Genomic DNA, 72,089 nt, shown 5'->3' on the forward strand with positions numbered 1-72,089 from the left:
GTTAAATGGAAAATCCAATTAATGCAAGACCAAGGGTTAGGTTCTTAACTCAACAAGTTAACTTCCAGAAGTGGAACCAACCCATTTGGTCTTGTAGTTCATGAGATATAATATTTACAAAACAACCTAACAGCAGGTCTCACAATTCAGATTTGCACAACGTTTTTGTAAAATCATAAAAGTTAACTTTTACACGTCCAAAAATTGCAAATTTATATTCCTTAAAAACTAGACTCAACATAGCACCTTGTAGTGTTAATAACCTCGACCAATTTCCACATTAACATTTAGTTACAGTCAATTGAATATCAACAACACAATCTGTCAAGAAACAGTTTGCATCCCAACTCAACATATTAACCATCTATAGACCACAATCCGTTCATTTGACATTCTAGACACCATAATCACTATCCATGCACATCAATTACACACCACATACATGATTAGGGTTTTACTTGAACTCAAAATCAAAGAAACAAGCGATTAACATGCAATAACATCGATTCTAGTTATCAAATCAACAATCAATACATAATTAAACATCATCTAATCAAAACAAAGCATATGTGCACTATATATATAATTTTCAAAATCTAGGGTTTTAGATTAACCCATTCAAAATCAAAATTAAGCATAAAGGATGCATAGAATAGTTGTTTATACCTTCCTAGCACATTAATCTTCAACAAAAAGCTTGAAATTGATTGTATGTATGTGTGTGTATGTCGACGGCTGCCAAGGGAGCCAGGGGGGGGGGGGGGGCTGATCGGGTTTGTGAGGGAGAGAGGGAGATTAGGGTTTTAATATTATTAATAATAAGATGTTACACTTTAGTCCCTCAATTTCTAGTTTGTACTTTTCTAGCTTATTTTAACTAGTTCTTGTTTCTTGTCTAGCATCACACATAATATAATCAAGTATCACATATGTCTAACACATAATTATCACATAATTATTGTTTTGACGTTTTTCGTTTATTCACCAGTGGTTTGCGTCAACTCGTTTGCGTTTCGGTGAAATTCCCGGAAGACTACGCATGTAGTAATTGTCAAGCGTCATTTAAACCCTGAGTTTAAATGTAATGAGATGTGCGTTATAGTTTTAGTGATCTTATGTTTGAATTGACGAAGTTTGAGTTAACGGGGTTAACCTGAAATTGACGAGTGTCACATCATTCCCATGTTAAAGAATTTTCGTCCCGAAAGTTTGAGTCAAGTCGTGATGAGTGTCTGAAAAAGTAAGAAAAATTTCAGTTTGTCATATCATCCGCTAGTAGAATGAAATTTCGTCCTGAAATTTAATTCATACCTCCGGTGATTTCTGACGGTTTGTCGGGTTTCGCGGTTTTCTGTGTTTGGTCAGCCCTTCAAAAAGGTGAGGATACTTTTTCATCATTTGGTCCTCGCGTTCCCACGTGAACTCCGGTCCACGTCTCGAGTTCCAACGAACCTTAACAATTGGAATTTTGTTGTGCTTGAGTGTTTTGGTTTCCCAATCCAAAACTTCGACTGGTTCTTCAATGAAGCGTAACTGTTCATCAACTTGCAATTCGTCCAAAGGAACTGCTTGGGTTTCATCGGAAAGGCATTTCTTCAAATTGGATACGTGGAATACATTGTGTACGCCACTGAGTTCTGTTGGTAAGTCCAGTCGGTACGCCACCGGACCAATGCGCTTAGTTATCCGGTAAGGACCAACGTATCGTGGATTGAGTTTGTTTCGCTTTCCAAAGCGAACCACACCTTTCCAAGGTGAGACTTTGAGTAATACTTGGTTGTTCACTTGAAATTCGAGAGGCTTTCGGCGCTTGTCGGCGTAACTCTTTTGGCGATCTCGTGCTGCTGCCATGCGGTTTCGGATTTGAACAATCTTTTCAGAGGTTTCGAGTACCAATTCTGGACCAGTGATTTGGCTGTCACCCACCTCTGCCCAGCAGAGAGGTGATCGACACTTCCGTCCGTACAGCGCTTCAAACGGCGCTGCTTTAATACTTGCGTGGTCGCTGTTATTATACGAAAATTCTACCAAAGGTAAGTGGGGTTCCCAACTTTTTCCGAAATCCAACACGAATGCACGCAACATGTCCTCCAAGGTCTGAATGGTTCACTCACTTTGCCCATCCGTCTGAGGATGGTATGCTGTACTCATATCAAGGCGGGTACCTAGTGCGCTTTGTAGTGACTTCCAAAAGTGCGAAGTGAAACGAGAATCTCGATCAGAAATGATTGAGACAGGCACTCCGTGTCTAGACACTACTTCCTTCATGCAGACGCGAGTCAATCTTTCCATTTTGTCCGATTCCTTAATCGCTAAGAAGTGTGCAGACTTAGTCAATCGGTCAACGATCACCCAGATGGTATCGCATCCCGTCGGTGTTTTAGGTAGTCCCGTGATAAAATCCATTGAAATGTGTTCCCATTTCCACATTGGAAGTTCTGGTTGCTGTAGCAGGCCAGATGGTTTCTGATATTCTATTTTGACTCTTGCACAAGTCAAGCATTTGCTCACGTAGGTGGCAATGTCGGCTTTCATGTTTGGCCACCAGTAAAGTACCTTTAAGTCATGATACATTTTATCCGAGCCGGGGTGGATAGAATACCGGGACTTGTGAGCTTCGTCCATCACTAGAGTTCTCAATTCTCCGTATCGTGGAATCCAAATCCGGTTCTCAAAATATCGGACCCCGTCCGATTTGGTTTCGAGTTACTTGTTCATGCCTCGCATGAGTTCTGATGGAAGATTATCATCTTTCAAAGCTTCAAGTTGCGCATCGCGTATCTGATCGGGTAAGTTGGCATGAATCGTAAGTTGCAGTGCTCGCACTCGCCTGGGTTTATCGTTTTCTTTTCTGCTGAGAGCGTCGACCACTACATTGGCCTTTCCAGGGTGGTACTTGATGGCACAATCATAATCCTTAAGCAGCTCGACCCAACGACGCTGTCGCGTGTTCAGCTTCTTCTGATCGTAGATATGTTGGAGACTCTTGTGGTCGGTGTAAATGGTAAACTTGGTACCGTACAAGTAATGCCTCCATATCTTAAGAGCAAACACCACAGCTCCAAGTTCCAAGTCATGGGTCGTGTAGTTCTTCTCGTGAATCCATAGTTGTCGAGAGGCATAGGCTATAACCTTCTCGAGTTGCATCAACACGCAACCGAGACCTTGTATCGATGCGTCACAATGTACCTCAAAATTCTCTGTTCCCTCGGGAAGGGCTAGAATAGGGGCGCTACAGAGTTTGATTTTCAACAGTTGGAAGGCGGATTCTTGCGCGTCACCCCAATTGTACTTAGTACCCTTGTGAGTCAAAGCGGTGAGGGGTTGAGCAATCTTTGAAAATCCCTCGATAAAACGCCGGTAGTAGCCAGCCAGTCCTAGGAATTGCCGCACCTCAGTCGGAGTCTTAGGTGCTTCCCAGTTTTTGATAGCCTCTACCTTACCGGGATCGACATGGATACCATTCTCGTTGATCACATGTCCTAAAAAGTGAACCTCGCGAAGCCAAAATTCGCATTTCGAGAGTTTAGCGTACAGTTGTTCCTTCTTCAACAATTCCAGAATTAACCTCAAGTGTTCTTCGTGGTCAGCCTCGTCCTTGGAGTAGATGAGAATATCATCAATGAAAACAATCACAAACTTGTCGAGGTACGCCTTGCATACTCGATTCATGAGATCCATAAATACGGCTGGTGCGTTGGTTAAGCCAAAAGGCATAACTGAAAACTCATAGTGTCCGTACCGAGTTCTGAAAGCCGTCTTTGAAATATCTTCTTCACGCATTCTTAGTTGATGGTAACCAGACCGCAGATCGATCTTCGAGTAGTAACTCGATCCTTGGAGTTGGTCAAACAGATCGTCAATTCGGGGTAAGGTATAACGATTCTTAATCGTCACTTTGTTCAACTCCCGGTGGTCGATACACATTCGAAAAGTCCCGTCCTTCTTTCGGACAAATAAGACAGGGGCTCCCCATGGCGATGAGCTAGGTCGGATACAACCTTTATCCAACAAATCTTGCAACTGAGTGGACAACTCCTGAAGCTCCGCCGGTGCGAGCCGATACGGGGCTCGTGCTATGGGCGCTGCACCGGGGGTCAATTCGATTTTGAATTCGACTTGTCGAATAGGAGGGAGTCCAGGCAAATCCTCCGGGAAAACTTCCAGAAAATCTCGCACAATCGGTATATCTTCGATTCTCTTCTCCTCTGCGGGTTTCTCGACAATATGCGCTAAAATTGTCGGATGACCCTTTCGTAGATACTTCTGCGCCTTCATGAGGGTGATGACGCTGGTGGTCATGCCGCTTTTCTCGCCTTGAATCGAAATAATATCGCCGGAATGGGTAGTGATGTGGACTATCTTGTCGTGACATATAATCTCCGCTCGGTTCTCCGATAACCAGTCCATGCCGACAACGACATCGAAACTACCAAGCGTAAAAGGTATAAGGTCGATATCAAAAATATGACCTGACAGTTTCAACTTACATCCCGCAAGTACATGAGTCGTTTCTATAGACTTACCGTCAACTAATTCAACAGGAAACTTAGCATCTAACGGAGTTGGAGTTAAGTTTAAGAGTTTACTACAGGCTTTCGACACAAAACTCCTATCAGCTCCGGTGTCAAACAATACAGAAGCAAAACAGTCGTTCACAGGAAACTTACCAGTCACCACATACGGATCGTTGCGGGCTTGACCCGACCCAATGACGAAATCTCTTCCTTTACCATTGCTTCCGCCACCGCTGCTGCCTCCATTGTTCTCGTTCTGTTTTAGTTTGGGACAATCCTTCCTGAAATGACCCTCTTGACCGCACTTGAAACACCCTTTAGTCGTCATAGGGGGTTTAGGAGCACCCTTTGCCGCTAGGTCTCCCCTACATTCCTTGGCCTGATGACCCATTTTTCAGCATCTCAGACACTTGACACGGTCACACGGGCCAGCATGATGATAGTTGCACCGGTTACATTTCGGGTGTTTCCCAGCATAGCCGCTCGAACCCTGCCCGCTACCGTTTTTATTGTTGTGACCCTGATTATTGAAGCTCCGAGTGAGTTCGGGCTTACGGTAGTGTTGTTGCTGTGGGGGGTTCGAGGATAAGGACCTGACGTTGTCGAACTTTCTCTTTCCGTTACTCGGGTTGTTGTTGCTGTTGTTGTCAGTGCTCAGGTTGTCACGGGCTTTAGTAGTTGAACCCCTAGGTGGTAACGCACCTTGGGTCACTGCATGATCCGTCAGTTTGTGAGCTAATCGGATCGCTTGTTGAATCATGGCTGGTCTGGAAGACGTCACCATGCCCTGAATTTGCGATGCTAACCCATCAATATACATCTCAATCCTCTTACTCGGCTGGTCTACCATTCGTGGACACATCACAGCTAACTCGTGAGAACGGGTGGTGTAGGCTTCAATTTCAGAACCCACCATCTTCAATGACCAAAACTCGGATTCCAACTTTGCAATCTCCTCTCGAGGACAATACTCTTCACGCATCATATTTTTGAACTCTTCCCAGTTCATAGCGTTAGCCAGTTCCAATCCAAAAATCTGCACATTCGAATTCCACCAAGTGAGAGCAGAATCTTCAAGTGTCCTAGTAGCAAATTTGACCATACTGGCAGGTGGACAATTACACATCTCAAAAGCTGATTCGGCCTTCTCAGCCCAACGCAGGAAGCCTATAGCTCCCTCAGTGCCCTTAAACGAACTGGGCTTGCAATCCAGGTAGTTCTTGAAAGTACACGTTCCAGTTGGACCTCCAGCTTGATTCTGGACATGTGCGGCTAGAGCGGCCGCCGCGTGGTCGTTCAGCAGAGTTTGGAGTTCTGCAGCAGTCAAGTTGATATTACCGCGACCGTGTCCAGCGTTTCTTCCTGCCATTTCTTAGAATCACAGCATAAGATGTCAGACATGAATTCTCGGTTTCATATGCAACACACCATACATGTAATAAAAAGATAGGTAAGAAAGAAATAAAAGGAACAAACATCACATCACAACCATATATTAATCCAAATAATTATTCATGATTAAAACCATTGTATTCGCTACAAAGTATTTAAAACCAATCCTTAAAATCATAGAAAATAATAGTTTGGATGGAGACAACCCCTCCATCTAGGTGTTATCATCCTTAGATGTCATCGTCTGAGGACACCTCCGAGTGTTCCTCTGGCTCAGCCGGTTCTTCCTCCGGTTCCTCTTCGGGTTCCTCCTCGGGATCTTCCTCGGGATCCTCCTCAGGCTCCTCTTCGGGATCTTCTTCGGGTTCCTCTTCAGGCTCTGCCTCAGGTTCGGCTGCGTTCTGAGCAATTTGCATTTGTAAGACATCGCAACGCTCTAAAGCTATCTCGGTTCGGGTCCTTGCCACTTGGAGTTGCTCTTGCAAGTCTATCATCTCGGCTTGCATTTTTCTCATAATCTTCATCTGTTGATCATTAGCCTCTTGCATTTCCTTCATCGCCGCTGTCAGGCGGGAAATTTCCTCTTAGTTTCGGTTCCATCCTTTAACAGTCCTGAAACGTTCGCTCTCGTATAGCGCATATAACCAACGTCACGCTCCAAACAAGAAAAAACAGCTGCGAGAACACGCTCTACAGGTTCGGTTATAGGTGGTAGGGTGTTGGGGTAAGCAGGACGACTCGGGTGAGGTAGTGGGGGAACTTGTTCGCGATAGACCATACGCCTAATCATATTCAGGTACCAATCCCAGCTAACTTCGTCTTCGTACATGCCTCCGGATAAACGATACCTCTTCGGTGCAGGGGCTTCTAGTTCCGGGACTACTCGGGGTGGCGATGAGGTAGGTAACTGCGGTTCCTTCCCATGCGCATGAGTCATCTGATCGGATGATGATGCTGGCGTCGACATCCCTACAGGTAAGCCGTGTATGCGCGCGTATGAGTGAATGAGGTGAAGAAATAAGATAACAAAAACTACACAAAACATATGCAGTGCGTATCATTATAACTAATGGGTCGTTGCGGTTATAGTCTAGTATGCATGCAATTTCTAGTTCGCTACAACCAATGGCTTTGATACCAATCTGTCACACCCTCAAAATCCACTAACGGAGTTTTACCGTCAGAGGGTGTGAATTAACAGGATCGGAATCATTAGTCATAATCAAACCATAAAAACATTAAGTGGAAATAAGTGCGGAAGCGTAAAAACATAGACCAAGTGTTGCGCCACGCAGGACGACTTAAAAACCCACATAGTAACAGTTTAAAAACAAGTTTGCATAATCAATAGTGTTCAAAACAATGCATGATCCTATACCGCGCGCCCGCCTCGGCTACCTGAGAATAACATACTAAAAGTGTCAACACGAGGTTGGTGAGTTCACAAGTTTATATAAAATAAAGCGTTTAGCGTTTTGCGTTTTGCGTTTAGCGTTTTGCGTTTAGCGTTTTGCGTTTAGCGTTACCAGATAGTGTTAAATCAATTATATAGCGATAGGTAGCTAGCCTATACAACAAGTATTACTAAGTGTTCGACACCGAAGCTGACTGTTTATCATGTGCCTTGCCACCAGGTCTATCCCGACCATGGTAATGTGTTAGCCAAAATTACACCCACTCGACCTCCAGTCGAGCTTAGCGTTGGGTGGGGTTTGTCAAACCCAGTAGTACTACTCAACAGTGACTAGCTATTTTCCAATACTAAACGGTTCGATGTGTAGGACTTCAATTGTTTCGTTTGCCACTTAGCCTTTACAAGTGATATATAATTTACTAACAAAATCTAAAAGCGTTTTCGGAGTATGTTATCTCCCCCAAGTGAAAAGCGTTTAAAGAGTTTAAAAGGGGTAAGTGAAACTCACTGTTTGCGAAGAATTCCCAAAAATAAGTCACCCAAGTGATGCGCGTCGTAGAAAACTCTCACTAGCGTTCTATAACAACAAGGAGATTTTCTAAGAGTTGGAACAATTATCGAGTCTCTAGACTCGGCACATAATACCTATGCACCAAATACGTTTCGTGTTTCGTTTGTGACTCGTGTGTGACTTAACAAGCACATTTGTGATACGTTACGTGTATGAACAACCATTTACGTGTCAAGTGTTAATGGTGTACATATTTTGCAATTATTCCCCGCAAGGGTAATTTGGTCAAAACATAACAATCATCTAGTAATTATTCCCCGCAAGGGCAATTTGATCAAAACATAACAATTATCTAGTAACAGCACGTTTCATGTATTTTCACAAAGTTCAGCAACTAGTTTCATCAATACAGAATTCTACTTGAAAGATTACTCTATTCAACAGATCATAGCATCTCAATTAATTCACCAAAAATCGTCACAAAAGCATACATGAATTAGGTTTCCAGAAAATATTTTATTATATTTTTATTCCACATAGATTTCTCACAATGATCAAAACATTACAGCAAACTCATAACAGTCAAATTTATGCGCAACAGAATGTTATTTATTATTCCCGTTAAATGGAAAATCCAATTAATGCAAAATCAATTGGGTTAGGTTCTTAACTCAACAAGTTAACTTCCAGAAGTGGAACCAACCCATTTGGTCTTGTAGTTCATGAGATATAATATTTACAAAACAACCTAACAGCAGGTATCACAATTCAGATTTGCACAACATTTTTGTAAAATCATAAAAGTTAACTTTTACACGTCCAAAAATTGCAAATTTATATTCCTTAGAAACTAGACTCAACATAGCACCTTTTAGTGTTAATAACCTCGACCAATTTCTACACTAACATTTAGTTACAGTCAATTGAACATCAACAACACAATCTGTCCAGAAACAGTTTGCATCCCCACTCAACATATTAACCATCTATAGACCACAATCCGTTCATATGACATTCTAGACACCATAATCACAATCCATGAACATCAATTACACACCACATACATGATTAGGGTTTTACTTGAACTCAAAATCAAAGAAACAAGCGATTAACATGCAATAACATCGATTCTAGTTATCAAATCAACAATCAATACATAATTAAACATCATCTAATCAAAACAAAGCATATGTACACCATATATATAATTTTCGGAATCTAGGGTTTTATATTAACCCATTCAAAATCAAAATTAAGCATAAAGGATGCATAGAATAGTTGTTTATACCTTCCTAGCACCTTAATCTTCAACAAAAAGCTTGAAATTGATTGTATGTATGTGTGTGTATGTCGACGGCTGCCAAGGGAGCCAGGGGGGGCGATCGGGTTTGTGATGGAGAGAGGGAGATTAGGGTTTTAATATTATTAATAATAAGATGTTACACTTGAGTCCCTCAATTTCTAGTTTGTACTTTTCTAGCTTATTTTAACTAGTTCTTGTTTCTTGTCTAGCATCACACATAATATAATCAAGTATCACATATGTCTAACACATAATTATCACATAATTATTGTTTTGACGTTTTTCGTTTTTTCATCAATGGTTTGCATCAACTCGTTTGCGTTTCGGTGAAATTCCCGAAAGACTACGCATGTAGTAATTGTCAAGCGTCATTTAAACCCTTAGTTTAAATGTAATGAGATGTGCGTTATAGTTTTAGTGATCTTATGTTTGAATTAACGGAGTTTGAGTTAACGGGGTTAACCTGAAATTGACGAGTGTCACAAGTTCACATTAGGATCCATGAGTACACCTTCAGGATAACAATCACCAATCCCTACTAACGACCAAATCATCAACAAGCACACTGACAATAATAATGTTAGTTCCAATCAATCTACGGTACATAGCTTATTCTTTCAAGCACACCGTGAGAACATCGTCAAGCTTGGTATTCCATGCCTGCGTTGTTTGTCTTACACCGTATAAAGCCTTGGTTAGCTTGTAGACTTTGTTTTCATCCCCTTGTTTAATGAAACCATTTGGTTGAGAAACAAAGACCTTTTCTTGTATCTCTCCATGTAAAAATGCCGATTTTACATGCAAATGAGATAATTGCCATCCCTCAGTAGCTGCAATGGAAATGAACGTACGAACGGTTTCAAGTCTTGCCACCAGAGTAAAGACCTCGTCAAAGTCGACTCCAGATTGTTGCACGTAACCCTTTGCCATGAGTCATGTTTTATATTTATTAATTGAACCATCTACATTTATTTTCACCTTGAAAAGCCACATCAATTCGATACCTTTAGCCCATCTCGGTAACTCTGTCAATTTCATGTGTCGTTTTGTTTAATGAATTTGAGTTCCATTTGCATAGCTTTTATCCACTAAGGTCTGCATTTTGCTTCACCAAAATTCATTGGTTCACCTTCTTCTAACAAAAGTAGTTCAATGGCATCCACTTCTTAACATAGGACATAATCATTGAACATAACCGATGCGATTAAAACACATGTGGATGTTCGTACTTTAATTTTTGGTTCATTAAGGGTTTGTGTCGCTAAACCACTTGTTACTGGAATTAGCGACAAAAGTATCAGAATATGTGGCTAAAGGGGCTGATGGGCTGTCTGAACTCCGAGTTTGTCAACTTTTTTTTTTGGGGGGGGGGGGGGAGGGTAAAGGGGTTGTGGCTAAAGGGGTTGTTGGGCTAGTAGAATATCGTTGTCGCTGACTCTGTTGCTAAATTTGGCGACAAAGCTGAATTTTCGTCGCTAATGATGTTGCTTCCCAAAGGCTCGCTTACAACTTGCCTAACTGTGGTCGGTACCTCGGTCAGTACGAAACCTCTTGATCTTTTTCCCAACATCACTTTCAACCACTTCCTTAAACTTCTTGAAAGCTTCAAACGTATCTCCTTAGTCTTCAACAAATACGTCCATACGAATCGTGAGTAATCACAATTAAAATGAAAACGTACCCGTTACCTGCTATTGTTGGACGGGTAATCGTTCCACACAGATCATTGTTAAAGGTTCTAGGGCTCGAGTTGTTGTGAACGCCGCCTGATTAATAAAGGATTGCCTCGTATGCTTCCCAACCAAACAATGTTCGCATAACTTGTTTTCATGGGTAGCGCGTCCCTTCAACCATCTCCCTCCTAGCCATTAGCTTTATTGACTCAAAGTTTAAGTGGTCAAGCCTAACATGCCACAAACCAACTTGTTTCTTCAATTCGGCTAAGTAAGCTAAACGGCTTACCAATATTCAAGTGTATCCGGTAGAGCCGATTAGGGGACCGATTTACATTCATCAATTACCTACCTTGTCCATCATGCATCGTCAAGTAGTCATCTTTTATATGAATATTGCACTCGTGTTCTAAGGGTTGACCGAGACTAATAATATTACTTTTATGACTCAGTATGAAATAAACATCCATATGTAAGCAATGTTCATCACTTTTAGCCTCAAATAAAATCGACCCCTTACCACTTATATTAACGGAAGAGTCATTCCCAAACTGAACATTTCTCGTGACACGGTTGTTAAGTTCAATAAAGAAAGACTTGTTACCTGTCATGTGATTACTTGCGCCGTTGTCTAATACCATTCATCACCATCTTTGAACTCGTAGTTTCCGGGTATAACCATTTATCATTGAAGAACACCGTTTCCTGAACACTCTTCATGATCATTAACAGTGCTGGATCCCTTATCTCGGATGCTTAAGCTAACTTTGCTTCGCCTTGAACATTCTGTTTTCGGTTGAGACACATAGAGACAATTGTACAAATTCATCACATCGGTAACACTTAACCTTTGAGAGGTGGCGATTTTTACCCTTTTGTTCACGGTTTTCTGGGTTCATGGCGTTTACTTGATGAGCGCGGTTTTACCTGACCCGCGACCACCTAGTCCTCGCTCGCCTCCACGTTTGCGACCTCCACAAGTGAAGTCACGATCATTGTACCGACTACTTGAGGATTCAGGCCTATGAAACTTAAGTTTACCTTAGGTTTTAGAATGCATTGCTTCTTCCCGTATCCACTCCTTGTATGCTTTTAAATGTCCCACTACGTCTTCAAAATCAACAATTTTGAGATCTAAAGTTTGTTCAAGTGAGGCAACAATTTAAATAAACTTACTTCAGGGTAGACTTTTAAGGAACGTTTTGACCATCTTAGATTCCTCAATCACCTCCCCTAAAATCTCTGCCTTTAACGCTATACCTGAGAGTTTCGACACAAATCAATGGTCTTAGTCTCTTTCATCCTTGAACCATCAAACTCGATCATGAGGGTTTGCAATCTTGCCTACTTAACCTGTTCAGCTCCCTGATTACGCATCTTAATCACGTTCCAAATCTCCTTGACCAACTCCAGATTACCCACATGCAAGATTGTCACATATGGGATAGACTAATAAATTAACGCAGTCGTGATGTTGTTTTTGTCAACGTTGGTTGTATCTGGGTTAATGGTATCCCATATTTATGCACGTTCAAGAGTACCTTCATTCGAGTAGCCCATCCCGTGTAATTAGTAGAGGTAAGCATTGGACTTTGGAACACATTACTCTTCCAGCTCCCACCGCTTGTCTTCGTTGTTTCTTTATCACCCATTGATCTTATTGATCTTCGTGAAACCCACAAAATTCAATCCGCGGAACAATAATATTATCAATTCGTCAAACCCGCAATTGAGTTCAGACCCTTCCCCGGCTAGAACAATGATTGATAAGTATGCAATCAATTAAATATTAAACCCACAATTGAGTTCAAACCCTTCCCGGCTGGCTAGAACAATGACTGATAAGTATACAATCAATTAAATATTAATACTAGTGGTGTGAATTACCAATTCACAATAAAGATGTGAATATTTCCTAGTGGTCTTTTACGGTGCTTCAGTCAAATCCAAAAAAGAAAAACCACTTTATTTGACTTATTCAAGATTTAATTGTAATGAATAATTCTATGCTCTCTATTAAATCGATGGTATCTCCTTGACAAACCCTTGGTTGTGGACGACAATATTTTGATGACAGAATTGTTGATCGACTTGCTTCTTGAACCTTGTTTTGATGCAATTCAAGAACGGATTGATAATAGAAACACAAGCAAACACACGATACATAGGATAAGCCTCTCATATTATGATAATCAAGAAACTGACTCAAATCATGAATTCAATAATCCCCTCTAAATACAGTAACCATAATCATGACTATGCATTTATAGGGTGACCCAAACTTAGGCAACAAGTAACGATCAAATATAATAAAACTCTAATTGCAACCTTATAAACCCATTACAATAATAGTGAATTTCATGGGTCCAATAAGTCTAACCCAATCACCTACACGCAATGTTGTAAAAATCTCTAGTCACTAGTCGGGCAGTAGGGTGGGGACTAGCGATTAATCGGGATTAAATGGATTGGACTTTAATGGATACTTTTTAGTTTTATACAGACACACACGAATTTTTATGTGTAATTTTTAGTTTTATACATACGCAAACACATTTTGGCTGAAAATTGGTTGGAATCTTGCTGGAAACCGCTGATTTTGCTGGAATCTCGTTAGATACCGCTAATTTTAGTCAGAATCTCGCCCGAAACCGTCAATTTTGGCCAGAAACTCGTTCGAAAAGGCCAATTATGTACGATTAATCCTGATTGTGGCTGGATTTGACCATATATTTACTGATTAATTGGCCGACTAGCCTAAAATTAATCAGTAAAGTGAGGACTAGCGATTAATCGGGGATTAGTCGACACCTAGTCGGGATTTTTGCAACACTGCCTACACGCGACATGGCTATGTTGCTAGAAATTAACAACATTTAATATGGGAAGGGACCAAAACGTATTTGGAAAAAACATGCCGGTTTCAGTAATTCTAATAGCTTCAAAAGTAAAACATGCCGGTTTCAGTAATTCTAATAGCTTCAAAAGTCTTGTAGGCTCATGTGGCATAGATCTGTCATAACTTTTGGAAAGGCTAATCCCCAATTATTCACATGTGAAAAGAGGTATTCCCTAAACAAGGAAAAGAGAGAAAGATTACTTAAGTTTATCTATGTTTATCTAGATATTAGAGGTTAGAGTTTGAATATTGGTTTGTTTAGTTAGATTATTGATGAGTTATTAACTAAAAGAAAGTTGGTATCTTGATTTAATGACAAGAGGGTGATGGTTAAAGTTGGAAATCTTGTGGTGTCACGTGTAAAAACTTAAGGGGGTCTTCCCGCGGTGGTGAGTTTGCTCTTTGATGGTGTTTTTGGGTGAGCCTAGAGCGTCAAAGCTAGTACGGGTGATTGAAATCTCGTATCATGAAAGCTCACTCGGGTATTGAGTGTTTCCAAACGCCGTTAAAAAATCGATATGTTTGGAATCAACCAATCTGTTTATGTGCTTCTCTGATCAGGACAAAATTATGTAGGTTTGAACAAAATATATATCAATAATATCAGCCAAACTTTTATGATAGTAATAGCTCATAGCATATTGTATATGTTTTTTAAATGACTCATTAATGGCCGGACAACTATAGGGACCTTTAAGTAATTTAAAAATTAACTGGGCAATTAATTGCTTGTCTATTTTTCAATGTTTAAACAGGGTACTCTTCACTGGAAGCTTACAAAAACAGTAATACATGTTTAAAACTTTGTGTTAGAGAGTTTTATACTTCTATGGGTTCCACACAAGATAACATACCACATGTGGTGTGCATACCAGCCCCAGCACAAGGTCACATTAGCCCAATGCTAAATCTTTCTAAAATCCTACACTCCAAAAGGCTACTTTATCACCTTTGTCAACACTGAGTTTAACCACCAACGTCTTCTTAGAACGCTGGGATTTGACGCCCTACACGACCGCCCTTCCTTCCACTTCGGAACCATTCCTGATGGTCTTCCACCAGCTGAAAACCCCGATGCTACCCAAGAAACCGCATCTCTACTCAAATCCGTTCATGAAAATGGTTTGGGTCCATTTAAAAATATCCTCAATAAAGTGAGTTCTTATTCTCCAGTGACTTGCGTGGTGGCCGACTACCTTATGGGTTTCACCCTCTATGCCGCCGAGGAACTAGGTGTTCCAACAATTCTCTTCCGGACTGTTGGGGCTGGTTCCCTCATATGTTACGATCAGTACCCCAATCTTATACAAAAGGGTTTAATGCCACTTAAAGGTAAAGATTTTATTAGTTTATTGTAAAAATAGTTAAGGTATTTATATTTCTCATGGAACATTAGAAAGCAAAAGTACGGTTGATAATCAATGTTGTAAAAGTAGGTCTCCAAGGCGAATACTCTTCGAGTACTTGCCACAAGGTACGGCGCCAATAAGAGTTTCTTTAACTCCACCTAGTTACTAATAATCGATCAAATGTGGTCAACAACAACCATAATCATATCTAGTCGCTCAACTTGGGCCAATTTAACTTATAAAATAAAACATAATTTATATTTCTACAATATTAAAAAGAGAATATAACTTTTTTTAGTTAACGATTAGAAAATTTTAGAATAATTTAGTATTAAAAAATGTATTTCTCTTACTTATATTGATATTCACTTATTTTGTTATAAATATTAGTATACTTACGATATTTGACATATATATAATATCAAAAAAAATAATTTTCTTTATGTTCACCATTTCCGAGTATTCTCTCAGTACTCCGAGTACACCAAACTTTCAAGTCGGCCACCTAGGGTCCTGCTAGCTACTTTTGTAACCTTGTTGATAATGATACCTATATTTAGAATAACGTATATGGAATATCTTGTTTGTTGTTTCCCCAAGAAAACGGTTTTCCTTAATGGCACTTGAACTAAGCTATATTTAGGTTCGGTTTTGAGCGTTTTGACATCTCTCCCGTTTTAGCTATCATAGGGATGTTTTTGTGCTTGGTTTTGGTGGTCGTTTTTTTTCCTCAAGAACTCCCTAAATCAAGGACAGTTAAAAATAGAAAAAAGCTAATGTTTTTGGATGCTTTTGACATATTAATGTTTTTATGATATGTGAGCTTATTAGAAATAATTTTATGATATGTGAGCTCATTACATAAATTCATGCATTTATTATGATTCACAGGGGCTTACAAATGTTGTGTGTTCATATAAATTAACATATTTGGTGCTAACTTGAGTACAATTTAATTCTTATACACAGATCCGAGTTATTTAGTAAATGGGTATTTGGACACAGTTGTAGATTTTATCCCTACTATGCCTGGTATACGTTTAAAAGATATTCCTCCATTTGTTAGAATCGTCCATCCTGGGGACGAGTTTATGGTTGGATTTTCAAAGAGGGAAATAGAGGGGGCGAAAAGAGCAGCGGCCATTATTTTTAACACTTTTGATGAGTTAGAAGGTGAAATTCTAGACACGCTCGCTTTAAAGTACCCATTGTGCTACAGTATAAGGCCTTTGCATCTGCTCCAGAACAAAATTGCTGATAAGTCTCTAGATTCCATCAAATCAAATCTCTGGTGGAAGAGCCTAAATGTTTAAAATGGTTAGATGACAAAGAGTCGTAAATAGATTTTTTTAAGCGACACACTTCCTTTGCTTTGAAACTTTCTGAGAACCCTAGTGGAGCTTCCATGTAGACTTCTTCTTTTAATTCCCCATGAAGGAAGGCGTTCTTAACATCAAATTGATGAAAAGGCCATCCTTCATTGGCAGCGATCGAAAAAAAGAACCCTGATTGTGTTAATCTTGGCTACGGGAGAGAATGTATCTTGGTAGTCAATACCATATGTTTGGGTATAGCCTTTGGCGACCAATCGTGCTTTGTATCTTTCAATGGTTCCGTCTGGTTTGTGTTTGATCGTGAAGACCCATCGACACCCTACTGGTTTCTTTCCTAATGGACGGTCACATTTTTCCCAAGTATCATTTTTTATTAATGCCTTCATTTCTGTTTCCATAGCATCCTTCCAGTTCTTGGATTTTAAGGCTTGTTCTATAGAGTTTGGAATTTGATCGGTGTATAAGGAAGCGTTAAATGCTTTTGCTTCTTTGGACAGGTTTGCTTCGGCTATGTTTGTAATAGGGTATCTGGAGGATTTGGATTGTTTCTCTGGGGAGTATCTTTTTTCATAGATCTGTCATAACTTTTGGAAAGGCTAATCCCCAATTATTCACATGTTAAAAGAGGTATTCCCTAAACAAGGAAAAGAGAGAAAGATTACTTAAGTTTATCTATGTTTATCTAGATATTAGAGGTTAGAGTTTGAATCTTTGTTTGTTTAGTTAGATTATTGATGAGTTATTAACTAAAAGAAAGTTGGTATCCTGATTTAATGACAAGGGGGTGATGGTTAAAGTTGGAAATCTTGTGGTGTCACGTGTGAAAACCTAAGGGGGTCTTCCCGCGGTGGTGAGTTTGCCCTTTGATGGTGTTTTTGGGTGAGCCTAGAGCGTCAAAGCCAGTATGGGTCGATAAGTATGTGATTATCGTGATCTCCGGCAAAAAAAACCCTCGGACGGTGAAAACTATCACCGTCGATTATATTGATAATAAAAGGTGGTTACAAGTGTTTGGAGATTGTGATCGATATTACAACGAAATGTTAGTGTGTAGAGAGAATTATAAGTTCTGCTCTAGTGTGTGTCTACAATGTGCTCTCTAACTGATCATAACCTCCCTTATAAATAAAAGATAATAACTCAATGGAGTTATTATTAATAAATACCATTAACTATTTTTCCTAAAAATCCGTCTTTATCTTGAATATACTTGTAACATCCACTTTGACCATGTGCTCCATCATTCAGGCTGCGAAATAGGTGGTAGACCAGGTCTTCTAGCTGTTACACTTATTAAATATCAGCCTTCATATAGGATACAACCGTTAATAGCAGCAAATACCGAGGATCCATGATCCTGACATAGCTCTGGAACTCTTCAGAAGGATAAATAATCCAGACACGTCAATATCTTCTTGACTGCAATTTAGTGGATAGACTGAGTCTTCTAACCGTTATACCTGCTAAATATAAGACCACACATGAGAACAACCGTTAGTAAATAATAAGTATTGTGGATCCTTGATCCTGACGGGATCTAGAACACACGCTAAGGATAACTGATCCAAAACATATGCCAGGATAACATATCCACAGTGTCAAATTTCTATGCACTAACAATTGCCCCCAAAATGGCGGTTGTGATAAGATTACAGCTGTCATTTTGCCTTTGAATTCAAACTTCCTGCAAAAACATATGAGATTTGACAAGCTGGATATAATTGTCACGTATCAATGGAGTTTCCTTGGGAACTTCCCTTCTGGTTGTATACCCTTTTTCCTGCAAATCCTGAACAACTAGTAACACCTGTGTAACCCGGGTGGATGGTCCATTTTTTGAATGGTGAAATCCGGGTTAAATATTTTTGGTAATTGCAAGTAAGTTTAATAAATAGTATCTTTTAACTATATGATGATTGCCTGTTATTTAGAAAGTTTGTTTGATATAGCTTTTGTCTTGTTGAAAGTTTTGAGAAATATTCTTAGTAAAAAGTTTTTAGGATAGAATATCCTTGCAAAAATAAACCAGGATCTTAAATCCTTATAAAATAGATTGAGAATAATGAATCCTTATATATATGAAGATATAAACTGAAATCAAATAAGTGTAAATCGATAAACAGAAATCATACCGTAAGGTCTGGTTAGACCTAAGTTACCATAAGTATTGATCATTTTGCAATCCTTATAAAACTGAATTTAAGGATTTTGAATCCATAAGTATTGATCCTTCGGTGATCCTCAGAATCTAATTGATGATACCTGATGCATATAACTTATGATATTATCTGGGATTAAACCCAATAAACTAGGGACAAGCCCAAAAAATAAACTGGGGATAAGCCCGTGAACTGGGGACAAGCCCAAAAACTGGGGATAAGCCCAAAACTGGGGACAAGCCCAAATACGGATGTTAACTGGGGACTCGCCCAAACCGGAATTTAGCCCAAATGTGAGATAACGTGAAAACGTTATAAACCTTAGCTAACATGAAAATGTTAGAAACCTTTGTCTTAAGATAACGTGAAAACGTTATAAACCGGTGGTATGGTACGTCTATCATAAATCGTAGGATCCTCCAAATTACTGAAAGCAACGAAATTGTCAGCCACTAAGCGTGTACTAGTCCCGCTGCCCCGGACTATATGTTGGATAGCGTGCGCTCCAGGCGAGAGTGTAGAAACTCTAATTTATAATAAAGGTGAAAACTTTTAAACCTTGGAGGATATGACCCCCGAATCGTGGGCTAGGATAAGGAAAATAGCAATGTACCTTAAGCGTGAGGGAGAGGTGGCAACCTCTTAGACATTGAATCCTCTTATTGAAACCTGCATTGTTACTTAAAAACTTGGAAAAGACAAACATTAAAAATATATTATCCTTAAATTAATAAGAATCTGAAAAGGATAAGTGATCAGATAGATGTTACCGATTTTAGGATCCTATATCATCTAAGGATATTCGATCCTCTTAGGATACTTGATCCTGATCAGAAAAAGTACTTCTTGAGATGGATAGCATTCCATGCTCTTGGTAATCTGTTGCCCTCCATTGTGAGCAAATGATATGTCCCCTTTCCTACCTCCGACTCGATCTGATAAGGTCATTCCCATTTGGGTGCTAACTTTCCATCAGCCGGATTGGTAGTATTTTGAAAGGCTTTTCTCAAAACCAAATCTTCTTCTTGAAATCTTCTGATTCTTATATTTTTATTGTATGCCCCAGCTACCCTTTGTTGATAAGCTGCCATTCTGATTTTGGCTAGGTCTCTGAGTTCTTCTACAGTATCCAAGTCTTCAAGAAGGATTTCTACATTGGCTTCAGGATCACGGATGCTCGTTCTGGCTGTAGGAACCATCATCTCTGCAGGGATTACTGCCTCTGATCCAAACACCAATGAGAAGGGTGTTTGGCCTGTTACATTTTTAGGTGTAGTTCTGTCTGCCCAAAGAACATAAGGAAGTTCTTCAGCCCATTTTCCCTTCTTGGATCCTAGTTTCTTCTTTAAATTTTTTATGATGATTTTGTTGCTAGACTCCGCTTGACCATTGGATTGAGTATGAACTGGTGTAGAAGTGATCATCTTGATGCCCCAACTGTCACAAAAGCTAGTGGTTCTTTTCCCGATAAACTGGGAACCATTGTCACAAACGATTTCAGAAGGGATACCAAATCTAGTTATAATATTTCGTTTAATAAAGGATATAACTTCCTTTTCTCGGACTTGCACGAATGCTTCCGCTTCAATCCATTTAGAGAAGTAGTGTGTCATAGCAAGCATAAAGACCTTTCCGCCTGGTGCCTTTGGTAGCTTGCCTACAATATCCATTCCCCATTTCATGAAAAGCCATGAAGAGGATATAGGATACATAGGTTCTGTTGGTTGGTGAAGAATGTTTCCATGCCTTTGGCAAGCATCACACTTCTTTAAGTATTCCATAGCATCCTTCTTCATTGTTGGTCAGAAGTATCCAGTCCTAAGTATCCTGGAGAATAATGCTCTTCCCCCTGTGTGGTTGCCGCAATCGCCTTCGTGGAAGTCTTGAAGTACCTCTTGTATTTCAGGATCCTCAATGCATCTCAGATAGGGACCTGCAAGAGATTTTCTATACACAATATCTTGTAAAATAATGAATTGTGATACCTTTAATCTGAAAGCTTTAGGATTTTCCCCTGCAGGGATCTCTCCATCTTGAAAGAATTTTTTGATTGGAATGATCCAAGATCCTACTTTTGAAGAGGATGGAGGATCCATATGTTCTCCTATGCAATCCACTGTTATCTTCACGGATTCTTGTACTCCAATTGCCGGAGACAATATATGAATGATGGGTATCTTTACATCATCCGGGATCTTCAACGATGATGCTAAGTTTGCTAAGGCATCTGCCCTAGCATTCTCTTCCCTTGGTACCTGTATTATACTAAACAATTCGAAGGATTTCGCCAATTCCTTCACAATTTCTAAATATTTGACCATATTCTCACCTTTCACAGTATAAGAACTGTTAAAGTGGTTAGTTATAAGTAAAGAGTCTATATAAACTTGAAGATACCTGATCCTCATCTTTTTAGCTAAGAGTAAACCTGCGATAAGTGCTTCGTATTCTGCCTCATTGTTGGTGGCTTGGAATGCACATGCAATGGACTGGGGTATTATGTCCCCATATGGCGATTTTAGTAGTATGCCCAAACCTGTTCCTCTTACATTGGATGCTCCATCTGTGAAGAGGATCCAAGGATATTTGGTTTCTTCAAGTTGTTGGACTTCTAGATCAGCTTCATTTTGCATGTCACTACTGAAATCAGCCACAAAGTCTGCAAGCGCTTGTGATTTAATGGTTGTTCTAGGCTCATACTGAATATCATATGCACTCAGCTTCACAGCCCACTTGGCCATTCTACCTAACATTTCTGGTTTTCTAAGCACATTCTTAACAGGATAATTAGTTCTCAAAATAATAGTATGTGTTTCAAAATAGTGTCTCAACTTGGTTGAGGCCATAATCAAAGCAAGAATTAATTTTTCAAGGTGAGAATACCTGACCTCTGCGTCTAAGAGGCTTTTACTTACATAATAAACGGGATGTTGTTCACCATCATGATCCTTTACAAAGACGGCACTTACAGCATTACCTGACACAGCTAGGTAGAGGTATAAGGATTCTCCATCCACAGGCTTCATCAGAGCCGGTGCTGAGGATAAGTAATCCTTCAAGGCTGTAAGCGCAGCCTCATGCTTTTCCGTCCACTCAAACTTCTTATTCTTCCTAAGGATGTCATAGAAGTCCTTACACTTCTCGGAGGATCTTGAGATAAACCTATTGAGAGCGGCTATTCTTCCTGTGAGCCTTTGGACATCCTTTGCGTTTGTAGGAGATTTCAAATTGAGGATGGCTTCAATCTGCTCGGGGCTTGCTTCAATTCCTCTTTTAGTCACCATATATCCCAAAAACTTTCCAGCCTTAACACCAAAGTGGCATTTTGACGGATTCAATTTCATGTTATACAGGTCGAGGATATTGAATGCTTCCTCGAGGTCTATAAGGTGATCCTCAGCTTTCTTCGACTTTACCACCATATCGTCTATGTATACTTCCATATTCTTTCCCAACTGATCCTTGAACATAATGTTGACTAGTCTTTGGTATGTTTCCCCTGCATTTCTTAGTCCAAAGGGCATAGTAGTATAACAGTATATGCCGGTAGGAGTCATGAATGATGTATCCTCTTGATCAGATGGTTCCATCTGAATTTGTTGGAATCCAGAGGAAGCATCCATAAAGGTAAGCATTTCATGTCCTGCCATTTCATCCACCATGGAATCTATATGTGGTAATAGGAAAGGATCCTTGGGGCATGCCTTGTTTAAATCAGTAAAATTGACAACAACCACATTTCGAGGATACTTAACCTCTCTAATCATACCGGCCTTAAGAAGTTTTTCAATTTCTTCTTGTATGATCGCGTTCCTCTCAGGAGCGAATTTCTTTCGCTTCTGATGGACGGGTTTAATAGATAAATCAAGGCCTAATTTATGAGTAATTACCTCCTTCGAAATACCTGTCATGTCTGAGTGCTTGAAGGCAAAGGTAAATTTTCTTCGCCCTAAGAAGGATATGAGATCCTCCTCGATCTTGCAAGGGATACTGGATCCTAGGAACACCTTTATCTCTGGATCCTCGGGGTCCAAAGATACTTCTTTAAGGTTTTCTCCCGGGCTTCTAGCACGTCCCTAGGATGTTGTTGTAATTGCTATGCTATCGTTTGTTTAGCTATCGGCTTCATGGATGAAGAATAATAATTCTTGGCCTTCGCTTGGCCACCAACTATCTTCACAACTACCTAAGGAGTAGGTAGCTTGATGCATTGGTGATAAGTTGAGGCTACTGCCTTCATTCCATGGAGCCAGGGCCTACCTAAAATAACATTGCAACAGGAAAGGTTATCTATAACACAAAATTTTTTGTATGAATTTAACCCTTCAATATAAATTGGGAGGTTGATGTCCCCCAATGTCTTCTTGGTTTCACCACTGAAACCGACTAGCACTGATGTTCTAAGGATGATCTCTGAATCTGGTATTTTCATCTTCTTGAGGACATCATGCTGGATAATGTTGACCGAGCTCCCATCGTCAAATAGGATCCTGCGTACATAATGGTTAGCGATAAATAAAGTAATAATCAAACCGTCATGGTGAGGATCCTGGATGTTTAATTTGTCTTCCTCATAGAAGAAGATCCTTTTGTCTGTCGTCATAGTGGTAGATACTATTGGTTGGTCTCCGTTATCCATCTTGATTTCTTTGGCAAGTCTTCTTGCTGCAAAGAAAGAAGTTCCACAAATGTCTGAACCTCCAAAGATGAAATTCACCATTCGGACATCCAGCTCATCCTGGTGAGGATCCTGGATCCTCGAGTCGAAGAAGATTCTTTGATCAGTCACTCGAGTAGTGGGTATAAGCGGTCTTCTTTCATCATCCAACTCGAATTCTTCTGCGGGACAAGAAGTTTGAATTACGCCGTATTCGCTGGAGACGAAGTTGATCACGTGAGCGTCTGGTGGTGGTGGTGTTGCTTTTTGTGGAAGATCTTCAGGATCCTGGATCTTGGATCTCTTCTTTCCTAAGAGTTCTTTGAAGTGACCCTTGCTCAGGAGATATCCAATTTCCCTCCTCAAGCCAATGCACTCGTCCGTCATGTGGCCAAAATCTTCTTGAAAGGCACACCACTTAGATTTGTCTTTGAAGGCGGTAGTCCTCTCGTTCTTCCGGGGCCACCTTGCTTTGTCCCCCCAGATCCTTCATGGCACAGATTAAGCCATGAGTATCCACGGAGAAGCAATAGTCGGAAATACTTGGGTAGTTCTCATCATCATCTCCTTCTTCAACTGCCCGGACGTTTCGGTTGTTGAACTTGGAGTAAGGCTTCGAGTTATTGTTCCTGAATGAGGATCCTTTATTCTTGTCGGGGGATTCTTGTTTCGTTTTCCCTCCAAGACGATCCTGGATCCTTTTATCATCTTCTAATCGGATGAATCTTAACGCCCTGTTCCTGAATTCATCTAAGGTCCTGCACGGAGTCATCACAAGATCGTCATAAAATGGGAAGCCCCTTTGAAGTCCCATCTTGAATGCTTCAAAAGCCGTAGCCATATCAAGATTAGGTATTTCTAGGGCTTCCCTGCCAAACCTTGTAACAAAATCCCTTAAGGATTCATCATAAGGTTGGACAACTCTATATAAATCACTAGTTAACTTCTAAAATTTCCTACTACAAGAAAATTGGCTGTTGAACAAGTTAACTAAATGTGAAAAAGATGTAACAGAATAAGGAGGAAGACTTAGCAGCCATTTAAGTGCAGATCCTGTTAGTGTGGATCCGAAACCCTTGCATAGACAAGCTTCCTTGAGTCTTTCAGGAATTGGATTGATCTCCATCCTTTCCCTATACTGAGCCACGTGCTCTTCCGGATCAGTGGTCCCATCATACACCTTCATGTTGGGTGTTTGAAAGTGTTTTGGGATCTCCGCATCGCATATCGGCGGAGCAAATCTGGACAACTTATGGCTCCCTTCAGGTATTTCAGGAATCAGACGGACCACTCCTGGCACGCTGGATATCATATCCTTAAGCTTCTGAAGTTCCCTAGCCATAGCCTGATTGATACCTGTATCCTGCATAGATCCAAGGTTAGTGTCTGAGGATATGTGATTATAGGCGTTACCTCTTGGTTGGTTGAACGTTGGCATCCCAGAAGTGTAGTTAAGATAAGAGGCATCCGCTACAGTAGCAGGTCCACTAGAGGCAATGGTCTGCATGGGGATGATGTCCCCTTCATGGACCTCTGAAGACCTTCGATGGTGAATTCCTGAGGACCCTAGATTCTGCCAGAAGGATCCTTGAGGTTGGGAGCTGAAGGATCCTTGAGGATACAACCCAGAGGATCCTGGTTGAAAGATGGATGATCCTTGTTGAATGAACGAGGATCCTTGAGTTTGTTGACCCATGGACCCTTGTTGAAGGATAAATGATCCTGGCTGAAAGAACGAGGATCCTTGAGTTTGTTGACCCACGGACTCCTGTTGAAGGATAGATGATCCTAGCTGAAAGAACGAGAATCCTTAAGTTTGTTGACCCACGGACCCTGGTTGAAGGATGGATGATCCTTGCTGAAGGATCGAGGATCCTTGAGTATGTTGAGCCATGGATCCTGGAGTAGTAAAATCCAGCACCCTAGGCATCAAGGGAGTCTGATCCTCCGCTAGCCTCTTTCTTTTCTTGAGATCTTCAATTTCATGTAGGATCCTCTGGTTGGTTTTGTTCTTCTGCTCCATGTATGCCTTAACCTGTGAAAACATTGCAGAAACATCATTGTTAGATTTGACCACCGAAGTGGCAGCAGTAGTTTTTGAGCTCTGGAAGACTGGAATTTGTGTCTTGTTTCCAGCCTCGGTGGTCCTTGGTGCTCCCGTAATTGGAGGAGGCATCGGCGGCAAAGTTCTTGATGAGAGAGAAACCGAGGATGGCATGGTTGATGAAGCAGAGGTTGATTGAGAGGCCATTGATTGTGATATGGGTATGAAAAGTTGAATGTTGACAAGGTATTTTCTGGATTATAGCACCAATTGACCCACGGTGGCGCCAAATTGTTTTGGACAAAAATCTGTTAAGGATCAAGTATCCAAATTCGTAAATGTGAGGTAAGGTGCTAACTTGATAATATTGAATACGTAATCGTAATCGGGGTGAACACAGTGATTTGATCACGAGGGAAAAAACCCTTAACAAAGATAGTCTTACTTCGGTCAAAACTTATCAAGGCAATCTCTTGGTCGAATCTCCTCGATCAAGGATCAACAAGGTAACCTTTGGTCGATAAGTATGTGATTATCGTGATCTCAGGCAAAAAATACCGTCGGACGGTGAAAACTATCACCGTCGATTATATTGATAATAAAAGGTGGTTACAAGTGTTTGGAGATTGTGATCGATATTACAACGAAATGCTAGTGTGTAGAGAGAATTATAAGTTCTGCTATAGTGTGTGTCTACAATGTGCTCTCTAACTGATCATAACCTCCCTTATAAATAAAAGATAATAACTCAATGGAGTTATTATTAATAAATACCATTAACTATTTTTCCTAAAAATCCGCCTTTATCTTGAATATACTTGTAACAGCCACTTTGTCCACGTGCTCCATCACTCAGGCTGCGAAATAGGTGGTAGACCAGGTCTTCTAGCCGTTACACTTATTAAATATCAGCCTTCATATAAGATACAACCGTTAATAGCAGCAAATACCGAGGATCCATGATCCTGACATAGCTCTAGAACTCTTCAGAAAGATAATTAATCCAAACACGTCAATATCTTCTTGACTGCAATTTAGTGGATAGACTGAGTCTTCTAACCGTTATACGTGCTAAATATAAAACCACACATGAGAACAACCGTTAGTAAATAATAAGTACTGTGGATCCTTGATCCTGACAGGATCTAGAACACACGCTAAGGATAACTGATCCAAAACATATGCTAGGATAACATATCCACAGTGTCAAATTTCTGTGCACTAACATGTAACCTTGTTGATAATGGTACCTATATTTAGAATAACGTATATGGAATATCTTGTTTGTTGTTTCCCCAAGAAAACGGTTTTCCTTAATGGCACTTGAACTAAGCTATATTTAGGTTTGGTTTTGAGCGTTTTGACATCTCGCCCGTTTTAGCTATCATAGGGATGTTTTTGTGCTTGGTTTTGGTGGTCGCTTTTTTTCCTCAAGAACTCCCTAAATCAAGGGCAGTTAAAAATAGAAAAAAGCTAATGTTTTTGGATGCTTTTGACATATTAATGTTTTTATGATACGTGAGCTTATTAGAAATAATTTTATGATATGTGATCTCATTACATAAATTCATGCATTTATTATGATTCACAAGGGCTTACAAATGTTGTGTGTTCATATAAATTAACATATTTGGTGCTAACTTGAGAACAATTTAATTCTTATACACAGATCCGAGTTATTTAGTAAATGGGTATTTGGACACAGTTGTAGATTTTATCCCAACCATGCCTGGTATACGTCTAAAAGATATTCCTCCTTTTGTTAGAATCATCCATCCCGGGGATGAGTTTATGGTTGGATTTTCAAAGAGGGAAATAGAGGGGGCGAAAAGAGCAGCGGCCATTATTTTTAACACTTTTGATGAGCTAGATGGTGAATGTCTAGACACCCTCTCAATAAAGTATCCGCTGTGCTATAGTGTAGGTCCTTTGCATCTGTTCCAGAGCAAAATTGTTGATAAGTCTCTAGATTCCATCAAATCAAATCTCTGGGTAGAAGAGCCTAAATGTTTAAAATGGTTAGATGACAAAGAGCCATTCTCAGTTGTATATGTAAATTTTGGTAGCATCACTGTAATGGCACCTCAACAACTAGTCGAATTTTGTTGGGGACTTGCTAAGAGCAATTATCCATTCTTGTGGATAATACGACCCGACCTTGTGATTGGTGATTCTGTTGTGCTTCCACCGGAGTTTTTGGAGTAGACAAGCAATAGAGGGATGTTGGCTAGTTGATTCCCACAAGAACAAGTTCTAAGTCACCCGTCAATAGGAGGGTTTTTAACGCATAGTGGATGGAATTCGACAATTGAAAGTATTTCTTACGGAGTCCCAATGCTTTGTCGGCCTTTTTTCGCTGATCAACAACCGAATTGCTGGTGGAGTTGCAATAAGTGGAAGATTGCGATGGAGATCGACAACGATGTTAAGAGTAATGAAGTTTCGAAGCTAGTGATCGAGTTGATGAATGGTGAAAAGGGAAAAGAGATGAGAAAGAATGCCACTGATTTGAAGAACAAGGCTAAGGAGGCATGCAACTCTACCTCCGGTTCTTCTCTGGTTAATTTGGAGAAAGTGATTAATCTGCTACAAGCAGTGGCGCATCCAGACATTTAACTCAGTGGGTGTAAAAAATAACCAATAAAATAAATTACATGAAATTATAAAAGCGAACTGCATTAAATATATGAAAACAAAATACATCTTCATTGCTTAAAAGATATTCCACCATTGCGGTTCCAACGGGTAAAACTAATTCTTCAAATGAACTTGATATTCATGAATCATTTGCATGTTTGTCTCCCTCGTTTAGCAATTAACATCTTTTTAATCGATCATTAAAAAGAAAGAATGAGTTTGTAATTTATGACTTTATAGGATCAGAAAGAAATATAGAATATTGGGCTAATTAAAAAATAAAAGCCATAGGTGTCTTAATTGATTTTTATATTATTTTTTTTATCAACATTATCACTACAAAACTTAATACAGTCTCATTAACTTAAATTTCAGTGGGTGACTGATCCCCACTGGGCTTGTCTTCAATCTGCCTAGTATCTTCAAAATAATTCGCAGTATGTTTTAGATGAGTATATTTATTAATCTTACTTATTCCACCACTTATTAAGAATTAATTTTATTTTGTATGCATACTATTGGCTTTGTAGTTTGTACAAGGAGAAGTAGCGTGATTGAATAGTCAATAATATTATTATTATGACATATAGATTGTTACCAAAATGTAATCATGTCAGAACATTTTTTGTATAGAAAAGTGAAAAGGAAAGCTACATTCTTAAAACAAGAGAGTAATTCGTGTGTATAATGAGAGTGCCGTATATAAATTCAATATAAATTTTAGACAGAATTACAAATTTTGTCCTTTAAAATAAGACGAATTACGGTTCGTGTCCTTTTCTAAGTTTCCTTGCAGGCGGTGTACTTTAAACTTTTTTTTCCTACAAGTTATGTCCTTTACGCTAACTGGGTTAGAAAAACTCTGTTAAATCCCATCACGTGAGAAGCATGTGAGGGTAGTTTTGTCTTTTTGCCTACCCTTCTTCTTCTTCTGCTGTATCTATTAACACACAGATCCGGTAACAATTACGGTATTCCCATGACCTCCACTCTTTATCCCCATCTCTTTCTCTCATCTCTCTCTCTCTCCTAGCCACCATGACCTCCACCTGCCACCGTTACTAACACCACCACCATCAGGGCAGCCACAAAACCACAAAACCTAATTAACCTACAACAACAATTCAACATAATCGAAGCAGCCACTTGCACACCACACCACCAAACAACCATAATAACACCATCGCACTTCATATCTAAAATTAGTGTTCTAAATAGCTTATTAGGTATGAAATTAGGGTTTCCGACGGACAACAACCACATCGCCGTTAAGATCTAAAATAAGGGTTTCCGGCGGAACACTAATCGAGGTCTTGGTACACTTACCGTCCCTTTATTCATTTGGTCACTAGTCCAATTGGACTTCTAATCATCGTCTAATGCTTCAATCACCATCAATCGCTACAAAGGGAGCTTCTTTTGGTCGCCGGAAAACGAGAAGGCTTGTACCCTCTACTGTCGTCGCAAACAAGCAACCTCGGAACCCTATCGAAACCCATTCACTGTCTTTCGGTCAAATCGAAGATGGAGGAATGCAAAAGAGAAAGGAAGATGGTGAATGGACTGGTTATACGGCAGCGGAGATCGTCAGATAGATGGTTTACGGCATGGTTTATGGCAGCGGAGATCGTCGGAGCGATGCTTTACGGCAGTGGATATCGTCGGAGGCGATGAAGCCGTGGCTATGAACGTCGGAGCGATGAATAGTGATGAGTGATTTTGGTTATGGGGTTTATTAAACGTGGATTAAGTAATATTATTTTAAAGGTGTAATGGAGGTTTGGGAAAGTTACTGTAATGAATTTTCAAGATCTGCAAAATGAAGGAGTTGCAGGTACAGATCTGCAAAATGAAGGAGGTTTGGCAAAATGAAGGAGTTGCAGGTACAGGATGAGGCTAATGAAGATGAAGAAGATGGATATGATAAGGTTTAGTGGTGGGTTTAGTGTGGTACAGGTGAAAAGATGGATATGGTACAGGTGAAACAGAAGCTTAAGATCTGCAAAATGAAGAAGAAGGAGTTGCAGGTACAGGTGAAAAGACAAAAATGCCCTCACATGCGCCTCACGTGAGGGCATTTAACTGAGTTTTTCTAACCCAGTTAGCGTAAAGGACATAACTTGTAGGAAAAAAAAGTTTAAAGTACACCGCCTGCAAGGAAACTTAGAAAAGGACACGAACCGGTTTTTGGCTTTTTTTAAAGGACAAAATTTGTAATTCTGTCTAAATTTTACCAATAACACAACAAAATGGTTTCGTTTTTGAATTTTCAGAAAAAAATGTTGTTGTATAGTTAAAACTTTCTTAATAGTGCACGTTACTCAATAATATAACCCTCTTGCAAACATGCTAAGAAACTGATGATCGTGTACGTTACTCAATCATGGTATAGGACTTTGATCGCCTTTTGTCTTCGACCATTCTGGAGAATGATGATTTGGGTTTTGGCTTTCCGGTAGCAGATGCAATCCCACTATACCATATGAAAACTGAATAATTTTCTCCATACAATTTATGTTAAAAATAGTAGTTGCTAGGACTATCACTTTTACCCGAAACCCAACCTGAGAAAACATGTACCCGAACCCGAACAAACCCGACCCGAAAAACCCAAACCCGAGAAAATACAAACCCGAACCCGAACCGAAGTAATTCGGGTTGGTTCTCGGGTATGATTTATAAGTTTCGGGTCAACCCGAATAAACTTTTTGTTTTGAAATTAAATATATTTTTAGGTATAATAGGCTTAGTCTTAGCCACTTAGGTTATCAGAATTCGGTCCTAATCGATTGTTGTCATTACAACTATTATAGATCGATTGTTTATTGTTAATTTATGTTTTCCGTTTATTACTAATAGTAACCGTAATCAAACAACCAAATCACGCCCGATTGAAGACGATTATGGTTCGAGTTAGTTTTACTCTTCTTTTGGATTATTTTATCAAGTTATGTTAAGTTATGTTGGTTTATTATCTAATTATTTGCTTAAGAGCAAAAAATAATATGTTGTTTTAATTTTAGCATTGTACTTTTTAAAATTTTTTTGTCTTTGGTTTATTTTCTAAGATACTCGAAACCCGATTAACCCAGTCCGAAAAAACCCAAACCCGAATTACCCGAACCTGAAAAACCCATGAGAGATTCGGGTTGGTTTCGGGTCAAGGTTTAAAACTTTGAAACCCGAAACCCGAAAAACGAATCCGAAGAACACCCCTAGTATTCACGCCTTCTAAAAAGAGCGGTTGGGATTGACAAAAATAATTAACGAAAATATATGGAAATTGTTTAATTCCAATACGTTGTCAAATTGATGTCAACGAGGAGGATGGTGGGGAAGTATCAGAAGAACCGCCACGCCTGCACGAGAGGAATTTAGGAAAAATGTTGCAATCGTTAACATTACCCGACAACAAAATAAAATATGGATCTTTAGTGGCTAAGTTGTCCTAGTCAGTTAACGAGATACAATTAGAAAAACTCAAGTTGAAAGAAAAGTTAAGCTAAGAAACAACTGAGAGTTGAGATTTTTAAAGCTCTGGTTGGACAAACTTTCGGTATTTTTCGCTACCAGTTCTGAACCGGTAACGTACAATCATAAGATATTCACTTTATACTTTTACTCATGCTTATTTTTGTTTCGGTACCTCTATATGTGTAGTTCCGATCACATTCTTGTTTCCATACTTGATCTTCAACAATAGATCATTATTCTAAGAATTTTATTTCCCCTTGTATATGATGTTAGCGTATAAATATGTATGACACCTTTTATTTAATAAGGTAGTTTATAAATTTCTAGTTGGATGCACCATAGAAACCTCCTAGGACGCGTTCGTTTCACAGAATTCGTGGGTATTCAAAGGAATTGGAATTAAAATCCCATGACCTGGCGTGTTCGTTTCGTTGGAATTGGAATCTTAATTCCATTTGGTGTGTTCGGTTGACAAGGAATTGGAATTGGAATTGGAATTCAATTCCTTCAAATTCCTTTAAACATAATCGAAAATGTAACATAATCGAAAATGTAATATAATCGATTATGTAACATAATCGAAAATGTATCATAATCGATTTTGTAACATAATCGAAAATGTAACATAATCGAAAATGTAACATAATCGATTATGTAACATAATCGATTATGTAACATAATCAAAAATGTAACATAATCGAGTTTGTAACATAATCGATTATGTAACATAATCGAAAATGTAACATAATCGATTACGTAACATAATCGAAAATGTAACATAATCGATTACGTAACATAATCGAAAATGTAACATAATCGATTACGTAACATAATCGAAAATGTAACATAATCGATTACGTAACATAATCGAAAATGTAACATAATCGATTACGTAACATAATCGAAAATGTAACAAGATCTTAGGTTATGGTACCATGAATGTAACGAATAATCCGCTTTAAAGCGTTCCAATGACCCGTCATTTGTAACATCCTAAAATATTATAACGTTAAATAAAGAAAGTTACGTTTAGTGAATTCGCATTATTAATTAATTAATATCGAGTAAAGAACGGATCATGGACTTAGATTAATTAAGGTGGACTAAGTGGTACTGGGCTTTAGGTCCATGGGCTTCAAGGGGTATAAATACCCTCTTAAACCAACCTAAAACCCTAAACCCTCATTTATATCCATCCAAATCTCTACACACTCAGAAACACACACCACCATATTTCGGCCGAGAGAAAGAGATGTGAGGTCCGAGCAAGCACACGCGATTCAAGATAGATACGAGATCTAGAGTTCCTAAACAAGCTAACCAAGATCGAACGAGCACAAAAGGTATGTTCTTGACCTTTAAAGTTTACGTTTTATTGAACGTTTAGCCTTGAAGCTTGAAACGGTGATAGATCGGGTCTAAACGAAACGTAAAGTAGCGAACTTGATTCTAGGACGAACCTAGTAAACCCATAAAAATGTACGGTTCGTTTAAGATAAACCGTAGATCTTGTATTGAACGTTCATGAAATTAAAGGTCCAAACTTTACGTGTTTTCGGGTCAAATCTTATCCAAAAACGACCATATGAATGATCGCGGGTTAGTCAAATACCATATCCATGGATTTCTCAGTAAAACGATGATGATTTTGGGGGGTTAAGATTGAACAGAGGCGCAGCTGGGCAACTTCGCCTGCAAGCTTAACTTCGCCTGCAAGCTAAGTTCGCCCAGCCATAACTTCGCCTGCAAGCTTAACTTCGCTTGCAAGCAAGTTCGCCTAACTGATAACTTCGCTTGTTGACAAGTTCGCCTATGATTAACTTCGCTGGACCCCAAGTTCGCTGATGTCTAACTTCGCCTGCAATTAACTTCGCCTGGTGATAAGTTCGCTTGATGTTAAGTTCGCTTAACACTAAGTTCGCTTACAGTAAGTTCGCTTAATGTTAAGTTCGCTTATTGTTAAGTTCGCTTAATGATAAGTTCGCTGGAGTTAGCAAATTGGAAAATAAATTAAAAACCTAATGAAAAATGTGTTAAGACAGTTAATGGGAGACCTAGCCAGGGGCTCTGCCCCTTGGACCATGCTAGGGGCTGCCGCCCCTAGACCCCGCTGCCAGGGGCGCTGCCCCCGGACCCCCGTTCGTTGTGGGTTATATAAAGATAGAAATACAACATGAGTAGTAGTAGTTAATTGATACGTGTAAATATTATACAGTTAGCCGTGCACAACTCAAGAAGGGAATAACGATTAACGGAGAGCGTAACAGGATTCAGGTGAGTTTCTAGCCCCACTTCCTTGTTATGTTTTCGGGGCTGTGTGCATACTTGATGTGATAGTTAATACACTTATCTTAAGTGATAAGTGTATGCCTTGTATGATTTATGTATGATGATTGCTTGACGGTGCGTGAACGATCTTCAGATATTGCATGAACCGTCAGGTGGTAGTTAAGATATGATTGATAAGTATGATGAGAGATATGATGTATGTATGAATATATGATGCATGCATAATGTATGTATGTTATGATGATGGTACGTGAACGCTCTTCGGAGATTGCACGTATTGTCAAGGAAAGTATGTATGAACAGGTATGGTACAGTTACACGAAACAAAGGGACCAGACCCTAATAATATCTGTGATGTTAGGGACCAGACCCTTATAATATCTGTGATGTTAGGGACCAGACCCTTATAATATCTGTGATGTTAGGGACCAGACCCTTATAATATCTGTGAGGTTATAGGGCGAAAGGCTCTTTAAAACGTATGATTATGTATGTAAAGAAAGTATGAAGGTAAGAATGAAAGTATATGCACTTATGTGTGTATGAAAGAAAGTTAAGAGGTTAAGTATGAAATGTAAGAAGGTATTGTATGATTATGTGATTAACTAGAACTCACTCAGCGTAGCTAACTTTTAGTATGCACGCAGGTGAGTAGAATGAGGCAGGTAGCTTGAGGAGGACACATGGCAGAGTTGGACGAAGCTGACATCTGAAAATTTTGCTATGATGTTTTATTTTAAAAGACTATGTTTTGTTTTTAAATGACTATGAATGCCCGATAAGACAAGAATTATGGTTATGAAATGTAATGGTTTGAATGTTTTTAATGTTCCGCGAATGTTTTAATTAACTCTGATATTTAGAACTGCGTTTATGAGTAAATCCAACACGAAAGTAGGGCTACCGGTAACGGGGCCTTACATCATTGGAGCATGCATATGCATGCAAATTTGTTGCACTGCATAGCTGATGTCCGGGCGCGTGAAGGTAAGATATTGAAGAGCTCCGGCCATGCTAGATAAAGAGTGGGATCTTCAAATGGGGTGCCCGAGGTGGCACTTAGCTTCCCGAGTGTGTCAACGGGAGTAGCCATGGTTTTGCAATTTTTCATTCCGGCACGTCTAACGATATCTTGGGCATAAATGGTTTGAGAGAGAAACATTTCGTCACCGGTTCTAGAAACTGAAATGCCAAGGAAGTGGCTAAGCGGACCCAAATCTTTCATGGCAAACTCTTGTGCCAAATTATGCATGAGATGTTTACGAAGGACATCCGAAGAGGTAGTAAGTAGGATGTCGTCAACATATAAAAGTAGATATGCGGAGTCCGACCCACGGTTGAGGATGAACAAAGAACTGTCACACCGACTTTGTTGGAAACCCAATCGTAGTACAAAATCAGTGAATCGTTGATACCAAGCCCGAGGCGCTTGTTTGAGACCGTAAAGTGATTTTTTGAGTAGACAAACATTATCTGGATATTCCCAGTTACGAAACCCCATCGGTTGGTACATGTAGACCGTTTCGCTTAAATTACCATGAAGGAACGCGTTTGTCACGTCCAATTGGTGTACCGGCCAAGAACGCAATAACACAATCGATAAACGGTGCGAATAGTTGCCGGTTTAACCACCGGACTAAAAGTCTCCCCATAATCAATCCCAACTTGTTGAGAACGCCCATCACATACAAGTCTCGCTTTGTAGCGTTGAAGTTTACAAACAGAATTGAACTTGTGTTTAAACAACCACATGCTACGAGTCACATTCATTTGAGGGTGACGTGGTACAAGCTCCCAAGTTCCATTTTTAATAAGAGCATTAAACTCATCATTCATGGCGTTATGCCATTCCGGTATGGACAATGCCAAGGTTGGGTTTTTGGGAATAGGTATAATGGTGTTGACAGATAGGTTCAAAAATTTCTTAGGTTTGGTGATGCCATCCATTTCCCGAGTACGCATGGTACGGGTGGTGGCTGGTTGTGGAGGGTCTGTTGAGATGGGTATATTATTAATGGGTGGGGTGGGGTGGGGTGGGGTGGGGTGGCATTATTTGTTGAGTGAGATGTAGATATATTATTATTGATGGGTGAAAGAGAGGTCGGTGGGGTAGTGGAAATGGATTGGGCTGGATTATTATATGGAGATGTTGGGCTGGAGGGATTTAGTGAGGGATGTGTGGGCGGTGGAGAGGTGAGGTGATGTTGATTGTGAATATTAGTGAGGTGATGGTTGTTGGGTGGAGTGTTGGGTTGGGTATCCGGAGGTATAACGGGTTGAGTAGCTGAACTGGATGAGGATGCACTAGGCTGGGCATGAGTGGGATTTGGATCAATGTGTGCCCATAAATGTGGATGGGGTGGTGTGGACAGAAAGTTGTAGGAGGGTGTTTGTTTGATGGGAGTATGGGCATACGGGAATATGGTTTCGTCAAAGACGACGTGTCGGGAAATAATTATTTGGTGGGTTTTTAGATCATAAAATTTGTACCCGCGGTGGTGAGTTGGGTATCCGAGAAAGACACAAGGGTTGGAAAGATGAGAAAGCTTATGAATGAGAGTGGAGGGATGGAGAGGATAGAAAAGGGAGCCAAAGACACCTAGGTGATCGTAGGTGGGTAAGCGATTGTAAAGGAGTTCGGTAGGGCTTTTGAAGTTGTGAGTTTTACTAGGGAGAATATTAATGAGGTAAGTGGCCATTTCTAGTGCATGATGCCAAAAAGTTGGTGGGATGGAAGCGTGAGAGAGAAGTGTTCGGATCATATTGTTAATCGAGCGGATTTTGCGTTCCGCCTTTCCGTTTTGGGATGAGGTATAAGGGCAAGAAAGGCCAAACATCATGCCATGTTGATTGTAATATTGTTTAAAGGAGGAGTTAACGTATTCGGTTCCATTATCACATTGAAAGGTTTTTATTTGTCGTTCAAATTGAGTTTTTATTTGATTAGAGAAAGTGGAAAAGATAGAGAAAACTTGAGATTTTTTTGGCAATTGGGTAGGTCCATAAATAGTTGGTGAAATCATCCAGAAATATAATATAATAACGATGACCCCCGGTGCTAAGCACAGGTGAGGTCCAAAGGTCACTATGAATTATATCGAAAGGTAAAGATGTGAAATTAGTCGAAGACATAAATGGTAATTTAACATGTTTCCCAAGCACACACGATTGACAAAGCGTCTTATTTAACTTATCAAAGGAAATAATACTAGAATGTTTCAAAGACTGTAATACGCTCGGCCCGGGATGACCGAGATGTTGATGCCAAAGCTTGTGGGAGATAGCTGCAAAAGTTGAAGGTGACGTGTACTGGGTAGACTCCGGTGGAAGAAGCGGATAGAGATCACCGTTGCTGTTGCATCGAATGATAGGGATCCAGGTCTTGAAATCCTTCACAAGAAAACCAAAAGGGTCAAATTCGATTGAAACCCAATTATCAATGGTTAATCAACGGACGGAGATAAGGTTCTTAATTAATTTAGAAGCATAAAGGACATTTTTTAATTTTAAAGGTGGGCAAGGTGGAGGGAGGGTTTGGTGTCCTTGTCCATTAACCGGAATGGTCGTACCATCTCCGACAATGATGTTATGTAAAATGCTATTATTAAAAAAAGAAGTAAAGTTACCCGGATTGTTTGTCATGTGAGATGTTGCTCCGGTGTCCATGTGCCATTGCTCAGGCGGGTTGAGTGACATGGTGTAGAGGGCCTGCTCAATATTAGTCGGAGTGTAAGCAGCGTTGTAGGCATGGGCAGGTCTTGGTCCGAGTAGCCCATTTCCATTGCCATTGGGTCTAGGGGCTGTTGGATGAGGGCATGGTGGAGTGGGCCATGATGGTTGATAGGATGAAGTTTGAGGAGATGGTGCAGCCCAAGGAGCACAGTTAGGATGGAATTGGTTGTAACCAGACCCAGTAGTGTAGGTGTTGTTGTAACCTGCATGACCAGGACCCGTCCACGTCCCCATTGTTGTCGTCCGCGCCCACGACCCCGCGAACGACCACGGCCATGACCCCTTTCTGCATTAGGATCGGATCGAGTGTCGGATGTATGATCCGGTTTGGCAGTGCCAGCTGCCGAAGTGGACGCGGCTGCCATGTGAGATTTCCGAGTTTCTTCTTGAACAAGTTTCCCCCGGGCGACATAGAAACTAGGTAATGGTTCGGATTGTTGCAGTACCATAGCAATACCTTCAAATTGTTCATTGAGCCCGGTAATGAGTTGTAGAACCATGTCATCGGAGGTAACCGGAGCATTGACATTAGCGAGTTGGTCGGCAAGGGACTTGATTTCTTGACAGTATGCATGTATGCTGGGGAAGTTGTCAAGACGAGCGTTTGCAAATTTATTTTTAAGATAAACCGCACGAGAAACCTTATTATCTTTGAAAATATCACCAAGCGTTGTCCATGCGTCAAAGGCAGTGGTGTTGGTTTGAAGAATAGTGTTTAACAAATCGATTGAGATTGTGCCATAGATCCACTGGAGAACGATGGCGTCAATCCGCTCCCATGAGTCAACAGGAGACGGTGTGATAGTTTTCGGGTCCGCAGTGTCTTTGGTGGAGGAAGTGGTAGCGGGCGGTGGCGTTTTAGTGGTTAGATGGTCTTAGACCAGAAAAGCTTTGCAATGGATGCGGAAGAGCTCGGACCAAGAAGCATATTGGCCCGACTCCATCTCTAAAAGGATGGGAATGAAGGTTCGGATATTAGTTTAGCACATATAGAAGTGACCATATATGTCAGCACACCACTTTCACATGGATAAAGTTACCGACTGATACAAACTTAACAGCCGAGATACATTTTTAAAGACAGAGAACTAAAACAGTAAAACTTTTGTAACAAATATTATATTAGTTATACTGATAAATTTGTTGTCAAGATAATGTATCTTCATTGTTTTGTCGTGAAATAATATTAACCGTTTATGTGCAGGTTATTTTCATAGTTTTGTTAAATAAAAATTACTAGTTAAGGTGTTCAACATCAAACATATATTTACTTGGTTAACAAGTTATAAAAAATAAGAATTAACAAACAAAAAAAAATCATTATGAATGTTTTGTTAAGAAGATTTTATCAGATAACTAAAGCTACAAAACTGATTTTATATAAAAAGTACAAATTTTTATAATATACAGTATGAGAATTAAAGTGCGCGTGATACAGAAATGCACAATCTAATGATAATAAGACTATTACAGAACAAGAAAAATGATATTTTGTTATCTCAAAGTTATGTAAAAGCTCAATGGTCCAGCTGAAAAAGTAAATAAATTTTGTACTAAATTAAGTTATGTAATTGATCAAATCTCATAAGCAATGACACTTTGCTCTTTCGAAATCTAAACTAAAGTTATAACCTCTCTGTTAATTTCTTTTTTGGAGGCTTACATAATTATACCAATCCCTGATCTCACAAATAGATTTCGACCCAACCTTCAAACTACGAAGCACATGATGAGTGTATTTTGCTTTTGACTACCTTTGTTAGGTTCTTTGATTTAGTAAGTTTGTCTTTAAAAGAGATGGTTTGGTGTCGCGGATCATTTGATTGGACCACATGGCTCGACGTGGCAAGTTTTGCCATGTAGTATTTATTTTATCTGTGTTAATTTTTTAGGCTTACTAAATTATGTTTACGATTAATAAATTTAATGATAGTACCATTGATGCATGACCTAACTCTCACCAGTTCATGGCGCAACGCGTGAGCTTTGTTTGTTTGCTTCTTTTTTTTAATATTGATACCGACTGAATTCGTGTCGGTTCGCCACTACAACACAATTTTTTTTGTTTTAAGTACTATTAATATACTAATTTGTTGTATTTGGGTGTTGACGAATTTATAGTTTTTGTTTAGTTATGGTGTCGTAACCCGGTACAGGCCGGATATGCGTCAGTTCGCCGCCACGACGCATATATTTTATTTGTTTAAATACGTTAATTTGTTGTATTTTGACGTTTACGAATTTATTTTTTTTGTTTTAGTTCCAATGATGTAACCAAATACCAACCGAATTAGCATCAACTCACACGCGCACCTTCTACTTTTACCAACCGAAGGCACATCGATTCAAAAATGTTTTCTTTCTTCATAAGCTATATGAATGTTAGTTCTATTTAGAACGTTTACTCTTTTGGGTTTATCACCATATTGTAACAAAGTTAAAATATAAATACCAATCAAATTCGCGTCGATGCAGTGGCACAACATAGCCGGTCTTATTACGTAGTTATTATTTAATAGATAGTGATGGTGGCCGTCCTGGGCCGATACAATGAATCTACCGAGTGGGAATTATTTAGAAAAATATAAATAAATAAGCAAGTTAGTCAACATCCTTTTGAAAATAGCTCCAAACAAAGGGAACCTAAATTCCATGTTCACCCTCTTTATTTATACTTAATTACAACTTTTCTCACCAATATAATACCTAAGAAAAATATATATGAGATGCATATTTGTGAATCTTTCATGGATTTTGAACAAGAGAAGAAGCCACATGCCTTGTGCATACCAATCCCACTACAAGGTCATATTAACCCAATGTTAAAACTAGCCAAAATCCTACACTCCAAAGGCTTTCTTATCACCTTTGTCAACACCGAGTTTAACCACCAACGTCTCATTAGATCTCTGGGTCCTGAAGCTATGCGTGACCTCCCTACCTTTCGGTTCGAGACCATTCCTGACGGTCTTCCACCGCCACAAAACCCTGATGCCACACCGGAATCTTCATTGCTAGCCCATGCACTTGAGGAAAATTTTGAGGGGCCGTTTAGGACGTTAATCACCAAAGTAAATGTTTTGTATTCACCAGTGACTTGTATAGTAGCTGACTTGCTTATGGGCTTCACCCACGCCGTTTCCTCGGATCTAGGTATTCCCAAGTTTCTTTTATGGACAGCAGGAGCGGGTTCGTTATTATGTTATGATCAGTTTCCAGATCTTTTGGACAAGGGATTCATGCCCCTTAAAGGTAACTAATTCATCATAGTTTTCTTTTCAATATCGTAAAATAGTATCTAGTTGATTTATGATAAATTGGATTCTAATAATCTCAGACTAATTAATAATCCCACATGAGAATATCCCTACTGGAAGCTAGGCTCGCCTTTCAAGCATTATTGTCTCATTGGACCACTGCGAGAAAAAGTTGATGGTGTTCAATTTTATCTGAATTTGAAATTGATGTTTTAGTGCTTTTGATCGAAAGAATGATACAAGTCAACTAATGTAAACTTATCTCGAAACGATGTTTCAATTAGTAGCTTGATTTCTTTTTAATTAGAAGTTCAAACACCCAAACTCATCAAGTACCGGGTAAGTTTAAAATCAATCGACTGGTATTCTTCTTCCGATCAAAATCCCTAAAACATCGGTTTGCGTTTTGGATATAACTTAATGTTGTGAATTTTTTTAATGAAGTCCAATGACATAAAAATGTTTGAAATGTGGACTTTCAGCAGGAATATTGTCTTCTGACATTTTGCTAACCACAATTTGTCTTATTTATACGTTATATGATAAATTATATTATATTGTGCGGTCATCATTGAAAAAACTGATTGTAGAAAACAAATTGTATACGTTTGCTTTAAAAAAATCTAGAAAAGATATTGGTGTATTTGGTAGCAGAAACAAATCTTTATTTCAAATTTCTGGTTTTACAAATAGAAATTACATATATTGTAATTGTAGAAAACTATTGAAAATTTGAAAAGTTGTTAAAAGAAAAAAGTGTATTTCCTTCAAAACTATAGTTCTACTAAGGCTATATGCAGTGGAATACTACAAAATGGGACATTTTACACCATGTGATGTCCAGTTAGCAAAGGGTAGGTTTTTGTTTTTGGGGTGTAATGATGTTGTAGCCTAATATATATGCATGCATACATACATACATATATATATATATATATATATATCATACACAATCAATATTATAATAATAATAATCTGAAGAGCAGCAGAAGAGAAGCAGAGACAAATAGTTTCCCCCCTATCGCCCCCAAAATCGCCGGAGGGGGCGGTGTTGTCGCCCATTCTCGCCGGAAATCACCCCATCTTGGCGCCCACTACGGGTGGCCTAAGGGTATGGGATTGGGTGAGTGTGAGCGGTGTTAGTTAATAGATGTCACATGGGTAGGAAATGTATCTATCACTCAAGGTTGGCAATGAAGGGGGCTGGGGAGGTCGATCGTCCCGGCCCGATCATCCCGATAGACCTGATTTTAAAAAAATATATATGTGGTCTTTTTGGAAGCAACCTCTCTATTTTTTGGGATAGATGTACATTTTGCCGAAGCCCCACCCTCCCAGACCCTGCTAATTATAGCTATGTTATTAATGGGATTTTTACTGGGTATGATTGATTGATTGTTCAAAAAGTCAGATTATAACTCGTTGATAAAGAGGAACCAAAACTTCATTCATAAACCACTCTAACCAACCAAATGTAGAATTGATGCACTACCACTCTTGTCAATTGAATTTGACAAAATGGGTTATGATTTAGTTATGATAATATACAAAAACACGAAGACAAATACCCAAGGAGGGCACTAGAAGAATGAGACTAAAGGACGAGTTTGACTTTTGGAAGTCAGAGTTACAAGAACACTAAATTGGAGCACCAAGAGCAGAGTGAAAGTGAAATTGAGTATGGCAAAGTGTTTGCAGAGGTTTAGGATTCACTTTTTAGACCCAAATTTCGTTAATAACTAAGCTTGGACGGATTTAATTGGTCAAGGTTAAGCCTAGTTCGTGGGAAACTATCAAAATTAGGCGTGAGAACAACTAATTTCCGTGTGCCTGGCCTGCGTCACGTGTGGCAAACAGCCAAGGTCATATGTTTCGCAATGCGCAACCTAAATGGGTCTTGCATGTTCTTGGTGATTTTAGCGTCGCGAAGGATGAGGGGGGAAGGGTTTCACGTGTCATGACCCAATTGGATGGGGTGAAACACTAGCTAAGATCGTTGCGTGTCGCGAAAGGAGAAGAAGAGATCATTTGCGACGCGTGTGACACCAAATTAAGCAAAAAGTTTGGATTTTTTACACTTTCACCCTGGACTTTGATTAAATGCAATTTTAGCATAAAATACATGAAATAGAACTAGCGATCGAGACTGTAACATCACATAAACATGATATCACAAGTCAAACACTAAAATCATAAATGAACATGAAGTATTTTCAATCTTTCATTAATTAATAAATACATATCCGAATTATATTGACATTTTAAAACGGGTCGGGTTTCAGGTTTGAAAGTTGACAAATTTCACAACCAACACGATGTCTTGGACCAAAATAATACACAATTCTTTTCAAATTTTGTTGAACTTTAAACAACCTTGTTTATGATCAGTAGGTTATTAGCAACAGTGCTTTCTTTATTGTCGACTGATCTTCACAACACCTAGTTTAGCTTCGGATTAACTTGCTACTTGAAACAGAAGGGTGGACTCGGTTTTTGTAACCTGATATTGTCTCCTTCGCTTCTCTGACCAGCGAACCCAGAACAAGAAGTGCTTCTTTCTATATCGAATGAATTAGAAATTTGGCTTTCACATTCTAATCATTCGAATGAATCTGAACTATTATTTGCATAATTACAACATAAAACAAACCATATCTTGATCAAATATTGAACATAATTGTATAAGGTACCATTTTTCTTGCTAACTTGATTCATGCTAATATCATGTTTTCTCTTTGATATACAGATCCAAATTATTTACTAAATGGGTACTTGGATACAGTTCTAGATTCTATACCCGCAATGCAAGGTATACGTCTAAAAGATATCCCTCCTTGGATTAGATGTATCAACCCCGGTGATGAGTGCATGATTCACTATTTTTGTTTACAACTAGAGAGAACAAAATCAACATCATGCCCTATCTTTGTTAATACTTTTGATGAACTTGATTGTGACATTTTAGAGACGATCTCTTCGAAGTTTCCTACTTGCTATGGAATTGGTCCGTTACATATATTCGAAAACAATGTTGTAGACAAAACTCTAGCATCCATCAAATCAAACCTTTGGAAAGAAGAGCCCGAATGTTTAAAATGGCTAGACTCAAAAGAACCGTTGTCGGTTCTTTATGTGAACTTTGGTAGTATCACAGTCATGACGTCTCAACAACTAGTCGAGTTTGGATGGGGACTCGCGAGAAGCAATTATTCATTCTTGTGGATAATACGTCCCGACCTTGTGATTGATGAGTCAGCTGTTCTTCCACCCGAGTTGCTGACGGAGATAAGAGGTAGAGGCTTGTTGGCTGCTTGGTGCCCACAAGAACAAGTTCTTAACCACCCGTCAATAGGAGGGTTTTTAACGCATAGTGGATGGAATTCGACAATTGAAAGTATTTCTTATGGAGTCCCAATGATTTGTTGGCCGTTTTATGCGGATCAACAACCGAATTGCTGGTCGAGTTGCAACAAGTGGGAGATTGCCATGGAGATTGACAACAATGTCAAGAGTGAGGAAGTTAAAAAGCAAGTGATTGAGTTGATGGAAGGAGAAAAAGGGAAATTGATGAGAAAAAAAGTTGTTGAATTGAAGAAGAAGGCTAGGGAAGCATGTCTTTTTCCTTCTGGTTCATCTATAGCCAACTTAGAGAAGATAATTAGTCTCATGCAAACTTCATCAAAATGATCCATGGTATAGTTTAGATGCATGCTTGTGTTTTTTATGTACATACCACTTAACTTTCTGTGAACGTACTGTTTTACATCACTCGGGAAACTCTCAATCTCTCACTTGTTACGCCTTGTTTGTAGCCTAGTTTACGCACGACGAAAACAAGAAAAAAATAGAGATATATATTTTCTGAGTGAAAAGTGATTCGTTCTTGAATAATCAAAACATTAAATGATTACCCCGAATTCTAAATTTGGCCATCATCAGTGATTCAACAGTTTACACATATAAGAGAAAATTAGACTAAACGTACCTCTCACTCATACTTATGAATTTATGATACCCCGTCCATGGAAATACCATACAAAAATTTTCATATTGTTTTAAAAAGGTTCAAAAATCATATAAAGAAATTTCATATTGTTTTAATGTCACCTTAATTTGTATTTCAAGGATTTGAAAATTTGTATTTCATTATTTTATCAAAGGGATTACTCAATACAATATTAACCAAGTTTTGAAGTTGTTCTAATAAGATTACTCGTAAAATCTTTTATTCAAATCAAGTCACTAAAGTTTCATTTTTGTTTTAATTCTAGATATTTTATCTGGATAGCAAATTATATAGGTTTTCTTTTTATTTTTATATAGTTTGACATTGTAATATAAGTTTTTTTAAATTGAGAATAAAATTTTTTAAATTGCAAAAAAAATAAAAAATATCGATAACTGAAAATGCGTAACACAAAAAAAGATCTTAATTTTTTTTCTATTGCAATTTTTCAGTTTTTTTTTTTTGCAAATTTTCACAATTTTAAAATTTTTTTTCTCAATTTTTATTAATTTTTTCAATTCTAAAAAATATATTTTACAATGTCAAATTATTTAAAAACTAAAAAAAATCTACAAAACCTGCTATCCAGGTAAAATATCTAGGATTAAAACAAAAAATAAACTTTAATGACCTGATTGGAATATAAAAATTTTTAAATAACTTGACTGAAATAACTTTAAAACTTGATTATTATTCTATATAGTAATCTCTTTATCAAAATATTCTTACAAAATGATCTCTTCTGTATTTGGTAAGCAAAACATCCTGTCATACTCGATTCACTCTCTAGTATTCTATTTTCTTCATCTCTGTCTAATATTCAAAAGTTCCCGTCCAAAAAACAAATGGAGACCTTTGGAAAACCCATACATGCATATCTAGATACTCGCAAAAATTCACTGTATACCTGTGACTCCGTACCTACTTAGCAGGTCCGCTTAAGTTGTGTAATTATGTAATAACCAATACTTATTAAAGCTCCACCAGCTCATTTTGATTCTTTTAGCATCTCACGAAAATTCAGTAGCCAACAAGAAATCAATTCCTTTGGTCCATTAACTTACTTGTATGGGATATTTAAAAGAAAACTAGTTTCCCACGACAGATTACTGGTAACCTGGGGGTTGGATAGCTGTTTCCCACGAGGGGTTAGACCATTGGAAGATGGTTCTTCTGATAACCTGCAAAACAGACACCGTGAGCTCGTCACTGAGAAGGGGGGGTTCCTCCTTGTGACCACCCTCCGGCGTGAGAATCAGACTAGATTGCTCTTTAAATATAAAAGTATATTAAGAGATTGCTAGAGCAGATATCAGGTATATTATGATGATAATGTGATAATGTAATGTTGTGATAAGATGATCATACCATTTGGGGTATTTATAGCCGAAGGTAGGTTTCCAAGGAGGTATGGCCAGCTGCAACAGTGTTCCTGTTCATCAACAGTAGCCTACGCACGTGCCTTGCTGGTAGTTGGTGAGTAGGCAGCGGCTGATAGTGACCAGGCCTGCTGTATACTATTCCCTTTCCACCAACTGCCGGCTACGCACGTGGTACGACAGTAGTTGGTGAGTAGGCAGCGGCTAATAGTGATACAGTACAGGAGCATGCTGCTCGCCATACTGTATCAGTGAGCTGTCGTATCTCTGATCAGATCTTTCGCCCATACCTCGTCAGGTACAGTAAAAGATCCTTCAGTATACAGACTGGCTTATTTGGGCGGGAGTATTCCCCCTCCCGCCTCTGTGCGGGATTGCTCCCGGCTTGGCTCATTCCTTCAGGTGACACTGAATGATCGAGAGCTAAGTGCCTTGTGCGTGTAGCCATGCTGCGCGGGTGGCCTTCCCTAATGGCTTGTATCCGAGGCTGCGGGGACAGGCGGAGTCCTTCACCATTGGGAGGCTTTTCCTGCGGGACCAGCTTGCGTACTGCGCGTAAGGACGTCACGTCTCTGAGCATGGTTGGTCCTGCGGATCCAGTTGGTCTCTGCGCAGACGTCCCTGTTTAAGGTGAGTCTTGCGGGTCCAACTGGGCTCTGCTGGGACCTACCTCTTCAAGTCCCCCCAGTCCAATGTTCTTCTCATGCGTGTTTAATAAAGTGAGGTGAACTTTTGGACTTAAGCAAAGGGTTTTGAAAAGGGTTTTGTAAGGTTTTCCATGGGGATTCTTTCCGCGGAAGTCCTTGTCACTTGCAGAAATGCCCGAGTTTCCTGCTTGGTCTTTGGGTATGATGCGGGTAGGTCTGTAACCTCCTCGCAAGTCAGGAGCATTGAGTCCCAGTTGTATGTATTTTCCATGAGGTTTTGGTAGTTTTGAACATAGTGATCAATTATGTTAAAACCACCAATTCCATTCTGGAGCTTCAAACAACGTAGTTCTCGACGTTCCTGCTATGCGGGGATGTTATTTCCGTTTCCGCAAGCATTGCCCAGAAGATCCTTCCTGGTTTCAATTCCCAGCGGAGCGCTAGGTATGTGAAGGGTTTTGCCTTAACACTGTACCAGCGCTCGTCTTACGGTTACTTTACTTCCAAGGTATTCCTGGCGTCAATTCCCTGCGGGTGCTAGGTATGTGAAGGGTTTTGCCTTAACACTGTACCCGCAGCCGTCTTATAGTTACTTGGTTGCCGAGGTACTTGGCTTCAATTCCCTGCGGGTGCTAGGTATGTGAAGGGTTTTGCCTTAACACTGTACCCGCATCCGTTTTTCGGTTACTTGTTCACCAAGGTTTACTTGGCGTCAATTCCCTGCGGGTGCTAGGTATGTGAAGGGTTTTGCCTTTACACTGTACCCGCATCCGTCTTATGGTTACTTATTTGCCAAGGTTCTTGACTTCAATTCCCTGCGGGTGCTAGGTATGTGAAGGGTTTTGCCTTTACACTGTACCCGCATCCGTCTTACGGTTACTTGTTTGCCAAGGGGTAAGGGGTATTTTCCCGCTTATTTTTTAATATTTTCGAATTTTGAATTTTGAAATTCGAAGAGTTGGTGAAAAGATAAGAACAGTCCAAACCTCTGAAACGTCGTGCGACGGTTTCTTCTGACTGTCAGGACGTGCAGGAAGTTATGGTGACGTGACAGAACATGGTCATTCCAGTCGCTTTTTCTGGCGCGTGGGCACGATTTTTCGGGCGCGTGGCCGCGAAATTACTGGCACGCGTCCTGTCGACAGCTGTTGCCAGCTTGCTTTTTGCCACGTGTCATAGTTTCATTGCACCTTCGATTTCTCTCTCCTCCGCATTAAATTCACCGCATTAATTGCGATTACTATATAAAGGGGGAGAGGGTTACTTTGCAATTCACACTTTTCACTCTTCTCTTCATCTTTAAGGCGATTTCCGGCGAATACTCCTTTATTCAATCGAGCATTCTCTCGAAATCGTTCTCTTCTTTCTCTGCAAGATGTCTTCTCGTGATGCTGAAGCTATAGCTGACGACAGGGGTACTGCTGGCGAGTGCCAGTGTGCTTTGCCCGGCGATCAGTACCGGTATGTTGTCAGGAAGTTCATGCTCGATCATCTCGAGCCTGAGTTTCCTGAATCCCACCAGACCGTGTATGATGCCCCCAGAGGCAAGATCGGGGTTTATGCTACATTTTTTGTCTATGGGAATCTTAGATTCCCGTTGACAAAATTTGTTTACCGTGTCCTTGAGAGGCACGGTGTTCATTTGACCGAGCTGCACCCCATGGCGATCGCCAAGATTCGCCATTTTGAGTGGGTGTGCCGGATTTTGGGCATCGAGCCCCATGTGGACCGCCTGATGACCTTCTATACCTGGAGGTGCATCCAGGGGTGGTACACCTTGACGACCCGTATTAAGGGTCTGAAGATTTGCGACACCGAGCGCAGTCTTCGCGCGTGGAAGCAGGAATTCTTCTACATTTCTGCCCGCGCCATCCCCCTTGCCATGAAGTTTAAAAATGGCCAAGCGATACCGAGCCTTCACGCCCCCAACTACCAGGAGGCGGAATGGTTTTCGAAGATATCCCGGATCCAATCTCCGGTTTACCGGTTTGCGGAGTCCGGGATGGTCATGTTAGGGATGAGCCGGGTGTGGAAGGATGCGTCTCTGGTTCCCATCCTTCTCGAATACGGTTTGAACTCTATTCCCTATGGTATGTCTTGTCTTTCTTTTTTGATACAAGTTTGTCTTCTAACTGTTTCTTTTCTTTCAGAGGGAAATAATTTGGAGTCGCTTCTGTTTCCGCGGGAAACCGACGGTCCCGCGCGGATGGGTACTCGTGCTCTGGACGAGGGCGAGTTGCCCATCCTGGAGCAAACGGCGGATCGTTTTGTGGAGGTCTATCCGCTGGGCCACGAGATCCTGAGCCACCGGCGGCCAGGTAAGGCGATATTCTTTCCTCAATCTCTCAATGCTGTACCCGCTGTTGGAATTCTTGACCTGTCTTCTTCTGAGGAATCCTCAGATGCTCCTCCATTGGTGCGGAAGAAGAAAGCTGCTGCCGGCGGGAAAGGGAAGGAGAAGGCCTCCACGGCTGGTCCGGTGGTTCTATCTGACTCGGAGTCAGATAGTGAAGAGGTGGCGGGGAAGCCCGGTGGTGAGAAGACCACTGTTCCGGAGGCTACGATCGTTACCTCCGGAGAACCAACGAAGACGACGGTGACCGGTACCAAGAGGCCGGCTCCATCGGGTTCCTCCCCGCCCGTCCGTACGTTCAGGGTCAAGAAAACCCGTAAGTACAATCATAATGTCTTTGCAGATTTATTACTTCTTAAATTTATCTAACACTTTCTTCTTTGTGCAGGCGTGGATGTTGACGCATTCCGGGGTGAAGCGCAGGGGAGTACCTCCCCGCCAATGACGGTAGGCTCGGTCAGCCTTCCTGAGGCGTCGACCCAGGCGCCTGCGCCTGCATCCGCTGGTCCAGTTGCTCGTTCCTTTGAGCCAACTGTTCCGGCCGAGATGACGTCACCGCCGGCCGTGAGTGCGATTTTTACAGCATCCTTCACGGAGCCGGCGGTTACTGCTGCTGCTGAGGGGGCGGCGACCGCGGCGGCGACCACAACGGCGACCACGGCGGCTGCCACCATGCCCGCGCCACCGGCACCTACGGCCGGACCATCAGGTACGCGCAGGGCTTCCCGCCGATCTTTGCCCCCTTCCCGTCTGCCTGACCTGTTGGATGGATTTCCTTTAGGTTCAGGTGATGGGTTTGGCGGCTATCGGCCTGTCATTGACCCTACAGGTGCGTAGGGTTCCTTTCTTTTTCCCTTATGTTTTTTATCATCTTTTCCTTACTGCCTTTGTTTCTTTTGCAGTGTCGGATTCCAATGAAGTGTATGTTCCGCGATGGAACATACGCCGAGGAACAACCCTTCGTACCCCTGTGGAGTGCGTGGACTGGGCTCGCCACGCTGCTCCTCATGGTGCGTTGGGGGAAGCCATGGCTAGCTACCAGGAGGGTAGGCTAACCAATGAGCTTCGGGTTCTCCAAGCCCGGATGCAGCCGCGCGTCGAGCTGCTTTGTCGTGAAAACGACAAGTTGAAAGCAGCTCGCGCCAAGGACGTATCTGAGGCGCGTGCTCTCCGGGAGGAGAACCAACAGTTGGCGGCAGCTGCCGCCGACAAGGAGAAGGCCTTCAAGGCCCTCGAGGTTGAAGTTCAGGCGCGACTCGAGGCCCGCTCCAAGGCTGCCCAAGCTGTGAATGAACAGCTTCGGCTGGCCAGGGAGACTGCGCGAAACGCAACCGAGAGGGCTGCCAAGGCTGAAGCCGTTGCTGAGCCTTTGCGTGTGGAGAATGAGGAGCTCAAGGCCAAATTAGAGGCTCTCCAACGCGCTCATGATGCCTTGGCAATGGAAGATGCCAAGAAACTCCAGGAAATCTTGGACCAAAGAGGGGTGCTTGACCACACCGAGCGGAAGCTTAAGGGCGTCGAAGAGGCTGCCGCAAAGGAAGTTTTACTTGCCAACCTTAACAAGAGCGAAGCCGAACGCGCCCATAACGAAGCTCAAGCTGCCCTCCAATGGCTTCTTCGAGAAGCGTTGCCTCAGGTATGTTTAGCTTTATCTTCTCGCTTTTCTTTTGTAAGAAAAGGTTCTAATACTTGTATTTTTTCTTTGTAGGTTGTGCGTCGGGTCTTTTCAGAGACCTCTTACGATGATGCTATGACCGCAGCCCTCAACGCTTCTCATGAGGATGGGGAAAAGGCCGGCTTCCTGCTTGGTCTAGGGTTTGTTGAGAAAGGCGTCCCGCCTTCCAACTTCCCTTTGTTCGATGTGGATACCGAAGCCATTTATGACCAAGCATTGAACCAATACGCCGCCTTCCCGCATCCAGTGGTGGAAAAGGTGGACGAAGTAGCTGCTGCTGATGATGGGTTAGCTGTCCTCAAAGCGTTCCTCGAACCACCCCGTTCTTCTGACGGAGCGGGTCCAAGTGGAAGCGGCCCTGAAGCTTGATCCTGAAGATCCCTTCCCATTGCTAAGACTTGTATAGTTTTATTCTTTTAGGCGGGTAGTTACCCGGCCATTCTTGTAATATATTCTTGAAATATTAATCTTTTTGCGTATAAGATTGTTATTTCCTTCTTTGGGTTCCTTGCTTTATAAACTTATGACTTGCATACTTAGTTTAAATTAGCAATTTTCCAAGTGTTTAGAATAAGAACCTTTGAACGTGGTTGATAATGGGTTAAAGTTTCGCTTCCTCCTTCGTGATTGTGCGGGTAGAACCGTCACTTGCACTTGGTAAGATGCCTAAACTTTAACCTTCATCTGACCTGCGTGTAGGTTTTCCTTTTCGAAATTTCTAAGGCATTAAGATAAGTTAACCTTTGAACGTGGTTGATAATAGGAAGTCTTGCTTCCTCTTTCGTGATTGTGCGGGTAGAACCGTCACTTGCACTTAGTAGGATGGCAAAACTTTACCCTTATCTGACCTGCGTGTAGGTTTTTCTCACCTTTTGAGGATAAGTTAACCTTTGAACGTGGTTGATAACAGGAAGTCTTGCTTCCTCTTTCGTGATTGTGCGGGTAGAACCGTCACTTGCACTTAGTAGGATGGCAAAACTTTACCCTTATCTGACCTGCGTGTAGGTTTTCCTTATCCTTTTTAAGAATTTTGTTTTGAACCGTTCAACGCGCGGTTGTCGATAGGTTAGTGATCGGTTTCCTTTCATGATTCATGCGGATAGACTGGCACTTTCATTTAATAGGATAATTGAACTCTTCCCCTTCAACTGACCTGCGTGAAGGTTTGTCAAGTTATTGGGTTCGTGCGGGTAGGACCGCCTTCCCACGCAACGACTTCACGTAATGTGAACGCCGTCACCAGTGTTGCATAGTTTAACCGTTCGACGCGCGGTTGTTGATAGGTTATTATTCAGTTTCCTTTAATGATTCATGCGGATAGACCGGCACTTTCATTTAATGGGATAATTGAATTTTTCCCCTTCAACTGACCTGCGTGAAGGTTTGTCAAGTTATTGGGTTCGTGCGGGTAGGACCGCCTTCCCATGCAATGACTTCACGTAATTATGCGGTGAAAGCCGGCATATTAGTGTTCAGAAAAGTATAAATGTAGAATCATCAGCTTCGATGTTCTTAAAGAGAATCATTTCCATTAGAAGTGGCTCTTGGCCTTTTCTTTACAAATTGGAATTGATTTACATGCAGACTGTGTAAATGAGCTCCCTTCCATGTTGTTGGGATGGGAGTGCCATCGAGTCGATACGCACCTGGTTCGGGATCTCGTTCTTTACGCAGCATGTAGTCTCGATTTTGAAGCTGGAATTGATTCGTGTTTTCCCCAGCTGAGGTTCTATACGCACCCGCCTGCTCAGCCTTTATTGTGCCACGAGGTGCGCGAGCGTCCCATCTCTGACAAATGCTTCGACCATGTCCTTTACGTCTATGCATTCTTCAGTGTTGTGGCCTTTTGTCTTGTGGAAGTCACAGTATTTGCTCCGATCAGCATCGTGACGATGTCGGATTATTGGAGGCTTTGGCCATGGGAGCTCTTCAGTGGCGAATATCTCAGTGACGCTTTTGGTGAGTGGCGTCCATCTGGAGTTCCGGTGCGACTGTACATTATCCCTTCCGCCCACTCGATGTTGCAAGCCGGATGAGGTGTCAAAGTTTACCCTTGACTGCCAAATGCCTAGCTTTCGCTTTTTATTTAGTCTGGCGGTGAGGACGTTGTCTTCTCTCGTCTTCTGAGTGTAGAGGTTTGTGCTCTGTGGGAGATCTCTACCCAGTTGCTTCTCTGTTTCCGCATAGCGTTTTGCTGCTGTCATGATGCCATCCCATGTGGATGGCATGCCATCTTTACCCGTTAGGGTGCGGATGAGCTCTGGGTCATGTGCGCCCTGGATGAAGGCAGCGCGAACAAGATCTTCGCTGATATTGCCCAAACTTAGCTTCTTTGAGTTGAAGCGAGTGATGAAGTTTGGCAGAGATTCATCTTCCTCTCGTATGCATTTGAGGATTGTCCATTGCTCCTCGGTATACTTCCGTTGTTGGCTGAAGTGTTGGCTAAACTTCTGTTGGAAGTCTGCCCAGTCGTAGATGTGGTTGACCGGTAGACGATCAAACCAAGCTCTAGCAGCCCCAACAAGCGTCATTTGGAACATGTAGCACCACGTGGGTTCCGTCCAATTGCTGACGGTTGCCCCCGCTATGAACCTGTTCAAATGATCGTCTGGATCAGATAAACCGTCATATGTGCCTATGTTAGGCATTTGTTTGGCACTCTTTGGGGCGATTGCTTCCGCAATGTCCCTTGCAAACTTGGACGTTCCTGCATTCGCAACGTTTGGTCTGAACGTTTTGGAGAAGTCTCGTGGACTTCCACCTGTGCTTTTTGGTTTGAAGGCTTGTCCAAAATGCCTTTTCGGTTGGGATTCCGTTTCCTTACGCTTCCCTTTTGCCCTATGGCGAGGGTTCGCGTCGGAGTCGGATTCCTCCGAGTCATCCTCCCAGTATTCGAATTCGTCGGCCTGTTGCACGGAACGCAAGCGTTCGTCCAACTCAGCCTGGAATTCCTTTTGTCGTGCCTCCGCCCATGCCTTAACTTCATCGAGAGTCTGGCGGGGGAGTCTTCGTTTCTCAAACTGGGTATCGGTGGATCCCAGTAGGCGATCATTTACTGCACTTGCCCCAGCTTTGGTAAGTGGGGTAGTGTTCGTAAAATTTACTTCACTTGCCCCGGCTTCGGTAGCCGGGGTAGTGTTCGTAAAAACTGTTTTGCCGGTATTCCCCCCAGTAGCTGGGATTGTGGTTACCGGAATTTCTCTAACCATCTTTGTAAAAGTTTGAAAAAACTAGAGAAAATTGTAGTTCTAGCTTTATGCACGGATGGCGCCAATGAAGAAACACTAACCGGACCCCGGACAGATTACTGGTAACCTGGGGGTTGGATAGCTGTTTCCCACGAGGGGTTAGACCCTTGGAAGATGGTTCTTCTGATAACCTGCAAAACAGACACCGTGAGCTCGTCACTGAGAAGGGGGGGGTTCCTCCTTGTGACCACCCTCCGGCGTGAGAATCAGACTAGATTGCTCTTTAAATATAAAAGTATATTAAGAGATTGCTAGAGCAGATATCAGGTATATTATGATGATAATGTGATAATGTAATGTTGTGATAAGATGATCATACCATTTGGGGTATTTATAGCCGAAGGTAGGTTTCCAAGGAGGTATGGCCAGCTGCAACAGTGTTCCTGTTCATCAACAGTAGCCTACGCACGTGCCTTGCTGGTAGTTGGTGAGTAGGCAGCGGCTGATAGTGACCAGGCCTGCTGTATACTATTCCCTTTCCACCAACTGCCGGCTACGCACGTGGTACGACAGTAGTTGGTGAGTAGGCAGCGGCTAATAGTGATACAGTACAGGAGCATGCTGCTCGCCATACTGTATCAGTGAGCTGTCGTATCTCTGATCAGATCTTTCGCCCATACCTCGTCAGGTACAGTAAAAGATCCTTCAGTATACAGACTGGCTTATTTGGGCGGGAGTATTCCCCCTCCCGCCTCTGTGCGGGATTGCTCCCGGCTTGGCTCATTCCTTCAGGTGACACTGAATGATCGAGAGCTAAGTGCCTTGTGCGTGTAGCCATGCTGCGCGGGTGGCCTTCCCTAATGGCTTGTATCCGAGGCTGCGGGGACAGGCGGAGTCCTTCACCATTGGGAGGCTTTTCCTGCGGGACCAGCTTGCGTACTGCGCGTAAGGACGTCACGTCTCTGAGCATGGTTGGTCCTGCGGATCCAGTTGGTCTCTGCGCAGACGTCCCTGTTTAAGGTGAGTCTTGCGGGTCCAACTGGGCTCTGCTGGGACCTACCTCTTCAGTTCCTTATGTACAAGTAAAGCATCGAACGAGAATAATAGACGACAGGCCCTTCCATTTCTTCAAAAATACCCAAAAGACAAGAAACAAACGTACCTAGTAAAATCTCACTCATAGCAAACTATTTGTCAGGTCTAGGAGGGTGAGGTAAGGGAAAACCTTTCCACTATTCTAGGGAATAGCTCCCATTAAGTCCCCGGACTTTGAAAACATTTTTTACAAGTATGAGGTGAATCAAAACATTGCAAGAGACGATACAAATATACTAGAAATATAGCAGTAAATGTAACATGAAATGGTATGTAACTAAATCTATAAGGCTGAGGGGTGTGGGGCGCTAACCTGGGCGCGAGAGCCCCTCCGCTCGCGCCCCCAGGCGCTAACCCCACACCACCGGGGCGCGAACCGGGGCGCGAACGGGGCGCGAGCGCGAGCCCCCAGGCAGGCGTGAGTGTGGTCGCGGGAGAAGAGAGAGAAAAAGCTGGTGTGGATGCCCAAAAGAGCCGTTGAGCTCAGAATTAATAAAAAAAAAACCTTAAAAAAAAATCCGTTGGAGCCCCTGCAGGAGCCCCTCCACACCAGGGCCAGGGGCTCCAACGGGGGCTCCAACACCCCCCTTATCCAGTTTCTCTCTCTGCCACACGTCATAATATTATTGGCTGGAGCCCCCACTTAAGCCCCCATTAGATCCCCCCACACCCCTTAACTTAATGACAACAGATAATATAAAATAATCTAGAAAAACTAGCCCTGGCCCTCTTAAACTTATCTATAAAGGTCTAAAAATTGGTATCGAGTGGGACATATAAGCTAAAGATAGTGCCTGACAACAAAAAAAGGCCCCTAGTAGTCTATAACCTTGAAATTCAATTTTATATTATATATGTTGATCAACTTTTATATCTGTTTTTTGTTACTATAGCAACTTATAAACTGTTGTGTTATATATAATCTAGTATTAGAACGTCTTAAAAAATATATACTGTTAGTATAATATATATTATTTGCAAGCATTATTTTACTTATAAATAATAATATTTCAATCATTTTGGGATAGTTGAAATAACACTATTATTTCAACCAAGTAACAAGACTTGTTTCGTGTATTGCTTGTAAGTATTCAGATACGTAACTGGAATCATTAGACTAATATGTGACCTTAAAAAAATCATATTAACTAATTGTATATGTGACCTGATAAAATCGTATTAACTATTTGTATATGTGACTGAAGAAACACTAACCGGACCCCGGGCAGATTACGGGTAACCTGGGGGTTAGATAGATGTTTCCCACGAGGGGTTAGACCCGGTAAAGATGGTTCTTCTGATAACCTGCAAAACAGACACCGTGAGCTTGTCACTGAGAAGGGGGGGGGGGTTCCTCCTTGTGACCACCCTCCGGCGTGAGAATCAAACTAGATTGCTCTTTAAATATAAATGTATATTAAGAGATTGCTAGAGCAGATATCAGGTATATTATGATGATAATGTCATAAGATATGATAAGATGAGATGGTCATACCATTTATGGTATTTATAGCCGAAGGTAGGTTTCCAAGGAGGTGTGGCCGGCTGAATAGTATTCCTGTTCTACCAACTGTGGCCTACGCACGTGCCCTGCTGGTAGTTGGTGGGTAGGCAGCGGCTGATAGTGACCAGGCCTGCTGTGTACTATTCCTTTTCCACCAACTGCCGGCTATGCACGTGGTATGACAGGAGTTGGTGAGTAGGCAGCGGCTAATAGTGACATACAGTACAGGAGCATGCTGCTCGCCATACTGTTGTCAATAAGCTGTCGTATCTTTAGTCAGATCTTTTGCCCATACCTCGTCAGGTACAGTACAGAAGATCTTCCCGTATCGTACGGACTGGCTTTTGGGCGGGAGTATCCCCCCTCCCGCCTTTGTGCGGGATTGTTCCCGGCTTTGCTCATTCCTTCAGGTGACACTGAGTGATTGAGAGCTAAGTGCCTTGTGCGTGTAGCCTTGCTGCGCGGGTGGCCTTCCCTGATGGCTTGTATCCGAAGCTGCGGGAACAGGCGGAGTCCTTCACCATTGGGAGGCCTTTCCTGCGGGAACAGCTTGCGTACTGCGCGTAAGGACGTCACGTCTCTGAGCATGGTTGGTCCTGCGGATCCAGTTGGTTTCTGCGCAGACGTCCCTCTTCAAGGTGAGTCTTGCGGGTCCAACTGGGCTATGCTGGGACCTACCTCTTCAGTGACCTTATAATTTATAAAATCATACTATTTTGTTATATATGTTGTGTCTTTTGCGTGGGGTGAGACACTCGCTCACTACTTGAGATCAGATCGATAAAAAGCTCAAATGAGTCGAGCATGTTCCTCAAATAAAGTCTGTTTGGTTATCTAGCCCGAGTTCAAGCCTTACATAGGAAGATCGTTTAGGCTCGTTGAGCCTTATGTATTTTTAAGTTTTAACTATTTTGGACTTTGATCTATTTATTAATTTCACCTCATTTAAGGTACTACATACGAGCTCAAGCCGAGCTTTGAGCCTTTGACTCGTTTAAGATTTTTTTCAACATAGATAATAACAATAACAATAAAAATATAATAGTAATACAAATTAAAATGTATAGAAATTAATTAGTAAATAATAGATGAACCTAGCTAGAGCTGAACTAGAGTTTGAAAAGACGACTCACAAGTGACAAGTCAAACTCAAACCTTAGATATAAAAAAACATTAAAATTAGCCAAGCTCGAGCTCCCGTTTACACCCCTTGTTTTGCATAAAAAGGCAACAATCTCCCACTTACGCTATGAAATCCGCTGTCCTCCGCATCCACTCATTTCTAAATGCTTGCAAATTAAGGCTTCAACATAATGGTATGCAGTTAGCCATTGATCATTCCTTTGTATTAGGCCCTCAATTGAACAAGAAAGTCATGAACAACAATTTCCTTTTTAATTAATAGTTAAAGTCATCAAAGACATATTTCAACGTACTAACCATTAATCAAGCTGGTTGAGCTTAGCCATGTGTTGCTACAACAAAGATAAGACCAATGATAGTGAATGGACTGGTTAAGCTAACAGCCTTTAAGGGTTCCGGTTAACCTAATGCAGGTCGTGGTGTCCCTCTACGTTTGCAAAACGTAGAAGGAGGTTCACTAGTTTGTAGTTGGTTGTTATAGTTCACCGAGGATCCGGAGCCGTGATGTTTGGAATCGGTTCTAGGATGATGTTCTTGGTGAAGCTATGAAGTTATTGAAGTAAGAAAGAAATAAGTAAGAGGCATATTTCTCAAGGAAGAAGAGAAGATAAGGGAGAGTATGTTATCTGCCTAGATCTCCTTTCTTTATGTTTATGGCTAAGTTCTTATTATATAGAAGAAGAGACCAAGCCATTTGTCCAGTGTACAAACTAAGCTACCTCCAGCTTGCATAGAGAGTTGATATTTATGGGCGGGAAGCTTTGAACCGTTGGTCCATGATTAAAATATTATTACTTTATCTGAGCATGTCCCTTGCTCAGAGGGGACAAGAATGTGAACAGTGATGTAACATCGTACTGTAGCACGTGGGTACTTGTTTACATAAGTTTGGACGGGAAATGAAGCGTTTAACCTTTTAACTCTTTTAGCGTTAATGTGTTCCAGCCATTTTATTATTTCCTTGAGCTACCCCCGTCATCACCATGCATTTTGTTTGTCTGTCAGTTATTATTATTCATTTTCTTCTGAGCACCTTACAAAAGTTCAATAGCCAACAAGAACTCAATTCCCAACAATATTCTTTGGGTCCATTAACTTGTATGGGACATTTAAAGAAAACCAGCTGCGCTTCTTTTGTGAAGTAAAGCATCATCAAACAAGAATAATAGATGACAGACCATCCCATTTAGGCGAAAATACCCAAGGAATCTCAAATCACAATCGGGTTTTCATTCTTGCTGTGTTCGTTACACAACCCAAAGAATCTTGGCCTTGTTGGCTCTAGCTTCTTCACAAAACACATAAATAAGAGAGGAAAAAAATTATATGGTTTGACTATTAAAATAGGTGTAACGAACGTTTACGTATTCATTATACCTATGTCCGAAGACGTCGAACCATGTATTTTCTTTTTCGTAAATGTAACTTACATCATCATCATTATCATCGTACTCAGTATATCCCACCAATAGCAAAACTATGGTAGGGTCTGAGGAGGGTAAGATGTAAACAGTCTTACCTCTTCCCCATAAGAATAGAGAGGCTGCTTCCAGTGAGATCACCGGCTCGATAGTAGTTTTGCATCAAGTCTTGGACATAAGGCATATAACACTCAATCATCGGGACACAGGCTGATTGGTGTATGTAACTTACATATAAAAAAAATCAAAAACTATGGTTAAGTGATGGTCTTACGAGTTCTCGCATATATCTTTGAAATTGTTCCGATGTCACCGCAGACATATACCATCCTAAAACAAAACCAATAACATTGACACTATATTCTCTATTCAATGGAACATATGTGTGGGTTGTTTCCTTTGTTACAGCCTATAAAAAGGGTACACTTATATGTTTTGTGTATTTTAGAGGGAGTGAACTAGAGAGCTAGGGTAATTCATGAATTCAAATCAAGAGAAAAAGCCTCATGCATTGTGCATACCATTCCCAATTCAAGGTCACATCAACCCAATGCTAAAACTAGCCAAAATCCTCCATTCCAAAGGATTTCTTATCACCTTTGTCAACTCCGAGTTCAACCACCAACGGCTACTTCGATCACAGGGACTGGACGCCCTAAACGGCCTCCCTTCCTTCCGCTTTGAGACCATCCCCGATGGCCTCCCACCGCCCGAAAACACAAATGCCACCCAAGATATCCAATCTCTATTAAAGTCTGTTGATGAAACTTGTTTGGACCCATTTAAAAGTCTCGTAGACAAAGTTAGTGCTTCCTACGCTGAGGTGACTTGCATCGTGGCTGACTTGTTTATGGGCTGCACCCTTGAAGCCGCTAGAGAATTGGGTATCCCGGAGTTACTCCTGTGGACCGCTGGTGCTGGTTGCTTATTATGTCTTGATCACTATCCGGATCTTTTGGAAAAAGGTTTAATGCCCCTTAAAGGTAATATATATGCTCTTACTTTATTGCATCCCTAAACACTTGGCATTTTTTTTCATAAGATTGGCAGTATATACAAATATTTAGAAAATGTATCAATGTGTGGATCTTTTGAAAATAATTATTTTCTTGTTTTGACAAATTTATATATAATTTACTATAAAACGATTACAATAAAGTGGAAGTTACGTACACAAAATATTATATATTTTCTTGTTGGCAGATGTTCATCTTTAGTTTTCGGATTTAGGTTGCCCAAAATATTATATATTGAAGATTCTTACGATTTTCTCTCAGAAAAATACTGACATGATATATGTTGGAAACAAGTAAATAAAAAACATAGCTACACGATGACTTTGTAAAGAAAAAAAAAACAACTCTAATAACACATTACAATTATCCAAGACCATTTGCTTATACTAGAAAAATTATACTAATCCTAACCAAATACTTCTCTTAGTTATAATCTAATCATAACACTATCTCTACTAATTAAATCAAACTAGATAACATTAGCATTAAAATACTAATTAACTTATAAACTAAACTTGCACACTTGCACTTAATCTCCTTCAACTTTCTTTTTAACTCATTTCAAAATTAACTTACAACATCATCCCCCCTTAAACTTGAAGGAGTATATACTCTGACAAAGCTTGAAAGAGAAGCCCCCTTGCAATCTTGTTATTTTTTCATCAGCGGTACTTACCGGGTGAATTGTTCCCACGACCCTTGCGTATCCAAAACCAACTCTATCAAAATTGTCCACGTGTCGTAGTTCGTTGGTATCAACCGTGGCACTTAAAACGAGAAACTGACGTTATCTCGAATCAGGCCAAGTCATGAACTGAGTGTTACAATTATACTTTCCACAACACAGAAGCTTTCTCACACCAACAAATACAACTCTAAATTTCTAAATACTATCACCGGCTTAAGGATTGATTCCGCTGTCCTCATCAAACTCGAAAAACTTTCCTCCACACTCTGTGGTCGTTCTTCTTTGGTTGCTTCAGTAAGATTGCAGCCTACCTTCACACTTCTACGTCGATCCACTCAGGTTTCGAGTATTCGTGCTTATCCTTGTCGATCCACTTAGGTTTAGACTTCCCTACTCGATCCATGTACTCATAACAGCTGCATTAAAAATGTATGACATGATGATTTTGGGAGAACTCTACACGACTCTATTGTTGTTAACTAATAAACAATAAAAAACAGTCCAATCACACATTACGGTTACCCTAAACTATCTACTAATACTTCAAAACTATACTAATCATACTTAAATATTTTTCTCAGTTATAATATAATACTAACATTATCTTTACAAATTACATCAAATTAGATAACTGGGCTAGGCCCATTAGGGCTTGTAGGGGTATGGTACTAAACCCGGCTTACAACCTTAATTTATTATGTTTGGCTTATTTTATTATATGGACTAATACAATATTATTGGGCTGAGGGGGTTTTGTGGAGGTAACCCTAACTGGGCTAGGCCCATTAGGGTACCATGATGGTGGCCATGAGGCTCCCTATATAAGGAGGTCTCCACCTCCTTATTAAGGAGGTTCTCAATAAGAGCCACCACCATAACCATTTTTGTGTCTGTAAACAAGAGATCCTCGAGATTTCTTAGCAGTCACCTCCACACCCCCAAAAACCATTGCAGATCTGAGCGGAGGAGAGCGAGATTTGGTTACATCATCCCGTAGAATACGATCCGAACTATGCCTGGTACGTTTCGTGTTTCTTCATTGGCGCCATCCGTGGGACGGCAATGAACCGCACCTCAATCTTCTCGGTTTCATGCCTGATCTGTGTTTCTGGAGTGATACAGGTCAGATCTGGTTCTAATTCCTTCAGATCTGATTCCGTTTGAGCAACAGTTACGTTCGATATTCTTGTTCGTCTCTCTAGATCTGCGTTCATACGCAATGGGTGCCGGATCCAGATCTGATTTTTCAGTGTTCAATGCTAGAATAAGTTCTAGATCTATGGTCACAAAGCAAAAATTGGGTGTAAAAAAGGAATACACAGAATGACAGGCTGTGTACAGCCTCAAAATAATATCCATGCTCCGCCGCCCTACAATCCACGCTGAAACCACTATGTGGGTCGTAAGACGACTCCATTTATTCGTTTTGCAAAGAAGACTCCACCGCCATGCATGCGCGTCCGCGAGTCATCACTTCGTAGCCATGCATGCGCGCCCACGGAAACCACCATGTGGGTCGGAAGACGACTCTATGCCTTTGGTTTTGCGCAGAAGATTCCGCCGCCATGCATGCGCGCTCAAACTCCCCGCCATGCATGCGCGCTCAAACTCCCCGCCATGCATGCGCGCTCAACTCCCGCCATGCATGCGCGTTCAACTCCCCGCCATGCATGCGCGCTCAACTCCCCGCCATGCATGCGCGCTCAACCCCTTCGCCATGCATGCGTGCTCAACCCCCGCCATGCATGCGCGTTCAACTCCCCGCCATGCATGCGCGTTCAACTCCCCGCCATGCATGCGCGTTCAACTCCCGCCATGCATGCGCGTTCAACTCCCCGCCATGCATGCGCGCTCAACTCCCGCCATGCATGCGCGCTCAACTCCCGCCATGCATGCGCGCTCAACTCCCCGCCATGCATGCGCGCTCAACTCCCCGCCATGCATGCGCGCTCAACTCCCCGCCATGCATGCGCGCTCAACTCCCGCCATGCATGCGCGCTCAACTCCCGCCCTGCATGCGCGCTCAACTCCCCGCCATGCATGCGCGTTCAACTCCCCGCCAAGCATGCGCGTTCAACTCCCGCCATGCATGCGCGTTCAACTCCCCGTCACAAAGCAAAAATTGGGTGTAAAAAAGGAATACACAGAATGACAGGCTGTGTACAGCCTCAAAATAATATCCATGCTCCGCCGCCCTACAATCCACGCGGAAACCACTATGTGGGTCGTAAGACGACTCCATTTATTCGTTTTGCAAAGAAGACTCCACCGCCATGCATGCGCGCCCGCGAGTCATCACTTCGTCGCCATGCATGCGCGCCCGCGGAAACCACCATGTGGGTCGGAAGACGACTCTATGCCTTTGGTTTTGCGCAGAAGATTCTGCCGCCATGCATGCGCGCTCAAACTCCCCGCCATGCATGCGCGCTCAAACTCCCTCCCATGCATGCGCACGCAACTCCCCGCCATGCATGCGCGCTCAACTCCCGCCATGCATGCGCGTTCAACTCCCCGCCATGCATGCGCGCTCAACTCCCCGCCATGCATGCGCGCTCAACCCCTTCGCCATGCATGCGCGCTCAACCCCCGCCATGCATGCGCGTTCAACTCCCCGCCATGCATGCGCGTTCAACTCCCCGCCATGCATGCGCGTTCAACTCCCGCCATGCATGCGCGTTCAACTCCCCGCCATGCATGCGCGTTCAACTCCCGCCATGCATGCGCGCTCAACTCCCCTCCATGCATGCGCGCTCAACTCCCCGCCATGCATGCGCGCTCAACTCCCCGCCATGCATGCGCGCTCAACTCCCCGCCATGCATGCGCGCTCAACCCTTCGCCATGCATGCGCGCTCAACTCCCGCCAAGCATGCGCGTTCAACTCCCCGCCATGCATGCGCGTTCAACTCCCCGCCATGCATGCGCGTTCAACTCCCGCCATGCATGCGCGCTCAACTCCCGCCATGCATGCGCGCTCAACTCTCCGCCATGCATGCGCACGCAACCTTTCGCCATGCATGCGCGCTCAACTCCCGCCATGCATGCGCGCTCAACTCTTCGCCATGCATGCGCGCTCAACTCTCCGCCATGCATGCGCGCTCAACTCTTCGCCATGCATGCGCGCTCAACTCCCGACATGCATGCGCGCTCAACTTTCTGCCGATATGCATGCGCGCCCGCGGATCACCACTCCGCCGCCATGCATATGCGACCTTGGATCACCACTCCGCCTCCATGCATGCGCGCACCGCAGATCAACACTCCGTTAGACGAACACCGATCACCGCGGATCATTATGAACGCCGCGGGTCACCTATGAACATTCGCAGGTCACTAATGCAAGTCAGTGGATCAAAACGACGCGGGTCGCCTCTGCAACCTCATGAAAGCTCCAGCATCTGTGGCCACGTGAAACATCCGGCGTATCAATTATGGACCCTACGAAGTGACATTCACTCCCGTCACCACTGACCACATGCACGCGCCGCGGGCTGCGACCAAAGCGCCGCCTGCCTCTGATGGTAGCAAGAAAAGCTGCGGACGGGTAAATTTCAAACAAAGCTACGGGTATCGTTTCTGGCTTCTGCGACCCGCGACCAAACTTAAAGGTTGGGAATCCTTATAAACCCATACGGCCACGTGCCAAACTTAAAGGTTGGGAATCCTTATAAACCCATACGGCCACGTGCCAAACTTAAAGGTTGGGAATCCTCATAAACCCATAGGCCACGCGCCAAACTTAAAGGTTGGGAATCCTCATAAACCCATAGGCCACGCGCTAAACTTAGAGGTTGGGAATCCTCATAAACCCATAGGCCACGCGCCAAAATTAGAGGTTGGGAATCCTCATAAACCCATAGGCCACGCGCCAAACTTAGAGGTTGGGAATCCTCATAAACCCATACGGCCACGCGCCAAACTTAGAGGTTGGGAATCCTAATAATATCCCACATGGCCACGCGCCAAACATAAAGGTCGGGAGCCTAATAATATCCCACATGGCCACGCGCCAAACATAAAGGTCGGGAGCCTAATAATATCCCAAACGGCCACGCGCCAACGTAGGTTGGGCACACCTCATAATTTGCCCGAGGATGGGAACCTTGTAATACATCCACTTTTAGTTGATATGTTTTTGCAGGTTCGGCTACGAGTCGCACAAGCACCTATGACATTATTATTATTATCTGGCCGTTTGTGCCTCCATTATTATTTTGAAGACAAGCCGGGATAGTCATCATGCGTAGAAGAGGCCCTTGTGGGCCAGTCATTATCATCATATTATAGCTCATAAGCCGCAACTCGCGCATGCTTCATTATTTTATAGCTCGTAAGTCGCCTCGCGCGCAAGCTTCATTATTTTTATAGCTCGTAAGCTGCCTCGCGCGCAAGTTGCATTACATTATTATCGAGATGCGCACTCTATCTTTTATCAGGCCCCGCGCCACTATTGTTATGATGCGTGCTATATCTTATTCATGCCAGTGCACCATTATTATCATAAGGATCACAACATGTCACCATCATGGAGAAAACCTCTCAAAACTCAAAGACAATAAAGACAAGGCCGAAGAAAGGGGAAAAAACCGCCTCATATCCTAACACACCTTATGAAGTCCAGCGCTCCACCTAAACGCTTGCACGCCTAGGAGCAACACTGGACTTGGGGGGCTTGTAGGGGTATGGTACTAAACCCGGCTTACAACCTTAATTTATTATGTTTGGCTTATTTTATTATATGGACTAATACAATATTATTGGGCTGAGGGGGTTTTGTGGAGGTAACCCTAACTGGGCTAGGCCTATTAGGGTACCATGATGGTGGCCATGAGGCTCCCTATATAAGGAGGTCTCCACCTCCTTATTAAGGAGGTTCTCAATAGGAGCCACCACCATAACCATTTTTGTGTCTGTAAACAAGAGATCCTCGAGATTTCTTAGCAGTCACCTCCACACCCCCAAAAACCATTGCAGATCTGAGCGGAGGAGAGCGAGATTTGGTTACATCATCCCGTAGAAGACGATCCGAACTATGCCTGGTACGTTTCGTGTTTCTTCAACTATACTAATCATACTTAAATATTTTTCTCAGTTATAATATAATACTAACATTATCTTTACAAATTACATCAAATTAGATAACTCTATAAACATACAAATACTAATTATTTAAACTAAACAGGCACAATTGGCCTTCTGATCCAATGGTATAGGGTGATGGTTAAGGCTTAAGATCTTAAGGTCGGAAGTTCGAAACCACGCACAAGGGGTATTCCAAAGTAGTGGGTTTCTTCCTTGATGGTGTTCTTGGGTGAGTCAAGCCTGGATCTCCAAAATTAGTATGGACGGTTAACATTTTGCTACAGGAAGGCTCATCCAGATATTAGGGGTGATTCCAAACGCTGCTTAAAAAAAACTAAACTAAACTTGCCCTTAACCCCTTCAATTTTCCTTTAACTTGTTTCAAAACAAACTTTTAACGGTATACCCTTTAACGCAAATGTTATAGACCTAAAAGTTAATCTATAAATAACAAAGCAAATTTAAATTTCGTTAAACCATGTTGTAAAAGCTTAAATGAATTACACCTTTTTGTATGTAGTTACACATTGGAGGCTGATATCATCCTTTTTCTTTAATTTGCAGATTCAAGTTACTTAGTAAATGGTTATTTGGATACATTAGTAGATTTTATACCCGCCTTGAGTGGCATACGTTTAAAAGATATCCCTCCTTTCATTAGATATATCAATCCTGGCGATGAATACATAGCTCAATTTTTGTCTTCACAAGTAGAGAAAGCGAAACAAGCTTCTGCCATCATTTTCAACACTTTTGACGAACTAGAACACGACGTCTTAGAATCACTCGCTTCAATGTACCCTCCTTGTTACGTGACTGGCCCTATACATCAACTCGAGAAAAATATTGTTGATAAATCTCTTGCATCCATCAAATCAAACCTTTGGAAAGAAGAACCCGGATGTTTAAAATGGCTAGACTCCCAACCTCCGCTATCGGTTATTTACGTGAACTTTGGTAGCATTATAGCGATGACACCACAACAGTTATCCGAGTTTTGTTGGGGACTAGCAAAGAGCAATAATTCATTCTTATGGATAATACGTGCCGATCTTGTAATTGGCGATTCTGTTGTGCTCCCACCAGAATTTGTAACACAAACAAGTGATAGAGGGATGTTGGCCGGATGGTGCCAACAGGAAGAAGTTCTAAATCACCCATCGATTGGAGGGTTTTTAACGCATTGTGGATGGAATTCAACTCTCGAAAGCATATCAAGTGGTGTGCCGATGATTTGTTGGCCGTTTTTTGCGGACCAACACTTAAATTGCTGGTTGAGTTGCAACAAATGGGGAATTTCCATGGAGATTGATAATAATGTAAAGAGTGATGAAGTTGCAAAGCTACTGATTGAGTTAATGAAAGGAGAAAAAGGTAAGGAAGTTAGAAAGAATGTCATTCAGTTGAAGAACAAAGCTAAGTAGGCATGCGACACTCCTTCGGGTTCATCCGTTGCTAATTTGGACAAACTAATCCAATTGATGCATACATTTTCAAAATGATTAATTTGTAATATCCTTTTAATGCAAATGTGCTTATTTCACTACTCTAAATGACATGTAGAAGACGTATTTTATATATTATACATGAAACTAGTTATAATGAATGAATGAGTAACAAGATCCATGTATCACATTTTATAGAGGTAAGGTTTATCACCATCACATCATTCATAGACCCTACTAGTAGTTTGGCTATGATTGAGAATGAGTGTGTTTGTTTTGATTGGTTATCGCATCTTTCTCAATAAGCGTCCATATAATACCTAAAACAAATTTTGTAGTACCATTAAGATATAAATATTTCCAAAATTGTTATTCATGCAAGTTTAATGTTATAGGTTGATTTTTTAACAAACTTTTTAAAGTGGATAGAGTGTGTTTGCCTATCGGTAAATATTGTAAAGATTTTGATCAGGTTTAAGTTGGTTGGTTGGGTTTGGGTCCGATGGCAATTAACAACATGAGTTTCAAACTAAATATATATATCATTCAAGTAATCAAACTTTTAAGCATGAATTAATATCTATCTATATATTATATATAAACAAAACTTCCAAAATCATATGTGTTACGCTCTTGTCGCTCCCACCCGACTTGAGCTACCAGATTGCTTCATTAGTAAATTGAGGCTTTTCATGCATTTGACCACACCATCACATAGCATATTCCAGGTTCGTCTTTGTTATGGTTTCTCCCCTTAATCCCCGTTCTCTTTATCAATTAATTTGGTTGATTCAGATTTCCTATGTCCCTAAATTGATCGTACCCTCTATATCGAGTTCTCGTGAAACCACACATCCTTGATGGGCAACGCAAATTAGGTATTGCAACAAATATTTCATTGGTTATTCGCCGACGATATGCCTGAACGAGATCATGTCCTCTATGGTTGTCCACGATCATGAGAATCTCTTCTTTTCCCACCCAGCTCAACTTTCTTGAAGATTCTTAATTTCAACATTTTGGACTAAGTGGCCATTCTTGAATGCAGATACATTGTTCGATGCCGGAACCATATTTTTTATGTGATCAAGCTGGAATGTTTCTTCAATTTTTTGAGCATACCTGCATATGGGCTAACACAATGTGGGTAATGAATGTGATTTATCATTAGTGTGTGTAGTTAAAGGGTGATTATAAAATAACTAGTATTTAGGCCCCTGCGTTGCGGTGGAAGGGGAAGACAACGATCAAGAATGGTAGTTTGTGGCATGCATTGACATTTGTTTTGTTATACATTATAGTCATATAGCCTTTTGTTACATTATAATGGTCTTTAAACTTTACAAAATATGTGTTATTACAAAATAGCATTGGTGGTCTCTATATATACATGTGTTAAGAGTACTTGTCAAAAGTGGTAGGTCGTCATCAATTGCCGCAATGTGTTAGACCTGTTGCCGTGTGTTGTATATGAGTTGTTTTTCCATTGTAATTTTTGTAACTAAATAGCAATTTAGTATTTGTATTGTTATTTACCTGGTAATTGTAGATGTTCCGAAAAAACATGTGGTGCACTAACTACATCCTTTGTTTCTTTTCGTTCGGGCATGTGATATTTGCGTTGGTCATATGTGTTTGTTGACACTTGCTAATATGTAAACCTGGCAGTTTAAATCTCATTTAAATTACAAATGTCAACCCGCCATTGACATTGCAGTGACCTATTTTGACCTTACAAGGTCAATTGTAGGCAACACAGAGCATATTTGAATACAAACAACCCAATGGATTATATGGTTGGTTCTTGACTTCTTAAAATACAAAAATCAATGAACATTTATCAACTTGGCAAATATTGTAACGAAATTAGTTATGTTTCTTTAGTAATATTCGACAAAACCTAAAATCATCAAAATAACAACTTAGAACTCAAATGTCTTATGGTATTATATTTTTATCGATCGTTGTCAACCAAACCAAATTAAAGAATAAAATATGATCAAACTAGTAAATCAAATCCATTACGCAAACCTCTTTCAAACAACTAATTGTCACTCCAAAATATCAAATGTTACAGCTATAACCAAAATTCATAAACTATAGAGCAAAAAGCTTAAGATTTGTAACACAGACTTTCATCGCGGCTCAATGAGCCGTGGCCCGTCATCATAGCCTTGAACACCCAAGGCGTACATTAAATAATTAGCAACGAAAAACCATCAAATCTAGATCCAAACATATCTCAGATGATCGTACGTTCACCATCATTGAGATAACAACCAAAACATAGTGAATAAATTAGCGGCTTAGAGGAGCCGAGGCCCATCATCATAGACTTGAACACAAAGATAGTGTTCACATTCATTAGTAATCAAAAAACCCTATGCTCACCACCATTGAGATAACAGCCAAAATTCCAGGGCCATACGGTGGCCCGAACACATGTCCATCAAAAAACATTTGATCACCAACAATCACACACCACGGCAGACAACTGCCACAACCACTCCACCATCACCACCATGGATGGCCGAAAAGCCACCACCAACACCAGGGCAACACCCTTTTTATCTCTGTCTTTCCCTCTTTACAAATAAATAAGCCAAATGTAGAAACAAACACGTAAAAATGGTTAATAATTGATTAGACAATCGAGGCTATCATCGAGCTTCGTAACATGTCATCAACACAGTCATAATCAAACGGTTCCCGAAAACAACACAAACAAATCCGTTACCAAAACCCACACTCCACAAAGTATCAACTTACAATGGCAAGTTTAGTTAAGATTGTATGTTATATTATATATTTGGTTGAAATATGTATATGTAAGGAAGATATATATATATATATGTTTAAGTTCAAGAAAGAAATCAAATTATTACAAGAAAATGAGAGAAATGAATATTAGCCACTAGTTTTATTTTAGGTTTTAATATTTAAAAATAAATAAAAAAGATGTAAATGCAACAATAAATGCACTCTCTCTCTCCAATTAATACAACTAATATAACCATAATAAGTATCTCTAATTAATATATCTAACTAATTTAATTATAATAATTAAAAAGATAAAGACACTACTTTAGTTTTATTTTTATTTACACATTTGTCATTTTATTCAACATAAATACAAATTATTCATATAATACTATTTCTTTATATTAAAAAAATAATTCCACTCAATATATTAACATATATCAACGTATTTAAGTTCAATAAATATACAACCTACACAAAGTTATATAACCTACATTTGTTTTGAGCAATAAAAACGTACAATATACAAAAAGCATATAACTTACATATGTAATTCGACATCAACAATTATATAAACTACACAAAGATACACATACCCTACACATGCGTAGGTCATATGTTTTTCGTATGTAAGCTATATGTTTTCTTATTCTTAGGACAAGTGTAGGTTATATGTTTTTGTATATGTTGTATATTTTTTATTGACATTTAATGCAACCATGTGTAAGATAGTTTTTTGTATTATTTATCACAATGTAACTACGTGTTGATGGATATTGATATGTTAAGTTTGAAGAAATTGGTTTTCAAAAGAAATTAATGTATGAATAAATTGTATTTGTGTAATATAAAATTTTCGTATGTAGGCTATATGTTTTGTGTGTGTAGGTTATATGTTTTCGTGTGCGTGTGTATTTTATTGATGATGAATTTTGTGTGTAGGTTAAATGTTTTTCGTGTGTAGGTTATATGTTGTCATATTCTTAGAACAAGTGTAGATTATATGTTTTTGTCTAGGTTGTATGTTTTTTGTTGATATCTAATGCAAACAAATGTAAAATTGTTTTTTGGTATTATTCATTATAATGTAAGTATGTGTTGCTGGATATTAATATATTGAGTTGGAAGAAATTAGTTTTGAATAGAAAGAAATTTTAATGTATGATTAAATTATACTTGTGTAAGATAAAAACTCAAGAAACAAAAAGTAAGTTATAATAATAAATGAGTTCTTAATATTTTCTAATTATAATAATTTAATTAGTTATATTAATTAAATAAATAAGTATTATGGTTTATTAGTTATATTAATTAAAGAAAGAGAATAATTAATAGTTTCTTTATTTAGCTTTAAGCATTTAAAACTTAAAACAAAGCTAGTTGTTCATATTCATTTTTTACATTTCTTGCAATAATATATATATATATATATATATATATATATATATATTATATATATACTAGATTTAGAGCCCATGTAATACACGGGATTATCCAGATTATAAAATTACAAACATAACGTATATAAAAAATGCGTTACATCTATGCTTGTATTTATACTATGTGTACATAAATGATTTTATTTATATCACAAAATGATTCTATTAAATGAACTTAATAAAAAAATGCACGTGTAAAAACATACCATAGAACGCTCATTTTATTGAAATTTTATTATCAATATCATATATGTCTAATTGAAAGAATTCAGGAAGAAGACTTCTCATACAATAGCAGTTCTAATCATCCGGCCTAAATACCAAAGGAGCATTACCTTTATTGATACATTTATTAATTTACAACCCATAGAAGGAAAGGAGAACATTAAATTATAATGACAAATGCTCTTCAAGAACTTTGTTTTTCTTGAGCTACACCATGAAAAAGATTTTGAAAATTTTTTCTTAAATGTCCTTGAAAATAAATTTGAATAGTTGAGAGAAAAATATGCATGGAGATGCATGTTGGAAGTGATCACTATATTTTCTTAAATTTTAATAGTTGAGAGAAAAATAGTCAATTTGCCCAATCCTGAACCTTTTGATTAT

The 72,089-nt window shown here is 40.7% G+C and overlaps 2 protein-coding genes and 1 pseudogene across 3 annotated transcripts; all 3 read left to right on the forward strand.

Moving 5' to 3' along the window:
- The first annotated feature begins 26,977 nt into the window (after window positions 1-26,977).
- Window positions 26,978-27,457, forward strand: LOC143552652 (7-deoxyloganetin glucosyltransferase pseudogene; annotated as a pseudogene).
- A 12,392-nt stretch (window positions 27,458-39,849) lies between these two features.
- LOC143552665 (7-deoxyloganetin glucosyltransferase-like) lies at window positions 39,850-44,446 on the forward strand. 2 transcript variants are annotated; one of them, XM_077042819.1, is made up of 2 exons: window positions 39,850-40,636; window positions 43,388-44,446. In XM_077042819.1, exons 1-2 carry the CDS (start codon window positions 40,111-40,113, stop codon window positions 44,326-44,328), a joined length of 1,467 nt encoding a protein of 488 aa, XP_076898934.1. In that variant the 5' UTR covers window positions 39,850-40,110; the 3' UTR covers window positions 44,329-44,446. The 2 variants fall into 2 exon arrangements, with proteins under 2 accessions (XP_076898934.1, XP_076898935.1); XM_077042820.1 differs by having other exon boundaries at window positions 39,851-40,636; window positions 43,424-44,446.
- Window positions 44,447-59,511: 15,065 nt separating this feature from the next.
- LOC143552643 (7-deoxyloganetin glucosyltransferase-like) lies at window positions 59,512-67,400 on the forward strand. Its single transcript, XM_077042808.1, has 2 exons — window positions 59,512-60,035; window positions 66,401-67,400. The coding sequence occupies exons 1-2, from the start codon at window positions 59,531-59,533 to the stop codon at window positions 67,258-67,260; spliced, it is 1,365 nt and encodes a 454-aa protein (XP_076898923.1). The 5' UTR covers window positions 59,512-59,530; the 3' UTR covers window positions 67,261-67,400.
- Window positions 67,401-72,089: the final 4,689 nt, after the last annotated feature.

The sequence above is a fragment of the Bidens hawaiensis genome, unplaced genomic scaffold (genome assembly GCF_021521415.1).
Source record: "Bidens hawaiensis isolate Kalapana, Puna unplaced genomic scaffold, B.hawaiensis_p1.1 tig00016968_1, whole genome shotgun sequence".
Classification (NCBI taxonomy): domain Eukaryota; kingdom Viridiplantae; phylum Streptophyta; class Magnoliopsida; order Asterales; family Asteraceae; genus Bidens; species Bidens hawaiensis.

What these genes read in the sequence shown, in the direction of transcription:
- LOC143552665 (XM_077042819.1), top strand. Translation starts at nt 40,111, where the DNA reads ATGCATATTTGTGAATCTTTCATGGATTTTGAACAAGAGAAGAAGCCA. An exon ending in GGGATTCATGCCCCTTAAAG is followed by an intron (nt 40,637 to 43,387) that starts GTAACTAATTCA and finishes TTTGATATACAG; the next exon opens with ATCCAAATTATTTACTAAAT.
- LOC143552643 (XM_077042808.1), top strand. Translation starts at nt 59,531, where the DNA reads ATGAATTCAAATCAAGAGAAAAAGCCTCATGCATTGTGCATACCATTC. An exon ending in AGGTTTAATGCCCCTTAAAG is followed by an intron (nt 60,036 to 66,400) that starts GTAATATATATG and finishes TTTAATTTGCAG; the next exon opens with ATTCAAGTTACTTAGTAAAT.